Below are 70,823 nucleotides of genomic sequence, written 5' to 3'. Positions count from 1 at the left end.
CCAGATCCTGGCACACGCCGATGCTTCCGGAGATGCAAGGCGTGCCACCTGACCTATACCCGATCAGGAAGGTGCAAACGTGCTTTCGACAATTTGCCTACATGCACAAACACGTGTAAATATTAGTCCGAGCCATGGTCGGCTCCCCGGGACGACTCTTGCATCGACTTTAAAGAGCCGATCGAGTCCCGGTGTCAGATCAGATATGCATATCTAAATATTAATAGATAAAGCAAATAACTGCAAAAACTACTTCAATTAGATCTAGTTAATCTAATCCACGACGGTAAAAGCTTCACTGCTCGATCGAAACATCCTACACGTAGTTAGGCCCAACGAGCGTAATAGATAACCAAACTTTAACCAGAATAGAGGCCTAAGAATAAGCAAAAGCCAATTCCCGGATCAATCCCTGTTAAGATCAAGGCAAAGCATTTAATATGTCGCCGGATCGTCCAACCCGTTTGCAAGGCCTAAACTAGCAGATATTAAGCCGATTCTTACATATAAGAACAAACCATAATAGATTAGATCTACTGGATAGAAAAGAAGCAGGGTGTTATCTCTACGCGACTAACTCTATGCAACGAGAATTAGTATAAGATTAATACGTGATCACGCAGAGATAACATGATATTCGTAGATGATAAACAACAAGAGCATGATAGATCTACTAAAGGTCATGCTACGAATACCAGGATAACTAGCACTACTCGCCATAAAAAACGCTTCAGTACGAGTAATACCAAGGTAAAAGTAAGAACAATGCTGCCCTGATCACAAGAAGTGATCAGGGCAGCATGGCGCTTACTTGGATAAAACCCTAGGATTAGGGGTGGCGGTGCGCCGAGAATTGTTGTTGCGAGACGTGATGACGTTCTCCTCCTTTACGAATATCATAGGGTACATATTTATAGTCCGGAGACTTGGAAAACAATCTAAACTAAAGCATCCAAATCAGACTATATCCCTTACCCAAACTGAACTAAATCTAAAGATACATGACCCACACGGCCTAAACACTCACGCAAAAGCCGATTCACAAGCCTTCTTTAGTTCCTGCTTTAAGCCCAACTTGCCCGCGGCCCATTAATTAACCCTGTTAATTTATGGCGATAACAGTCCCTTCAGCCCCCTCCTGCGCATGCCACAAGGATGGCCACCGCTCCACGAGTCCAGCCCTGCCTTCCCTATTCTGCCCATTCCTTCGCAGCTAAGGCACCCCGGCTTCCCCTCCCCTTCCTCGCGTGCCTATAAAATGCTAGTTCGACCCCTCGCGCGCATCGACCAGTCCGCCCTGCCATTGACGGCGGCGAGGTCACCTCGCCGTGGTGCCGCCTCCCCACCCCCACATTGACCAAACCTGACCCCCACTAGCGGCTCCTCGTCCTAGTGGAACTCCCAGGACCGGCCGCCCCACCCCATCACCGACGACGCGTCGCTGCCGCGGTTCAGTTCACCGCCGGCCGCCGTGGACAGCCCGCCTCGGACCATATTCCCGCGAACCAAGCACAGCAATAGGTGCGCCTCAGCCTCCTCCCCCTTTCCCCCACCCTGGCCCTCGCTGCCGGTGAGCCTCCTCGCCAGAATCTGGCCGAAACCCGCCGCCCTTGCTCTGCAATTCCGGCCAAGGGCCCATTCATAATTTAAAAACATGATTTCAGGGGTGAAACAGCAAAATGTACATAAACATTTACCTGCAAACTTGTAAAATCAATAACAATTAGTATAAAAATTGGAAAAATGAAAATCCAACTGTTTTGGAATCTTTCGAATCAAATCTATAACTTTTTTACATGCACATACTCAAAATTTTCCTACGTTTTAATCTAGGATAAAGATTAAAATAAATAGCTCATAATTGTTCTAGGAGTTTCACACATGAACTAGGGATGATTTCTGAATGGTAGTCTCACATCATTGAGTAGAGGCTCACATAAATTTTTTTGCACCAGAAAACTACTATAACTAGATGAAAACCTACCTCTTACCAGATCTAGCATAATAATTTGCTTTTTATTTCTAGATGTTCTGCTAAAGATATTTTCATGAAACATTTTCCATAATCTAGGAGTACTAGGAGAACTGGAATGCGCAAGTTTGGTTAATTTTTGAACTGTCTAGCTATATATTTGGTTTAATCACTAAGAAATGACACCATATCATGATAAATAGTTATACTACTGGAAAAAACCTGAAATTTATACTAGTACTTGCTTTTGAGAAGACAAACCTGGGTGAAACATTTGGGAGTCAAATAATGAGTAGAAACAGAGATACATTTTGCTCATGATGTCTTATGACTAATTTGTTTATTTTACACTGGTCATTATAGTACACTTTTGTAGATGAAAGTTGCACAGAGTCATATCCTAGTTCCTTAGATGATCCACAAAAAGTTTGAGTTTCATTACTTAAAAATAACTAGCTCAAATAATTATGCATATGTTAAGTTAAGAAAATGAAATACTAATTATTCTGTAGGTGAAAAATACTAAAATTTTTACTGAAGCATTCTCATGTTTATAATAGGTTCTGGTAAAATTTTGGAACTCATAAACATCATGGAACACTCTGGATAATTAGATATTATTAAATATAGCTTTAGTTTGTATAATTTATAGCCTCTGGAATTTGCACAGGAAAAATATGAAAATTTTACAGTAGATTTTTTATGATTTTAGAAACACTCTGTAAAACTTTGATAACAAGAACTTACTTACTTTGATCTATAAAAATGAATCTCGATTCTAGCAGTAGTTGTTTATTTTATTTTTCATGTTTAATCTGTTGTATCAAGTTAGCTGAAAGTTATACAGTAAGAAGAACACTCGGAGATGTACCTTGTGTAAAAATTTAAACATCAGAAACCATGTGTAACAACAGCTATAAGTATCACATTGTTCCTCTAGTGATTAATTAAGAAAATTGAAATTTCTGCACACTGATAAAATGGAAAAATAGCAAACTCTTGCTTTATGAGTTAAGTAAAGTAAATTGCTACTCTATAAACGATTGTCCAAAAAAATGTAATAAAAAGTTTTGGTAATAAAACTTGTGCTACAACATTATAGTGAAATAAATACTAAACCTTTGTCATCACAATAACTCATACATGTGCATTCATATAGAATCGACTACTCTCATCGACAGAATGAATGAGTTGGTACCGAAGTCCAAGAATGAACTACATGAAGCTCAAGCTAATATACTAAAGTTACCGAAGACCCGGACCAATGTTCGGAAGAGCCCAAGGATAATATTTGACTAGGAAGGCAAGCCCCGGTGCATCTAATTCCTATTATTTTCAATCTATGCAATCTATATTGTACTATTATCTATTTGTGCATTTAAGTTTGAAAACATATCAGGTGCAAACCAACCTCTCCATGCAAACTATAGAAACTTCAATCTGGGTCATCAGATCAACATCCAAGGGGAGGGGCGCAGAGAGGTGGAAGGGAGGATTTGCAAAAGTGTGATTACCCAATCCAAGGGCGGGTCCAGATCGTAAAATTATTCAATCTTCCATACCCCTTGGATGTTGATCCAATGATTCAGATTGAAGTTTCCATAGTTTGCACGGAGATATTGGTTTGCACATGATACATTCCCTTTAAGTTTTCAGGCATTAGTTGAAACCTTAGATGCATGATTCTAGGTACCTATATTTTGAATACTAGAGGTTAAGCTCGACTAGATGCTCTGCTAATTAGGACCGGTAAAAGTCGAGTAGTTCCCTGCTACTCGCGAGATAATAGGTTCTGACTGTTTTATCACATATGTAAGGCTTGTGACGAAATCATGGGACCCCGTCGGTTTAGTAAAAAGGTACTAAGATGTAGTGTATGGTAGCTTTGTTTAGGGTTTGAATGTACTAACCACATGCCGAGAAATATGGTAATCGGTAAGCAAATTACTCGAATGTACCGTGGCGTGGGACATACCTCCCAACCGTCTTTACTTCAGTTCCATCTGGCTAATGCGCGGGTGCAGAGTCTGCGTACTCTGTAGTCGAGGGCGGTGGGCCTGTCCCGCAACATGAGAAGAAAGGGGAAATGTTGTGTGGGTGACTTCGCTTCCCATGCGTGTGTGTTAGGTTTGCCTTGCAATGTTAATAAAATCGATTCGAATCGTTCCGCCGCTCACGGACAACGAGACTGCTTAACACTTTTGCCATATAGAGTAATAAGTGAAAGATGATGATGATAATATGGATGTACTCTGAATGCTCATTCCAATATGCTTGTTTAGATATAGATGCTTACTTAGAATGGTTAATTGAACTAGAATTATGAAAGCTAAAATCTGAAAGGAAGGATCCACTATTAGTTGCTTTTTCGGCAAAACAAACCTCTCCAGCCAAAAAGCCTTGCATGTCTAGTTAAGTGGACTAAGTTATATCCATTGACGGGTAAGCCTTGTTGAGTATTAATATACTCAGTTTTGCTTGTGGCTTTGTTTTCAGGTGATCTTTGCGGGGTATGGTTGATGCCATGTACGGGCTTCATCATGACGTCTTGTTTCGGCGCTAGACTATCGTTTTATTTCCGCTGCAATAAAAGAACTCTGATGATCTCTTTTATGTTCAAAAGCATTTTCTGAATTTAAACTCAGTTTGTAATAAATTTAGGATGTACTTTTGATGTAATAAATTTTGAAATGTTGTAATCTCTGGACTCGCCTTCGTGTGAGTTTTATGCAAGCTTTGGGTTCAATCGAAGTGTAGGTGGTTTCATCGGGACTTTACCCAACAGCGCTGTCGGATTACTCCGTTTGAAGTGCGTGTTAACTCATATAGCCTTTAAGGTAATGGTTAGCGCACTTGAACCAGATTAATTTGGGCAGTTCTGCCACACACACTCACCCCTATGAACACACGTACGCAAACCCTATCCCTATGAGCACCTCCGAAGGACTGGGCCGGCAGATCAGGAGATTCCTGAAGTCACCATTGGCGCCTCGTTGTCGACAGGTAGAGCAAGATGCCTCCACTCCGGATTTCGTGTTTCGGGCCTAAATCGGCCCAACAAATTAGTCAAATTTGTTCCGAAATAATTTTTTGTTGTAGAAAAAAAATTTAATTGTTCCAGCAATATAAAATATTTGTTTCAAAAAAATTATTCCGAAACAAAAGAGAGTTATTGGGCTTGTGTGATGATTTGACTGCCAGCCACACATGCGACTCTTAACATTTGCGCGGCGGAGGGTGGGGAGCCAATTTTGTTATGGTGACCCCTTTGCAATGTCTCTGTTTAGTTTTTCTCCTTCAGTCCTTCTATCCATAGAACCGTTGATTGAGTCGGACTTGTTTAAACAGGTGACGATGGCTGCATAATACCACCTTGACCCTGATGGCTTGATCTGAGAAGAACATATATTTTGGCTACCACAGATAGGCGCGCTGCCTTCTGAGAAACTTCGATCCCAAGTGAGCTCCTCTCTGTTAACAAGATTTCCAGATGCCGATCATGAAACCTGAAGGAAAAAGTCTAAATTACTCCCCTCAAGCCTCAACTATAGCCAAAGTCTGAATAACTCCCTAAACTATTTTTTAGTTCATTTTACCCCTCAAACTATCCCATTTGGTTCAAATTACCCTCTACTGTAATTTGTCTTTTCCATTTCTCCATACATAGGTGGAATTTTAAGTTGAAATTTTACAATATGATAGTACACACCATAACACATGTTAAAAAAATAAATTATAATTTTTTTATCACTAGCAGATATGCCTGTGCGTTGCAACAGGAGAAAATAACAGCCGCCCCTCTCCCCCGCGGCCACTGCCCTTCCAGTCCGCCACCACATTTTCTGCCGTCCTTCCCCTAGTGAGACTCATAGGGCATCTCATCACATTATTGTAACCGCTAACTTAAATTGTGGATTTGATAATCATCACAAAAATAAGTGTAAATGAACATTAGTTGACACATTTGAACTCCTCAATTTCGTAAAATTTTGTCATCAAGCTTAGTAGACAAACTATATTGAACAAGCGTGCTGCTTGCCAATCGATCAATATTCCAGACTTCTTGTCATCTTAATTTACTCATATGGAATCTACTTACTAATTTGTAGTCGGAAGAAATGATGTTACGCTTGTTCGCATCAATCAAAATAAGCCGCGGACAAACCAAGCGGTAGGTCCCATGCTCCAATAAGAACAACAGAGAAAAGCTTCATCCAGAACCAGAACTCGTTTCTTCTCCCCAAGCTTTCGTGTGTTGCTGCCAAGTGTGCATCTCCACCGTCATCGACTGATCCAGCCTTGTACAATTCCAAACAGCAGCAGTACGCACAATCCATTCCAATCAATTCTGCGCTCCCGATACTGCACCGCCGCTGCCATGGATGTCCAACAGATCTTTGCCATTCAATTTTTCATAGATATTACTCCCAAGCGTCCACGGCGGGGATGACTTGCAGTCCGTCGCCGCCGCAACACGTGGTGCCTTCACCGTTGTTCTTCAAGGTTGACTGCCACACGCCATAGTACGCGCATTGGCCACTGCCCAATGCCCACCGTTGAGCGTCGACACGATGCGGTTGTTGAGAGGATTTGTTAGTGGGAGGAGGCAATTGATTTGGTGCGAACAATCTTGATAAGAAAGCGATCGGAACCAGCAGGAATCAAAGATTGGAGGGGACGGAACCGTGCTAAACACGGAGGACACAGAACCAGACCGTGCACGACTCGACGGAAAAAACAAGGACGCAAAGATGCTAATGTGGCCCACGTGTCATTGAGAGATGACGGACCAAAAGTCAACGTACCGCAGAAACGGTACGCTCTTTATACGTGTATATATATAGATTATTTTGATAGGTTAGGATATTTAATAATAAATTAGTCGTTGGAGTTCAAAATTATATGAAAATTAATGGGAAAAATTATAAATTTTTTTCTAAATATGCATTGTGATGTCTACTACTATCCTGCAAAACTTGAAATTAAAATTCAACTTGTGTAAGGAGAAACAAAAAAGATAAATTGTGTTATGGGGGTAAAGTAAACTAAATGACATAGTTTAGGGGGTAAATTGAACCAAATTATAGTTTAGGGAGTTATCCAGACTTTAACTATAGTTGAGGGGAGTAAATTGAACTTTTTCCAAACCTGAAAGACAACTCTGACAAGCTCTCTGGGTTGGACTCAACTATTAGTACGTAGCATCATGACCAACACAATCGAGCTCAGCTGAGGTCATTAATCAAATGAGCAAAGAAAGCTAGCTTCTCGTTAGTATCTGGAGTGAGCTCATTAGACTCACAAGACAGCCAGAGAAATAGATGAACAACTAATGGTGCTTATAATTATCTAAATAGTGATCTAGCACTAAACATAAGCTTCAGAGAATATGTTGTGATTAAAAGCCTGGAGTTTATGTAGCTAATGGAAAACAAATTCTCTGTAAAAGTTGAATATTCAGAGAAGCAATGTGTTTAACTGACAGACATCTTGACAGACATCTCTGCTAAGGAATGCAGAGAAATACAAAGAGGTACTGTACAGATTTGAAGTATTTGAGACTAGATAAGTAGTACATCCAGTCCAACTCAGAATGAGTCAGTGCCTTGGATCTCTGTAGCTGATCAATAACAAACGCTCTGCAGTACAGGTTGCACTTTCAGAGAAGCAGCGTGTGGGGACGTTGGCAGACATCTTGAAAATTGCCTTATTCTGAATATAGTCCACAGTTCCAAATCGCTTGGAAGAAATGGAATACAAAGGGTAACTGTGTTCAGATAATCAGATTTGAAGAATAAGAGATTCAGATGGTTCATCAATGAGTATTCACAAACGCAAGGCAAAAATTGACATCAAGACACGTCTGACAGGGTGACGTCTCAGGTTATCGTTCTCTCTGCAATGATTATTTTGGTCGGGGACCGCAGTTCATCGATCTTTTTGATGTTTTCATGGCTCAGTTCTTCTCCTGTGGAGTGTGCACTGAAGAGGAAAGGTTTTGACAGAAGTTGATATTTCATGATGACAACTCATCCTTGATTGCTCTTCCAGACGAGATGACAACACTCAAGTTAGTTGCTTCTGCGTCTCAAAAAATCTGAAGATACGCAATCAAAAGATTGAATCAGATGATGAGGTTACTGAAGACAAACAATACTGAACTGAGTTTGTTAAATTTGGAACCTGAAAGATTGAAGTATACGTCCTGGGGAAATCATATGAGTGGCCCTACTCGTCCTTCCTCAATGGTGGAAGGCTTAAGGGCTTGACCGATTGTGCCGGCATCAGAGCCGGCGACTGTGGAACTTTGCAGTCCTGATGAACCAAAAGGTAAGCACGGATGCAAACAGATCATCCAAACACTCTCGACCAATAAAAAAACACCCGAGAGTTGGTCAGGAATAACTCTTGTTTGATGATCTCGCGAGGAAAAGAAAATTCCAACATACCTATTTCACACAGTGAATTCATTTTCACCGGAATCTGACAGCTAGGAAATCTGACAAAGAGGATCAAACATTGCATACTAGCTAGCTGTTCCAAAGAAGAAAAAAACAGGGTGCTAGCTAGATCATTGTTAGTTTGTTGAGTGATAGGAACAAGTCAGTATTATGTTTCGACTCCTGCAGTGACACATCACACATGAAAACTTCACAGATAGGTACACAGAAATTAAACATTAGCAGAGGAGGTGTAAACTGTGTGTGTACTGTACCAATTACCAAGCCATACTCCCTGAACAAATGCTAAGCAGCATCCATCGCACGAGAGTAACAGGAACAGCACGAGATATGGTCTTACCACAGGTGCCTGTACAAATAACAAACAGATGGCAAACACATAAGCTCTCCAGTCCACAAATTGGCAAAATAATAAAACTGTACATTCATAATGCAGAATCACGTTTCATGGATCATTCAGATCTCAACCTTTTACTTTCAGATAACAATTTTTTTGAGACAACTTTCAGATAGCAATGAAAATCCAAAGATCCTGTGCAGTGATCTGTTGTGCCAAAAAGGCATACGCAAACATAACATCTAGAAGCCAGGTTTTGATTTGAATCCTAGCAATTATGCTATTGCCATGTCTCTCAAAACTCCAAACTTAGTAAAAGGACTCAGTTGAGGGCCTATTTAGAAGTTGGAAATTCCATGGGAAATTCACAGAAATTCGGTACTACTGGACAGTTCATCCAGTCAAAATTTAGGGAAATTTCCCGTGCTCCAAACTGTGCCAGATTGTGTTTCTGCTAGATACGATATGTCACAGAAACAAGAACTACTAAACTAGTTGCGAGGAGCAGGTGGTGGTTGTACCTCTTGGCAAGACGAGGTTTCATCGGCCTTGTTGAGAAGCCTGACCCAGTTGAGCGTGGCGTCGACGTAGCTGACAAGGGGGAAGAGCTGGAGGTAGAAGGCGATCTCACCCTGCACCTCGCGGAGCTCGTCGGCGTGGCGCGCCCCCATGAAGCACCGGTACGCGTACCCGCGGCGCTGGCAGGAGCGCACGAGCAGGTACGCCCGCCGGAGCGTCTCCTCCAGCTCCTCCACGGGCGCCCGCGTCTCCGGCTGCCGCATCGGCTGCGCGTCCTGCAGCCGCCGGAGCAGCGCGCCTATCATCTCCACCCGCCGCGCCAGCTGCCGGCAGGTGGCGCGGTTCCGGCGCACCGTGCGCGCCGCCTCGGCGATCATCGTGATGAGGCTGGAGGCGTCGAGCCCCACCAGCTGCGCCACCGTGGCGACCTCCCCGACCAGAGCCATCTTCTTGCCTTTGGCTTTGCTTTGGTGGTGGTAGGAACGGATGAGCAAAGAATCAAAGATGGTGGAGGGGAGGAAGAAGATGGTGCGGTTGAGAGGGAGCATATAAAAGGCTGTGATTTGGGAGTGGCAGACAAGTCAAAGATCTTGACTTGTGTGAAAGAGACAACACCACTTGAAAATGTTCTTTTTTTTTGGGAATTGTGATGCTGACATTTTTTACCAAAACATACAGATGCCGCCAAGCGTGGAGATGGCCGGGTTTCCAGGAAGCTTCACCTCAAGTTTATTTGTATAAAATATGCATGATTCAAATTTGAGACTGAACTTTCAAGCTTTGACAGATTCCAAGTTGGACCCATGAACTGCTGGTTGGTTTCTCATCAGTCTTCAGTCTTCCTGAACAGCAATGCCAACCTACCTGAACCTGATTTGTCCAGCGGGACGGGTGGCCGGTCCATGTGACCGTTTCTTCATGCTCATGGTCTCACTGTCATCTAGATCTAGGCTATATTAACCACACATGCATATGACAGACATTTTCAGCTATACAAGACAAAAGGGCAGGTTGCAGTGACATTTCAACAAAGCATAACTCAGCCAGCGCGAAAAGGGGCGACTTCGGACTTCCGAGAAGCCTGCAATCATCCTCCCGGCACAATTTGTGCAGAAGAATTGCAAATGCAGTCATGCAGATGTCCCCAAGTACTACATTAACAAACTTTGCAGGAAAAGGACCACATGAAAGAGACCTCTGACCAGATCTCTAAGTTGGACTGAGTCACTCAACTCGGCACTGTGTGTGAGATCTGGTGTGAGATCTGACCAACTTGACAAATATCTGACTGCAATTATCTCTCTGTAGTGTTTACCCGATCATGATTACATACTTGTTCTCTCCATACAGGTCTATGGAAAAAAACATTAGTTGCAGTAGTTGTGGTTCTTCCAAAAGTACAACCGGATGCAGTCTCAACAGGCTGATGATCTATTGCCAGGGTGATACGCCGATACTGCCAAGCATGGTAACAACTTCTGCCATGGTAGGCCGATGCTTGGCAAGATGGTTAATGCATAACAGCGCCACCTTCAGACATTCCATTATCTGAGAGCTTTCATGCTTTTTCGCACGCAACAATGGATCAACAAGCTTGTGTAGTTTCGTTTGGTACTTGTGTGCCTGAAATAGAATTTTAAATCAGGAGAAATCTCAAAGTTCTTCAAGTGCACACCACAAATCTCGTGTCTAGAGAATAACTCAGAAAACGTGCACACCACAAGTCGTTTTGTCAATAACACCTATGTTGCAATTTTAATACATTACTGTAGGCATGACTCTTTTTTTAAGAAAAATGGACCAAAACTTACATAATCAGGAAGCGGTAGCCCTCGATGGCCCTTCACCTTCAAGTTATAGGACTGAATAAGCTTTCCACTTATTATCTCAAGAAGTACTATACCAAAACCATATACATCAGCCTTCTCTGAGATAATTCCAGTAGCAACATATTCAGGATCTACATAACCACTAACAGATGGAAAGAAATTATCATTGCAATGCACGTGCAAACACTTGAAAATGAAAAATAAGGTCATGTCTATAACTTGAATGCTGTGTCAGATGAGCTCTTACTATGTGCCCATAACAGCCACCTCTGCAGTCGTATTTGGAGCCAACATTAGTGCCAGACCAAAATCAGTAATCTTAGCATTCATTTCATGGTCCAACAGGATGTTGCTTGCTTTTACGTCCCTGTGGACAATATGCATCTGAGAATGCCCGTGCAGATAAAAAAGACCATCTGCTATCCCTTTGATTATTTGAAGACGCTTAGACCAATTTAGCAATCCCCTTTTTGTTTCATCTACAAAAAAAAAACATCAATACATTGGTAGCAGAAGTCGTTGAGTCGTAGTTGCTGAATAATGAACTCAACAGATTAAAGAGACAATAATGTTAATGTAAACTTGCCAGCAATGACAGACGCCAAGCATTTATTTGGCATGTATTCATATATAAGTATGCTTTCTTCTGCTTGAACACAACACCCAAGTAGAGCAATTATGTTTTTATGTCGAAGATTTGGAATAGATTCAATCTCAGTTCTGAACTCATGTGGCCCTTGAAATGAAGATGCATCACGTCTTTTGACTGCGATACGAACACCATTAGAGAGTTTTCCCTACGAAGATTGAATGGCAGTGTTAAAAGAACACATCTAAAGATGTATGAGGCAGCTTAAAGAAACTTTCAGGTATGAGGCAATATAAACTTCTTGTGTCAGCGACTAGTAGAATGGTTGAGCACATCCATTGGATTAACCTTTAACATGAAGCAAGGTGCTATGATTGAGTAGCCCCATCCGAAGTTGAGATGCATTTAGAGAAGTTTTTGATTTAGGTGTCATACTTAAGCAGTTCAAGTACTTATCTCTAGTTAAAGGTTATCTTGAGAAAACATTACCTTGTAAACACAGCCAAATCCACCATTTCCCATCAAATTTCCATCTGATAAGTTGTCTGTTGCAGCCAAAATCTGAGAGAAGCTAAAATGCAATAATTCTGCTCCTTTCGCACCGCCCATGAGATTTGCCAATCGTCTCATGTTCATGACTTGGCCTAATTCAAAGGAAACCCCACCTTATCACTGACTATAGTATTGAAAGAGTTAAAAATATGCATGTATATGGAACAGGTAGCATCCATATAGTCAGAAATGGCGCCTACAGTATGACTGAACTACAACAATAGCTTGAATCTTCCTGGACCTGTCTACAATCATATGCACGTACTCAATTGATTCATAAAGGAACATATATAGCAAGTCTTTATGTCAAAGCATTTTCGTAACTTCAAACTTAGTTTCTTTAAATAAAATAGGAAAAATTGGTGATCCATTCATGCCCTAGGAGATAAATTCGTGTCTTGATTATTTCTAGAAGATTATGCTATATCATACCCCTGTATCCAAAGGGAAGGCATCAATGTATACTGAATGTATATTTTTCATATATTGATACAAGTTATCTTCCAAATGTTACATAGATGTACATGTCCTCTGGAGTAGGAAAAAACCACTTAGTAACTCCTAAAAAGGCCGCAAAATTTGACAGCTATTAGACAATATTGCATAAGTGTGGAGTAAATGCATGAGCGTACCTTCTGTTTTCTCTTCCTCGGGTTTTGAGGGAGGATGAGTTCCCAAATTTTCAAATCCATTAGCCATGAGACCCTCTGTTCTGAGCCTGATATAGTAGCACACATGTAAAATGTGATAGGTTGTATGAATAAAGGAACTCAAGAGTTTGGCTGTTGAAAAGGAATTTACATTTGTGTTTGTGGGTAGGTTGGATGAGGTCACAATTTTCTTTATCGGAGTATCACATAATTAGTATCACATATGGTGATGACTATGTTCTAAAGAAAAGAATCAGCACCTGAATGGTACAGAGCCATATTCTGCAAGGATAGTGCACAATTTTCATATTGAGCAATCACAGTCCTTGCGTTGGTTTTAATCTTAAGAGAGGTATGGCGTTGGAGTGAGAAGATGTTCAGTGCATCGTTCTAAACTCCAAATAGATAGCAGCAAAATGAAGCAGGTTTACAATGTCAAGAAAAATAACTCAATCAAAATCCAATTATCTACTCTACAAGAACGAAATGCTTGGTGAATGCATAACCAAAGGGAGTCCATAAATTTGACAAGAAAAAAGGGATGACATAGATATACCATACCTATCTTCATGTTCCGCATGATGTACTGCATGTAAATCATCTGTAGTTTCCTTAATGATGCAAAAAGAAAAGAATAAGGAAAATAAGATCCTTTGATCATAAGTTAAATCTTAACAAATATTCCAGTAACAAACTGCCATCAACATTTTGAATCTTAATTTTAATAAGAGGCATGGTAAACGGAATAAATATCTACTTGTTTCCCTTGATGAAATAATATGTAACTGATGGACAATGCTTCTTGTAAAAGTTCCTTAGAATTAGATATTGATTATAGCCTATATAGATTTGCACAGTTGCAGGATCTTGGGACTATAAGTTGTGTCGGCACTGACCAACAAAGTCAGCCAAAAAAATGCATTTAGAAACAGAATCTTATCTGCTACAAAAACTGGCTCTTTTTCTTGTGGGAAAAAACTGTTTTTTTCTGAAACACAACAAAATCTGAGAAAAAATCACACAATGAAATCCATACCCTTGAGCACAAAGGACAAGCCCTGCTCAGAAGCCGCTCCCAAGTTCGGGTGTTATCGACAAAGCTGACAAGGGGGAAAAGCTGGAGGTAGAAGGTAATCTCATTCTGCACCTCACGGAGCTGATCAGCCCGCTTCACTCCCATACAGCAGCTATACAGATAGCTATCATCACGACAGGACGCGATAAGAACATACGCGTGCCGAAGCGTCTCCTCTAGTAGTTCCACTGGGTTCCTAGTCTCCATGTGCTGCATCAGCTGTGTCCGTTCGAGCTGCTCCAGAAGGTCCCCGATCATCTTTGCACGGCGTGCCAGCAGCTGGCAGATCTCCCGGTTCCTCTTAACCGTCCGCGCCGCCTCCACAATCATCGAGATCAGCCCATACGCGTCGACCCCAGCGAGCTGCGCGATGCTGCCCACCTGACCCACTGCGTTCCACAGTGCCATACTCTTTGCGCGGTTGGTTTTCTGGCAGGCCTACCTTAGAGACGCCAGAAGAGGAAGAAGACCGAGCTTCCTCAAATGAAGCCAAAGTACCTGGGAGCTAACTTCTTCAAACGACACTGGCTTTGACAGAGAACCGAAAGTGACCAATTGAGAAAATATGGTCAGTGACTAGTGACCCAGTCACCCCCAAGCCAGGCGTCGCATCTCCATGCAATGAACTTTCCAATGATACGACTTGAATGGCCACATTTGAGCTGTTGACTTCGACGAATGGTATCAATTCCATTGAACACAGAAACTGAACCACAGCATACTGGCCTCTCTTCTCCATGAAACATCTGGTACTCTGGCAGGTTGTGGCGTTGCCACAAACTCTTCGAGCTCACTATATTGTGCCAGCAGCATCTGAAGGACCGAATTGGCTTAGTCTTGCAGAATTTCCACAAACACTGGCACTGCAGAGCCATCCCACCGATACTGACACCAACTGACGGCCAATCCAATTTAACGCCAATTGCAGCTCACTCGTGGCATACAGCAAGGGCAATGGTTCCCATGCTGACAGGATGGCGAGTCAACCCACCTGCTGCGTTCGGCGAGGCTCTCGCTGGAAACGGCATTTCCTCAAACACCTTCCGCGCGTCCACCTTTCCACCTGTGCAGCGCAGAGAAACCGCCGGAATTCGCTCCCGGCTTTCTTGCCTCTCGCTCAACGAGGCTGCGGCCATGGAGCCTTCGTAGCGGTCCCTTGCGCTCAACGAGGCCGCGGTTCCTCGTTCCCGTTGGCTCTGTCCCGCCGGCCGGCTACGGACGGCGAGCGGGCGGCACCCAACCCCGTGTGGGCCGCGCCCTTGCCGCGTATGGCGTTGCACTGCAGTGGCGAGGATTTCTGGAGAAGGGATGAAAGCCGGCCGCACAGGCAAGAGGGCGGCATGCCGGCGGCGGCGAGCAAAGCGAGCAGCGCGTCAACCGAGTCCGACGAGGGAGCCTCTCGCGATGGGCTAATATGGGCCCACAATCCTGGCCGGACGGGGCCTCAAGAGTTGCTACGGCAGCCGTTGGGCGGGAGCTAGGCCGGCGCCACGCACGCGGGTGGGAGTGGGAGTTGACGGGTTACACAAGCTCGTCAACGGCCCACAGCCGCTCACCGGGAATCCTATATATATTTTTCCGAAGTTTTTATTTCCTCCCTTTTCATTACTTAAGATTCGTGTAAATAATCACAACTATTGGATCCATACTCAAACCCTAGCATTCTCTCTCCTGATCCTACCTCCCCTCTCTCTCCGGTGCATGCACTGCGCGCCGCCGCCTAGGTGTTGCACCGCCCAACTTGCCGGAGAAGAAGCACCCGTTCTACATTTCGATTTTATTATTTTCAACATTTCGTTCTTTCAATTTCACCATCTTGTGTTTCCAATTTCAATATTTTGAAAGTCAAATGTTGAACAGATTTAAAAAATAATAATGTCTTAGTTTTATCAAAATGTTGAATATGTTTACGGTAGTTAATTAGGCCAAATGAGTTTTAAAGATGAATGGCTCGGGGGAGGGTGGCGGCGGACCTGGTTGGTGGCCGTGGTGGTTGGTTCCTTGCTCGGGCAGGGGCAGAGGTTAGTCTCAGATCTGGCGGCAAGAGCCACCTGAGACGAGGATGGTGGGCGGCGGGGGTGAGAAAGGGAAACGATTCTCCAGGGCAACAATGTCAAAGCTCACCTCAAAAAACACAGTGTTAGAGCCGGGGCGAAGACAAGATCAAGTAAAACCAACATGGAGAATAAAGTGCAAACAAAACAAAATTTATGCCAAAATTAAAATCTGTAAGAATGTAACATGCACAACATGGTGTTAACCGTGCTCTACATGTATTATCGAACTAATCAAAGTTGGGGCAGGCTTTCTGAGCATTGCTTCCCTGCAGGCAAAACGGCGAGCACGTAGTGCGCACCCACAAGCGACACACCGGCCAGTACATAGAATCCGACGTCTGAAAGTTTGGAAAATCTAAATGACACTATACAAGTCAAGTTTGATGACAGGCGGTGCATTTTACTCTACTAATCAAAGCCATTACCAAAGATAACAATTGGCCACAGGAGGAGACACGGAGTAACAGATTGAACTGACACTTATTAGCTATAACCCCATAATACCTGAATACATATACTACAACAACACAGAATCATCAACATAGGGAGCTGCTGATGAACACCATGCTGTATATCTTTCAGCATCATGAAAACTAAAGTGTCATTGAGAAGAGGTGTCTTGGGCTACCCATGTCGAGTGTGCAAAGAGGACACGCCCCATCCACCCTTGTAGAAGCCATTGGCCATCCTCACAGATCAAAAAGTCCTTGTGGTGGTGCTTCCGGACTGTATCTTTCACTACCTCTACAATTCTTGATTTCAAAGGCAGCTGCCTCAGCCCTGCCCGTTGGTTTCTCACCTGCCACTGCCTATACTTCTCTGGGCGTTCCACCAAGTCCGGGCCCTCACAGGCAATGATGTTCAATGCAGGACGACCAAGCACGAACTGCTCCAGCACCACTCGAGATTCGCTCTCCCTTGGCGTGGTTGCATCTAGCATGTCAAATATTGCGATGTAATAGGACATCACCTCTCGAAACCTTGTCAGGAATGAAGAACCACATGAACAATTCAAAACGCTCTGGATGAACACGTCCGGCCTCATCTTATTGATATTATTAAGGACGGTATCCCTAGGGCTTTGTCTGTCGAAGAATACACTCTCGTCCATCAAGGTGTTGAAACTGAAGAGGTCATTCACGACAAGCACCTCATCTGCGTCGGTGTTCAAGTCTTCAATGCGAACATCCTCCCACTTTTTCATGATTGTGTGGAACTTGAAAGAAGCCAAGCCGAACTCATGAGCATATTTGCTGAGCCGGCACCCTAGCTCCTCAATCCGCTCTGCTGGACAGGACTTGAGCCTGGGGGGGCCTATGGCGGTGATCCTCACCTCTGGTAGGTCACCTTCTCTACTCGCCAGTAAGCGGAGCAAGCCAGCCCATTGGAAGCCAAAATGCATACCGTAATCCACAACATGTAGCTTCCTCTTACCCACCATGGCATGAAAGATTGTCATCGTTGAAAAACTGAGCGCCACCTTGTTGAAGCAGCAGGCTGCGAAGTAAAGTCTGTAGGCCTTGAGGAACTCCACGATAGAGAGACGCTCTGCCATGAGCAACTGCCAAAGCTGGCTACCTGTGCCCACTAGCCGTGCCTCTAGCCCCTTGGTGAAACACTGAGCTACCCGTTGCGTGACATCCCCTGTTGCCGATGCATGTTTCTTGATTTTCTTCAATAGCTCACATGCCCCCATATGGTTATTTGTTGCCATTGCTTGCGCACAAGAGATCAGCAATGTGCGTATGTCCACCACATTGTCCTTTACCGCTTTGTTAAATCTCTTCCTGTTTTCCTTCTCCATCTTGTTGTCCATGGAGACACGCAGCTCCTCCATGCCCTTGATGCATGTCTCGTAGGCACGCAGCATCAATTCATCAAGCATCTCATTGGCACAATTCTCCTCTGGATCATTGATCCTCTTTGCAGCTTTGCTGGTCCTTATTTGCTCCTCCATATGGTTATCCCTATCATTCCTCTTCTTGTCCCCAGTATGATTGTTGCTTTCCCGGAGCATCTGATTTGCCTGCACATCCCCTCTAAACTTGTTTTGCTTGGGCAAGAGCATGTTTGCCTCTTCTGTGCTTTCCAGGAATGCCCGAACTATGTCTGTACCCTTGGATAAGGCTGAGTTGAGATTGAGCATGCTTTCATCATCCCTGCCATCTTGCAACAAATCTTTGGCACCGTCTGTGTTACTACTTACTAGTGTTGGTGCCATAGGAAGAGGAGGAGAGAATTTGAGCAAAGGGCTGCTGCACCTGGAGTAGAGCAGGGTGATCATTGAGCTTATTATCATCAATGTCATCCTCCAAGAGCACGCGAGAGATGAAAGGGAGCATCATGTCATTAGGGACATGATGGTAGCCCTCACTCCTACCATTGGAATTTTGGGGAAGGTCTAGGAAGAAAGGTGGGGATGGTTGTGATTGCTCCAGGAGACCCTTGACGAAGAATTCCTCCGGTGTGGTGTCCATGATGATCAGTGGTAATGGGAGACGCCGTATCTTTTGGTTAAATATATCATAACGAGAAGAACAGACAAACTTTTGGTTAATGATTACAGCAAACTACGATCCAAAATGCAGAAGACAATGGAAACTCCAATGCTGCTTGGAATGTGGAGACCATGGCTAGCTATATTTCCAATGTTGCTTGGTTAAATGTAGTGAAAGGTAACTACTGCACAGAACAAATCAATATAATATATTGAAAAACAACAGATCATCGAAACAAACTCCAACTCACTGACCTATTGTAAATGACAAAGCAATAAGAAATACTGTTGTGGGATGCAAAGCACATCATCTAGATAAAGTAATAGTGATCAGGGAAGAAATAGGGACAGAATCTGAGTTTAGATAGGTGTTTAAATAATTTTTTTTTTGCATAGTAAGACAATGGTGAAGCACTATGAAACATGCATGCCAAGATTTATGAAACAAATATACCGGTTGATCATGCATCTAATGATATAATTTTTGAAATACTACTGCCAAGTTGTAATTTCTGACTCAGAGGCGTAACTGTTACACCCCTTATTATTACTAGTTTACTACATGAGTCTTACATGACTGTGGACTCTCTAAGAAGTAAATTATCCTACTCTTAAGCTGCAGTGACGGTCCATACTTTTTCTCAAACAACCAAAGTTACACCTGTATGTGAACCACCCACTACTATTAGGATATTACTCTTCTTCTGACCAGGTCAACAGATCCCATGTTACCATTGTTAAAAGGAACAGGAATAATCAATATCAGAATAAGGTTGATGCTTCTAGTATGTCGTGGTGTGCAAACCTACAGCCGGGTGGCGTAGTGCATCCGCCTAAATCCAGAGGGTGAGTACTCGGGGGTTAGCTAGGATTAGTCCAATCTCGATGGAAAAACACGATGAACACAGCAGGTTTAGAGTGGTTCGGGCCTCCGGAGCGTAATACCCTACGTCCATTGTGTGTTGTATTGCTTGTGCTCTCAAGAGGTTGAGAACAGGGTTGTTCGGAGTGAATCCGTGCTTGTGTAGTGTGAGTGTAGAGAGAGAGTCTCCCTCTCGCCTGGCCTTTTGCCTTAGCTTAGAGAGTCTGGAGTGTGCAGCGAGCGCCTCCCTTTTATATACTGTACAGACATTATGGCATTGAGTCCCCGACAGGTGGGCCCAACGATGTAGTATAAAATAATATATTGTACAGACATTATGGCATTGCAGACGATGGAGATCTCATTCCTTGATTTCCTTGCTCTGCCTGTGGGAATCTTCCATCCGGCATAGCCATGCCCTGTCTTGTCGAAACGGCGCCAGGGTGTAGCTTGCGGCGTTGCCTGCAGCGTAGCTGAACGGGCCGTGTAGCTTGCGGCGTAGGCGGTATGATGAAAAGGTGCCGTGCCGTCGTATCTATTTTATGCGGCAGACGGGCTCTGCATGGATGCGGCGCATGCGGCTGCACTGTGTACCTCGGTAATATGTGGTCTACAGTGAGGCCTGACAAAAGCTGCCCCCCGTACCGCGGCGGCAGAGCACGCCTCAACCACCCGCATTGAATGCTGTGGGTCGGCGAGTCTTCTAGCGGAAGACTCGCGCCTACGCCTGCGCCTGCGGGACACGTGGCGCCCCCGGACCCCGCCCCGGCGGTGTATTGGTTCTACGCGCGTGGGAGGTCCGGACGGACGCGGGGAGGTCTCGGACCCCTATGGGGGGTCCGAGCCCTCGGCTGTTAGCACGGAGCTTCCCCTCCTGAGGGACACGTGGCGTCTCCAGACCCGTCCTAGAGCGGGGAGCAGGTCCGGGGCCGTTGGCCTGGTGAGGTAAGAGCCTGACCCGTGGGGCCGGCGGCTCCGCCCCTTTGGGCGTAGTTACGGATGACTACGCGAGTCCTGCCCTGCGGCAGTAGGAGCGGGTATCCCTGCTACAGGGTACCGACAGTGGCCCCCGGGCCCACCTCGGGAGAGGAGACGAACACGCAGGTGGGGCCACTACTGTGATTTGGCTCTGCATAACTTGAAGCCTCTAGCATTAGACTATGCACGCTGCAGGAGTCTTGTCCGGCTTTGACCATCCATCGGGTTTTTCGCTGCCTCATCACATCGCAACGGCTTACTGACTCGTGGCCCCCACATACAGTGGTACACCTAGTCACGCGAGCGACGCTCGGCATTGTTGCGGCTGGGCTAAATGGAATTTTTACCACCAGCGCAGTTCCCGAAAAGCCTGGTCATGCCAGCGCTTTGTGCGCGCACGTCAGCTCAGCTTCCACCTCGCTTCGCGCGCGAGCGACGGTTCAGATCCCGCCTTTTCACACCTTTGTTTGTTACCCGCCCTCCCTGACAAGTGGGCCTGGGCCCCCTTGTCATGGACTGGGCGGCCTACGCCAGGCGTGAGCGTCGCTTGGCTTCCAGCGACGGTTCCGGGGCGCGCCGAATGGATCAGCCTTCATAAAGGGCCGAACCGTATTCCGTGGTTATTTTTCCGCATTCGCCTTCTTCCTTCCAAACCTTTGCGCCCCTTTGCGTTCGAGCCTCCTCGCCCCTTATTCTTCTGCGCAGATTGTTCATCGCCTCCATAGCAAGATGGCGTCCCTCGTTCGTCCCCGCCGTTTCCAAACCGAGGAGGAACTGAACACAGCGTGCCGCCTGCTTGGGTGGAGTCCACAGGAGACTGCCTGGGGGATTTGAGCAAGCTCGGTTCCCCTCGGTGATCTGCGCGCCGGGGAATTTGTGTTGTTTATTTCACACATTTCCACTGGCTTGGGGCTGCCGATCTCTTCGTTCTTCCTGCTGCTGCTGGAGGATTTCGGCCTCCAGCTCCAGCATCTCACACCCCACTCCATCCTCATGACGTCGATCTTCGTCCACCTATGTGAGATGTTCATGGGGGTGCGGCCCTACGTCATTCTCTTCCGCCACTTCTTCATCCTGGTGAAGTCCGGGAAGAGAAAGGATGAAGTGGGGGCGTACTACTTCCAGACAAGGAGCGATTTGCGGACGCCCTACATTCCCGGGCTTACTGGCGGGAAGTGGGAGGATTGGCGCAAGGAGTGGGTGATCGCCACCACCGAAGCCAACGAGCGCCTCGTCATGCCGACCGGGGGACCCGCCTCCGACCGCCAGTCCTGGACGGCCAAGCCGTCCATGCCGTTGGAGTTTGACCCTGTGCTGAGCAAGATCAGGGCGCTGGCGGAGAGCGGTATCACCTCGCTGCACGTGCTCGGGGACTTCCTGAAGCGTCGGATCGCCCCTCTGAAGCAGCGGCCGCGTCCTGCCTGGAGCTTCACCGGACTCCAAGACTGCAGCAGGACCCACCGCGAGGAGGGCAGCGATCTGACCCAGGAAGGCATGGAGGTCTTTGGTGCAGGCAGTGACGGGGGATATCTTCGTCCCTGAGCACCTGATCCTTCCTCAGGGTGTCGTTCCTCTCTGCGAGGACTCACGCCTGAGGACTGCGGTGCTAGCCACTCTGCCGACCCTCGACGACGGTGGGCTAGCAGCACGCCAAACTGGGGGCGACCCGGACCGTGGGATCCGGATCCCCGGTGCGTCCGTGGAATAGTCCGTGCCGAGCGCCGCGGGGTCTGGCCCTTCTGCCAAGGGCAAGCAGGCCGTGGCTGGTAGCTCCGCCACGAGCGGTCCCAGCCAGGCCCGAAGCAGCTCCGGCGCATCGCCGGAGGAGGTGAGCCGGCGCAGGTTGCACCGTAGCGACGGGACCCCAGTCATGGAGCCCGCCGCAAAGTGTCAGAGGACCACTGAGGACGCGGGCCAGGGTAGCTCCCGGGCACCCAGCTCACGCGGGACCCGCTGAGGTGCCTCCCCTCGGCAGCAACAGTAGCAGCATCAGCCATGAGGTGCGCCTCCGCCGCTGCTACGACAGCCACCACCACCGCCGGGGGGTGCCTCTCCCCGGCAGCAGCAGCAGCAGCAGCAGCGGACACGAGGTGCGCCTCCGCCGCCGCCGCCACGGCAGTAGTAGCAGCAGCAGCCTCCACCACCACCGCCACCACCAGGGTAGCAGCAGCAGCAACGAGGTGCGCCTCCACTGCCGCCATGGTAGCAGCAGCAGCAGCCTCCACCACCACCGCCACCACCAGGGCAGCAACAGCAGTCGCCCAGCCTTCGTGGACGCTGGAGACCCGGCGCTTCAGGGTAAGTGTTCTTCCGTTCACTCCCCTTATTCCCGGTGCTTCGCTTTTTGCTGAAGAGCTTCTTCTCTTTGTTTGCCAGGGCCTCTCGCCCAGGCAGCTCTTCCGCCGCCGCTGGCTCATCTGCGGGGGTCCAGGCGACCGGCGCCTCGGCGGCAACGGCGGAAGCGACGGCGGATGTGGGGAGCTCGGGTGCGGTGACCTCCGCTAACCCGATGACGCCCAACGCGGTGGCGGCAGATGCGCCAATTCCAGGCGCGGCAACGCCCGACGTGGTGGCCCCCGAGGCCCCGGCTACGACGGCAGACGCACCGACACCGGGCTTGGCGATGGCGAGCACAGCGGCAGCGGACGCAGCAACGGCGAGCACCTCAGTACCCGAGGTCCCGACGTCTGTGCCGGATGTCACCACCCCCAGCTCCCATCCTGCAGCAGAGGAAGAGATGGAGGTGGTCTCTGGTAGGAGGCTCTTGCAGGGTCCCCTAGAGGAGGGCGCGGTTCCCCTCCCCCGGGTGCTGGTCCGGGTCCGGCGGACGATAGAGGAGGCGACTTCTACCGCCGAGGCAGCATTCCGGCGGGAGTGGGCAACTCTAGAGAGCGAGCGTCAGTGCCTCGGCGACTGGCACATCCGCCTGGAGGAGCGCACGAAGGCCAAAGCCTCCCGTGCTGTCCCCGCCCGGTCTGAGCTTGAGGCCGATCCTGAGTCCTACAGGGAAGGGCTCCAGAAGGTGTTCGACCGGGAGCTCGCGGCGATGGGACGGGAGAAAGCCCTGGCGCTACGAGAGGAGGCTATTGCCAAGGAGGAGGCCAACCTTGCAGCCCAGCGATCCGAGTTCGAGTCTCGCAGCCAGGGACTCGAGGTCCGCAAGCTAGAGCTCGATAAACTCTCCGAGTCCCTGCATCAATGACGCCAAGAGCGGCAGGAGACCGCCAGCTAGCAGGCTGTTGCCGAGATAGAGCTCGAGGGGGAGAGGAAGTCCCTTGCACGGCGGGGATCCCTCACCACCAGCATGGAGCAGGCCCTTGTGCGCCAGCACGAGTGTCTTAAGACCCTGAAGGAGTCGGCGGCGCGGATGGAGGCCTCGCTCTAGGAGAAGGCCCGCCAGCTGGAGGCGGCTCAGGCGGCATTGGATGCCCAGGTGCAGGAGGCGGTCCAGGAGGCAGTCCGGAAGCTGTAGGAGGACCAGCGCATGGGGGCACAGCAAATCATCGACTGGGCGAGCGAAGCAAGCTCAGCTCTGGTGCCACTTGGAATTAGTCCAATCCAAGTGGCGGAGCTGCCAGCTTCAATTGCTGACGCCCTCCCAGTGCTGAACTCTGTTTCAGATAGACTCCAGCGCCTGGAGTCGATCCTTGCTGGCCACCTTGAAGCCGAGGGCCGCGAGCTGTGCCGGATGCTGGCGGAGTACATTTTGACCTGCCTCCGGAACCATGACCCTGCCATCTCACTAGCCCCCGTCATCGATGGTACAGTGGCGGAGACGGAGGCCTCCGCTCGGGAAAGCATGCGGGATGTCGTCGACTTCGTAGCTGCTTATTTCAAGCGGGAGCCTGCAGATTCCTGCGCTGGACCATCACAGTAGGCGAACTTTTATTTTTTGTGTTATGTAAAAACATTTTACTGTTGAAATTTTAATAGAAGAAAATTTCAACTTAGTTGTTTGTCAGTTGCTCTGGTTTGTGTATGCAGCACCCCGGCGCCCTGGCCCCCTGGTAGATAGGTTCAGTTGTTAGAACCTATCTGCCATCCGAGCTGAGAAGACGCTCCGGACCCACGTATGAGGTTGAGCAAGTGTCTTTGGGCATATGTGTAGCATAGATTGCAACTCAAACGAGCGAATTATTCCCTGTATAGCAGAAAAAACTACAGAGAGGAAAATCAAACTTGCTGGGATAGTAGTAATGATACTGCAACTTAGTTGTTTGACGCATGCAGAATCGATCCTTGGTGTCTGGCTCAAAGCGAACGCTCCAGGCCCCCTAGGAGACAGGCTCAGTTGTTTTGAGTCTGTCTACCACTGAGACTGGACCTCGATCTGCATGAAGCCTTAAAGCGGATGCCGGGACCCCCTGGTAGGTAGGCTCAATGGTTTGAGGCTAGCTACCACCAGTCAAGGCCAAACCTGCATACCACTCAAAGTCGAAGTTTTGTAGCAGGCCCGCGGGACTTATTCTGGACCGGCCCCCAAGCTAGTACGAGGTCTGGGCTCCGGATACGCAGGTCCAGGCAGCATAAATGCTTGTTACAGAGTGGAGGAGTGTGTAGGCTTAGGGTACGGAACCAGGCTAAGGCGCTACACATGGCTCCGGACCACTCCAGGAAACAAACACGACTTTACTGGACCTGGCTCCGACGTTCCGGACCCCTCCCTAGCAGTGGGTGAGGCCATTCTGTCGTACTCGATCCTTTGAGATATGGAGCTGGAACTGCCATGTAGGACTTAGGAAGCCAACCCTTGAGATAGAACAAGGTCCGGGCCCCTAATTACCCAGCTCCGGGTACTAGAGCACTCGTTACAGGGTGGTGGAGTGTGTAAGCTTTGGGTACGGAACCGGCTAAGCAGCTACACAGGACTCCGGACCACCCCAGGAAATAAGCACCCCCTCTCCAGAGTAGGTCCCTAGGGGTCCAGACCCCTCTCCCAGCAGCAAGGGGGTCCGGACATGGACGGCAGTCCAGCAACTCAATACAGATCTTAGCTGTAGCGACAAGAGTGGAAGTCCGCGCGGGGGTTAGAAAGGGAAAAGCTCGAGAACCGAAATGTAAAATAAAATTTTGACACAAAGACAGAACTTGGAGCAAATCTTTCCTTTGCAATATGATATACATGGCTTATGTGATGGATGCCAGAGGCCGGGTTTATGAGAGCGGACCTCTACCGCCCTGGGCCACGCGTTAATGTTAGCCGATGGTGCGATGGATGCCAGAGGCCGGGTTTACGAGGACGGACCCCCACCGATCTGGACCGCACGCTAATTCTATCTTATTACAAAGGAAAAATTCATTTTCCTGCTCTGTCTAAGTGTAAAACTTACGCAGATGCTCTATGTTCCATGGGTTGGGTAGCGGCACCCCTTCTTCTGTGGCAAGGCGAACGCATCCGGGCCGGCATACTTCTGTAACCTTGAAGGGACCCTCCCAGCTAGGGGAGAGTTTGTGGAGCCCTGCTCGGTTCAGGATCTACCTTAGGACGAGGTCCCCAGCCCGGAGCTCCCTACTGTGCACGAACCGTTGATGATAGCGCCTGAGCGCCTGGTTGTAGCGTGCATTTCGGATTGCTGCTCGCCACCTTCGTTCGTCAACGAAGTCCACATCGTCACGCTGCAGTTGTTCTTGCATGGATTCGTCAAAAGCGTGGATCCCTGGTGAGCCCAGGTGAATTTCCAGGGGAAGGCATGCTTCAGCCCCGTAGACCAGGAAGAATGGGGTCTCCCCGGTGGCTCGGCTGGGTGTGGTCCGGTTGCCCCATAGTACGCACGGAAGCTCATCAACCCATTTTTCACCATGCTTCTTCAAGCAGTTATAGGTGCGGGTCTTGAGTCCCCTAAGGACCTCTGCATTCGCTCTCTCGACCTGTCCATTGCTGCAGGGATGTGCCACGGACGAAAAGCATAGCTGGATGCCGATGTCCTCGCAGTACTCTTGGAAGAGTCTGCTTTTGAATTGGGTCCCGTTGTCCGCGATGATGCGGCTTGGGACGCCAAATCTGCACACAATGGACTTGAGGAATGTGACTGCTGATTTTTTGGTGATGTTCACCACAGGAGTAACCTCCGTCCATTTTGTGAATTTGTCAATGGCGACGTAGAGGAACCGGTACCCGCCGACGGCCCGGGGGAACGGCCCCAGGATATCCACGCCCCATACGGCTAATGGCCATGAGGGCGGGGTCATTTGCAGAGCTTGAGCCGGTGTGTGTATTTGCTTTACATGGTACTGGCGTGCTTTACAGGACTTTACCAGCTCAGCCGCATCCTGGAGTGATGTCGGCCAGTACCAACAAGCGTGCGAGATGAGGAATGACTTCCCCACTCGCCTCCATGGATCTCCGCGAGCAACTCGCAGCCTTCTTCCTGGGAAATGCACCGCATGAGGATACCATTAGCGCCACGGCGGTAGAGATCCCCTTCTACCACCGCGTAGCGTTTAGCCAATAGTACTATGCGCTCAGCGGACACATCGTCATCAGGAAAGATATTGTCTTTCAGGTAGTCTCGGATCTCAGAGATCCATGCATCGGGACCTCCCTGAGCAGGTAGGGGTGGCGCTATGAGGTCTCCAGGATCCTCAACAGCGCACACAACCCTGGGCGGGCACCACGGATGGAATGCCGCCGGGACCGCTAGCTTCGAGGTGCTAGCTTGATCCCCTTCACCCGGTTCGGTAGGCTGGGCGGTAGGTCTCAGCAACTGTCTTTCAAAGACGCCCTCGGGCACGGATGCCCAGGTAGATGCTCTCGCGGAGAGATTATTTGCTGCTGAGTTGAATTCACGGGGAACATGTTGCAGTTCTAAGGCATCGATGTCCTTCTCGAGCTTCCTCACGTGAATGAGGTATGCCGCGAGCTGGGGATTGTTGCAGCTGCAGTTCCCCTGGACCTGCTTGATGATCAGCTGAGAGTCTCCTTTCACCAGGAGCTGCCGGACCCCAAGAGACAGGGCTTGCGTCAGGCCAAAGATCAAAGCTTCGTACTCTGCTATGTTGTTGGTGGCCTTGAACTCAAGGTGCACCATGTACTTCAGCTGATCTCTGTTTGTGTCGATGAGGACCACACCAGCTCCAGCCCACTGTTTGCGGACGGACCCGTCGAAGAAGAGTGTCTAGTGGGGCTCGGTGAAGACTGGTGTCTTGACTTCCGGCTCCGGGGGTCCGGCGTTGAGGTCCGGACCCCCAGAATTGCTTGTGGAAGGAGTCCATTCTGCTATGAAATCAGCCAGGATTTGGTTTTTAACTGCATGGCGGGGCTGAAAGTCCTGCTGGAACTTAGCCAACTCTGCTGCCTACTTGGCGATGTTGCCTGTGGCGTTGGAGTTGTGCAGGATCGCTCTCAGCGAGTAAGAGGTCACTACAACAACTCTGTGTGCCTGAAAATAGTGGCGCAGTTTCCTGGACGCAATAAGTATGGCATAGATAAGCTTATGCGTCTCTAGATACCTGGCATTTTCCTCGTGGAGGACTTCACTGACATAGTAGACTGGCTTCTGGATGGTCTGGACCCTGGCCACCGGGTCCGGCTTGCCCTTGTCCACCAGGTCAGGACCTTGGGCCCCCAGCGGTTCTGGGTTCCAACTAGGTCGAGGCTCCTCCGGACCCCCTTGTCCGGGGTCCGGACCTTCAGACAAAGGAGTGGTTGCCGGATCCCCATGTCCGTGGTCCGGCTCACCATCCTTGGCCGTGGAGACCCTGGTGTCCCCCTGGCGAGCTTGCTCCGTCCTCTCGGCCACCGGCACCATGCTGACACCTCTGCAGACGCAACAAGATACAAAAACAACGTCTCACCTGGCTCTGGTGCCACCAATACTGGCAGTAAGGTGAGGTGCTGCTTCAGTTCCTGGAAGGCTTGTTCAGCCTCTTCAGTCCAAGAGAATGGATCGGATCTCCTCAATAGCTTGAAGAAGGGGAGGGCCCTCTCAGCCAACCTCGAAATGAAGCGGCTAAGAGCGGCCAAAGATCCAGTAAGCTTCTGGATGTCCTTGATGTGACCAGGAGGCCTCATCGCCTCGATCGCCTTAATCTTGGCTGGGTTTGCCTCGATGCCTCGATGTGAGACTAGGAAACCCAGCAGCTTCCCCGCCGAAACGCCGAAAACACACTTCTCGGGATTCAGCTTCGTGTGCGTGGTGCGCAGTTGGTCGAAGACGAGGGACATGTCCTCAACTAGTGTTGACCCTACCTTAGTCTTGACTACAATATCATCGACATACACCTCAACTATATTTCTAATTAGATTACGGAAAGTTTTGTTCATAGCTCGCACAAATGTGGGTAAGGCATTCTGCAGACCATATGGCATGACAATATAGCAATAAAGTCCATCCAATGTTACAAAAGTAGTATGTTTCCTATCCTCTCTAGACATCTGAATCTGCTGGAAACCAGAGTATGCATCTAGGAAAGACAAAAGGTCACACCCGGAGGTGGAGTCCACAATCTGATCAATACATGGAAGAGGATAGGGGTCTCTAGGACATGCCTTGTTGAGGCTGGTGTAGTCGATCCACATCCGAAGCTTCCCGTTGGCCTTTGGAACGACGACCGGGTTGGCCAACCACTCGGGGTGGTGGACCTCCTCGACGAAGCCAGCATGTAGCAGCTTGCGGATTTCTTCACGGATGAAGTTCTGCCGCTCCACGAACTGCTTCCGAGGTTTTTGGTGTACCGGCGTGGCGTCGGGGTAGATCCTCAGATGGTGCTCGATCACTTCCCTGGGGATCCCGGGCATCTAGAAAGGTTCCCAGGCGAACACGTCCACATTTGCCCAGAGGAAAGTGATGAGCGCGTTTTCCTATTTCTCCTCCAGGTTTCCCGCGATGCGGGTGGTCCTGGAGGAGTCCGCTCCGATCTGCACGGTCTTCACGGGAACATTGTCCGGGTCGGATGGCTAAACCTTAGGTGCCTTTGCAGTCACCTTGGCTTGCGAGGTGGACGAGTCCTCCTCGGGACGTGCAGCCTCCGCAGCTAGAGCATGCAGTTTCTCAACTATAGCGATGGCTACGGTGCGGTCTCCCCACACGGTGAGGACACCAGCGGGGGAAGGCATCTTCATGACCAAATACCCGTAATGGGCAATGGCCATGAAGCGGTAGAGAGCCGGCCTGCCAATGATGGCATTGAACGGGAGGTTTACCTCAACTGGACGCTCTTTGTGCGGAAGTTCTCCTCCGTCCCGAGCGTGTCCGGCAGAGTGATGCTCCCCAGAGGGAACACCGGATGTGGGCCCACTCCGGAGAATGGGCGAGAGGGAGTCAGCTTGGACTCCGGGATCTGCAGCTGCTTGAACGCTGCATAGCTGATGACGTTGAGGCCAGCCCCACCGTTAATCAGCATGTGATAGAGCCTGATGTTGGCTATGACAGGGGCGGTGACTAGAGGTAGTACACCAGCCCTGGCCATGTTCTCCATGTTCCTCCACCTGTGGTGCGGCGCCGCCTTCGGGACCCCCGGCTTCGCCGAAAGGACCTCTCGGCGAAGGGTCTTCACGTCCCGCCGGGAGACAAGCTCCCAGCTCCTGCCGTACATTACGTACAGCTTCTTGCGGTACTCCTCGTTGTCAGAGTCGGAGTTGTCGTGGCTATAAACGCCCTTCAGCTCCCTAGCGGGGGATTGGTACCCCAGCTCCTTCTCCCCGGCAGCGGTCTCACTGTCGGAGGCTTTCTCCTTGCTAGACCGCAGGCGAGGAGGGGGTGAGCCATCCTTGGAGGCCTGCTCATGTCGCCCACTGACCCGCTTCGCGAGTTTCTGGATCTCGCGGTAGTCAGCGGCGCTGTGGCGAGCGGTGGGATGAACTGGGCATGAACCTCCATTGCCACCTTACGGGCGCGGGCGCTTGCCATGCGCATTCTGGCCCCCAGCCGCTGCCGCAGCAGCTGGTGTCGTTGCTGCAGCGACTGGACCGCCGGGATGTGGCTCCCCGGTTCTTGTTCTTCTTTTTCTTGCCACCGCCCAGGACGGTAGCCCCAGAGCCACCTGCCTTGGCATCTCCGTCTTGGGGGGCTGAGTGCCATGCACGGCCCTCAGCGGCCCTGGCACACTTGTCAGCCAGGGAGAAAAGCGTGGTAACGCTTTCCACCTCGTGCGTCGCCAGTTTCTCGAGCATCTTCTCATCACGTGCCCCCTGACGGAAAGCAGTAGTGATAGATGCGTCAGAGATACAAGGAATGGTACCCCGTACCTTGGTGAAGCGTGAGATGAATGCCCGGAGCATCTCTCCGGGTTTCTGCCTCACGGCGTGGAGGTGAGCCTGCACACCATGCTGCTGGTACGCACTGGCGAAGTTCGCAGTGAACCTCACACAGAGCTCCTCCCAGGACTGAATCGTCCCAGGAGTGAGGTTCATGAGCCAAGTCCGGGCTGGCCCAGTCAAGGCTATATGAAAGTAGCTCGCCATGACAGCGTCGTTGCCACCAGCAGCTGTGATGGCGGTAATGTACACATGCAGGAATTCCGACGGATTAGTGGTACCGTCGTACTTCTCCGGCAGGTGCGGGCGGAACTTGGACGGCCATGCCACCGCGCGGAGGTGATCCGCCAGCGCAGTGCAACCCACCCCAGCCACCGGGGTGCCCGCCTGTATCCAGGCGTTTCCCGGAGGCTTGGGTGCCGCTGCATCCAAGTCGGCATTGAGGTTGTGGCCCTCGATGTTGAGGCGGCGTTCTCGTGCCCTTTCCACGGAGAAGCGGGCGTCCTCACCCTCGCGCCTGCGGTTGAGCTCCGCCCGCAGGTCTTCTGTTCGCGCACCCCTCACCGTGGGGGAGCGCACGGACGCCGACGCACTGCCCTAGCGCCGGTGGTAGGGTACCACCGCATTGCTAGGCGGAGGTCGTTGCCCAGTCCTTGCAGAACTGGGGGAGGCCTGAGCCAGATAGAGGAGACGTTCAACATCATCCCGCCACTGCCTCAGGGGGTCTGGCGAGGCTGCAGCAGCCAGAGGTTTGCGAAGCAACTCCCTAGCTACCGCCAGCGCTCTGCCGCTCGCAGCTTGTGAGGCGGCCCTTGACGGGCGCCCTGACTCTTGCCAACGTGCAGTGCGCGCCATTGCCGACGGTGGCTACTCCACGGGCATGGTTGCCCCTGGCGCAGAAAGGCGAGTGGCGTGTGGCGCGGATGACGCCGTACCGTCCATCATCTCCATGTCGTCGTCGTGGTGGGAGTGCTCAACCACCCAAACCATGGAGATGGGCAAGAGATGAGCTAAAACTAGCTAAACCCCCACCTGGCGCGCCAAATGTCGTGGTGTGCAAACCCACAGCCTGGTAGCGTAGTGCACCCGCCTAAACCCAGAGGGTGAGTACTCGGGGGTTAGCTAAGATTAGTCCAACCTCGATGGAAGAACACGATGAACACAGCAGGTTTAGAGTGGTTCGGGCCGCTGGAGCGTAATACCCTACGTCCACTGTGTGTTGTATTGCTTGTGCTCTCAAGAGGTTGAGAACAGGATTGTTCGGAATGAATCCGTGCTTGTGTAGTGTGAGTGTAGAGAGATAGTCTCCCTCTCGCCTGGCCTTTTGCCTTAGCTTAGAGAGTCTTGGAGTGTCTGGAGTGTGCAGCGAGCGCCTCCCTTTTATATCTCAAGGGAGGCGCGTACATGGACATTGAGTCCCCGACAGGTGGGCCCAACGATGTAGTATAAAATAACATATTGTACAGACATTATGGCATTGCAGGCGACGGAGATCTCATTCTTGGATTTCCTTGCTCTGCCCGTGGGAATCTTCTGTCCGGCATAGCCATGCCCTGTCTTGTCGAAACGGCGCCAGGGTGTAGCTTAAGGCATTGCCTGCAGCGTAGCTGAATGGGCCGTGTAGCTTGCAGTGTAGGCGGTATGATGAAAAGGTGCCGTGCCATCGTATCCATTTAATGCGGCAGACGGGCTCTGCACGGATGCGGCGCATGTGGCAGCACTGTGTACCTCGGTAATATGCGGTCTACAGTGAGGCATGACAAAAGCTGCCCCACGTGCCGCGGCGGCAGAGCATGCCTCAACCACCCGCATTGAATGCGGTGGGTGGGCGAGTCTTCCACCGGAAGACTCGCGCCCGCGCCTGCGCCTGCGAGACACGTGGCGCCCCCGGACCCCGCCCCGGTGGTGTATTGGTTCTACGCGCGTGGGAGGTCCGGACGGACGCGGGGAGGTCTCGGACGGGGAGGACGTACCCCTTCCAACTCGGGTTACAATAGGACTCTAAACACAAAACCCTAACCCTACTCGGATTACAGGCCCAGACCGGTCAGACCGGTCGGCCCAACCGGTCAGACCGGTCGGCCTCGGTTACTGCCAGTTTTGGCCTCCAACATATGCCCCCTTGCCTTTTTGGTGAGCTATGCAAGCCAAAAAGCAAGTACCTAAACATGCTCTAAAAAATACAGAATTACAGATAAAGCACTGGCCTAAAACAATGCTAAGGACGATATCCAAATACCGGCCATCCTCATCTTCAACCATCTTGCCAAACACTTGGGTAATATTTCTTCAAGTATCTTCCATTCATCGCCCTTGGTAGATGTTCTCCTTGCAGTGTCTCCACCAGATAACCATTTCCGAAGATAACCTTGACAATCTTGTACGGATCTTCCCAACTTGACGACTATTTGCCAAACTTATTGCTCTTTGTCCCAAGAGGTAGAATTGTCTTCCAAACTAGCTCACCAGCTTGAAAAGATTTAGCCCTTACCTTCTTGTTGTAAGCTCTAGCCACCCGAAGTTTGTCCTTCTCAATTTCCTTCAACACTTGCAATCGCTTGTCACTTACCTCATCAATATTATCCATTATCAAATTATGATAATCAACAGCGGAAAGGTCATTTTGTTTAGCCAACCTATAAGCATCCAGATTCACCTCAACAGGCAAAACGGCCTCTTGTTTAGATATGCGATGAGCCCATAATGCTTTGGATAAAACCTCATGCCACCTCTTAGGATTTTCGTCTATGTTTTTCTTGATGAGCTTTATCAAAATCTTGTTACTAGAATCGGCCTGACTATTGGCCTGAGCATAATATGGAGATGAGTTGAGTATCTTAATCTTATAAGATTCGGCAAATTTTCGTACCTCCTTTGATATGAATGACGAACCTTGATCCGTTGTCAAAGTTTGAGGAATACCGAATCTATAAATAATGTGCTCCGTAATGAACTCAATTACCTCTTTATATGTCATATTCTTCAAATGCACTGCTTCGGTCCACTTAGTAAAATAATTCGTTGCAACAAACACAAAGCGATGTCCCTTTGAAGAAGGCGGGTTAATTAGACCAATGAAATCCAAACCCCATCCTCTAAACGACCAATGCTTAATAATAGGATGCAACAACGCAGCAGGCACCAACTGAATATCACCAAACCACTGACATTCTTTACACCCTTTATAATATCTAAAGCAATCTGAAATCATACTTGGCCAATAAAAACCGGCTCTCCTAAGCAACCACTTCAATTTAGGAGCCAATTGATGTGTACCACATATGCCTTCATGCACTTCTCCCATAGCAACACGGGCCTGATCGGTACCCAAACACTTGAGAAGAATATCATCGGCGGTCCCGACGATAAAGCTCATCGTCAACCAAAATATATTTAAATGCCAAACGCTGAATATTTCTTTCTGCACCACGACCAGGGTCTTTCAAATACGCTATGATAGGCACCCTCCAATCTTGCACTTTGGCCTCAATCTCTTGAGTAGAATTTTCAGCCGAACTGCTGCTCGCACCATCCTCAGCGGTCAGATCGGTCCCTAGACTAGTCAGACCGGTCTGAGCGATCAGACCGGTCTCTGTGACCGGTCGGACCGGTTCGTCCAGAACCAGTGACTCGGCTTTAATTCGCATCAGCTTTCTAATATTGAAATATTTCTTTGTAACATTATAGCCAGATGCTTGTTGAGCCAGAGCATTAGCCTTTTCATTATCTTCTCTTGGAATATGTCGAACTACAAATTCATCAAAGCAAGGGATAATATCAAGGCATTTATCAAGATATGCATTTAAAGCTCCATTGTAATATTGGCATACCTTGGATACTTGCTGCACCACCAGAAGTGAATCAACAAAGGCTTCAACAAGTTTGACGCCCATAGATTGCAAAAACTCCAAGCCAAATAGAAGTGCTTCATATTCAACTTGATTATTTGTGCAAAATTCTTCTAACCAGTTTGATAACTCAAAAACAGCACCACTTGGAGAGATAAGAATATTACCAATGCCAACTCATCTCCCATCATCACAAACCGATCCATCAAAATATAATTTTCATGGTGTGCAAGTAATATAGCCGACTTCCAAATTATGCTCATCATTAATTCGATGTTCAACAATAAATTCCTCTACAATTTGGCCTTTTACGGATTTCAAAGATTCATAGGCCAAATCATACTCTACAATTGCATAAGCCCACTTGCCGATTCTTCCACTTAAAATCGGCTTTTGTAACATATGCTTGATAACATCGCCTTGGTAAGTAACTATGCATGTACTAGATAACAAATAGTGCCTCAACTTGGTACAAGCACAGTATAGTGATAATCACAACTTTTCAATAAATGTATACCTTGTTTCCGCATCAATAAGTCGTCGGCTTAGATAAGCAATGATGTACTCCTTCCCTTCGGTTTCTTGAGTCAAACAGTACCAATAATTTTATCTTCAGCAGCCACATAAAGCCTAAAAGGAACCCCTCTCCTAGGCGCCTTAAGTACTGGTGGTGAAGACAAATAATTCTTAATTTTCTCAAATGACTTTTGCTGTTCTGCCCCCCAAATAAATTCGGCTTCATCTTTTAACCGAAGAATAGGAGTAAAAGAATCAATCTTCCCAAATAAGTTAAATATAAATCTCCTCAAGTAATTCACCTTGCCCAGAAATTTCTGTAAATCTTTCTTACAAGTTGGAGCCTCAACACGCTTCATGGCTTCAACTCACTTTGGATCAATCTCTATGCCTTTCTTATGAATAATAAAGCCCAAAAACTTTCCAGCCGATACTCCAAAAGCATATTTAAGTGGATTCATCTTCAAACCATACCGTCGCATCCTTGCACCTCGAAGACGAAGAAAGCTGTTGCTAGCGTCTTGCTCCCCACAGTCAACTCCATGGAAGCCACACCCTTAGCACCAATAGGGTCACCTCCACCCACGCCTCTGACCTTCATGTTTGTCTTGATCAGCTCTTCATCCGTCCCCCCAAGCTTCTTGTACAACAAATAGGGTATTAAATTTACAATTGCCCCCTCCATCAACAAGCATACGAGAAATCTGCCTTCCATTGATATGTGCCCTCATATAGAGGTCCTTCAAGTGATTGTCCGATTCTTTGGGCTTCTGGAATACGGCCTCACATGGCCCAAAATCCAGATGAGCCGCCGCCTCCTCCTCCAAAACGGTGTAGTACTCTTCGGAGAAACGCACAACATTTATCTCCATGTTGCTGTGCTCCGGAGAAGCCCCATAGTCCACCAGTTCCTCATCACCCAAAGCTGCAGGAACTGCTGGAACTTCATCATGTGAAGCTGAAGTAGCTGCTTCGGCCTTCTGCTCGACAACAGACTCGACCGGTCTGACCGGTTGGGCCTGGCGGTCAGACCAGTCCTCTGCACTGGTCAGACCGGTCACCTGGAGCGGTTCAATCGGTCCTGTTGGATGCTCAGCGGACTTAACCCGCCACTCTTTACCTTGAGGAACCATTGGCCGGTATTTGTTGAAGTGTTCATCCCTGAGCTTCTCGGCCTCCTGCTCCTTCTGCTCTTGGTGCCTTAAGCGCTGCAATCTCCTTTTTTGAGAGTGGCTTAAACCCGGTGGGCACCATCTAGGTTGATGGTACTTGCTCGCCGAGCTGCTGCTGGCCTCATGATCATTAGCAAACACTTGTTTCTGAGAATCAGATTTAGCCTATTTGCCAAACACCATCGGCTTCTTTCCAACATCTTTGATGACCACATTCACATCGCCGACTTTCACAACCTCGTCGGCAGTGGTCTTCCCAGAATCAACTTGCTTGGGCTGAACCTTGTCCTCTTTTTTCTTAATGTGATACTCCTGTTTCAGAGGATGGGATTGAACCGGTCTCTGCTGAGATCGGTCTGACCGATCGGGCTGGACCGGACTGGCCGGTGCAGCATTCTACTACTGACCAGATTGGCGCGGGCCCAATCGATCGTATACCGGTGTTATGAAACCTTCCCCATGATAATGTGGTGCATATGGCCTGGGGAAGCATTGCATCCATACTCCTTCGTGTTCCCACACCGGATTTGTAGCATTTGATGCTGGAGGCATCCACGGCATAGTAGCATAAGCCTTTTGGGGAGGGAACACGGTAATAACATCACCTCTGCACTTATTAGGTCCTTCCCTTATTGGGGAACCAGCTCGACGCGGGGGTGACCAAGATCTCTTTTTTAGTGGCCGATCTTGTTGAACGGCCTTTGTGTACTTATTCAGAAGCTGGCCAAAAGTTGGTTTCTGAGTAGCAAACCTTCCCTGATCTTTTGGCACATTTTGCTTCCAAGTACCCACTTCCGGGCGCTTGGGTTTGAAGGTCCTCGATCGTCCCTGGGGCGGACCGGTCTGACCAGTCGGTGAAACCGGTCTGACCGGTCGATCCTGGACAGCAGGCCGACTGGAAGAAGAAGCACCCTCTTGCCCCCCGGGCACATGAGCTTTGACCGTAATTTTTATTAACTCCTTTCCATCAAGAGCCTTTTCCAGAACCACTTCTCTGGCTGGAATTTTGTCATCGGCATTCTTCGGCCTTGTTTCACCAATTACCACATTCTTGCCTTTTGCCCCTTCGGCTTGTTCCGGCCGAATCAGCACCTTTGCATTGTTCAGATCAATGGTATGTGTGTTGGTGTGAACAGGGAATGGTGTCTTATCAATCTTCATCTCAGGAAAAATCAATTGTCCTTCATTCATGGCCGATTAAACCTGGCGATGGAATACATTGCAATCATTAGTCGCATGAGAATGAGAGTTATGAAATTTACAATATGCTCGTCGCTTTAACTCCTCAAGCGGTGGTATACATGAGTAATCTTAATATGTCCTAAATGTAATAGTTCATCAAATATACGATCGCATTTAGAAATATCAAATGTAAATTTTATCTCTTCTTTCTGATTCTTTTGAACTGGCTTAAGTGATGCACATGAAGGGGCCGCCGATGGCCAAACAAACTCAACAGTGTAAACTTCTTTATCCTCATCGCTCGATGAATTAGAATCATACTCAACAACATGGGTATGTGAACGATGAGGTTTATAAGCATCTTTAGAATTTTTAAACTTAGTCTCTTGGCTCATTGCTCGAAGTTGCAAACCATTGATAGAATAATACACAAGACCTTCGAGCCTCTCTCTAAGATGTGAACGCAAACCACCAAGAGCAATATTAGCTAAATCTTTTTCAGGAATAGTCAAATAGAAGCATCGGTTTTTAATATCTTTAAATCTTTTGAAATAGTCCGAGACTGATTCATCTCGGCCTTGCCTAACCGATGTCAAATCTGTTATTTTTGCCTCATTATCCCCATTATAAAAGTGATCATGGAATTTTTGCTCCAATTTATTCCAAGATTGGACCGAATTTTGGGGTAAAGATGCAAACCAAGAAAATATTGTTCCAGTTAAAGATAATGAAAACAAACGTACTCGTAAAGAATTACTGGAACTAGCCTCACCAAGCTAAGCCATATACTGACTTATGTGTTCCCAAGTTGACCGATTATCATCCCCACTAAACTTAATAAAATCAGGGACCCTCCACCGCGAAGGATAAGGGACTAAATCAAAAGCATCGAGATACGGTCGCTGATACAAGCGGCTTTTACTAGGAGCTAAACCTAGTTGACTCAGCTCGCTTCTAAAAAGTTGGCTCAGATCCTCTTTTATTTTAATTAGACCGGGCTTGTAATTTTCAGCGTTTGATGTTTGGGCACCAGATGTTAGACGATTTACTGTCGGAGCAGTATCACTCATCGTCTGTACGGCATTATGGGGATTATTTCTAGTTAAATCATCCCAAACATCTTGTGGTATAGCGGGTGGAAAAGGTGGCTCACCATATGACCTGGTGGTGTATGGCAGCACAAAACCCTCCAATTCATTGGTTCGGCTAGGGGCACCCGAACTTGGAATTGGCGCAAGTGCGGGAGTGGACGCCGAGGCCAGCACCATGGCACCTGTCTGACTAGTCGGAGGGGCCGGTCTGACCGCACCTGCCGCCGAGGCAGCGGTCTGAACGGTCGATGTGACCGGTCTGACCGGTTCAGCCATGGTTGGCCAAACGGTGCCTGGAGGTAGTGACTGCCCAGCAAAATAATTCGGTGGCATACCATACTGCACATTAGCATTAGAAGCAGGTGCTACCGAACTTTGAGCAAGATCCTTAGTGGAATAAGATGTATCTACGGATTTGCCCTTTTCTATCTTTTCATGCATCTCAAATAAGAGATTTTGCGTGAGAGTTTGTGACTTCTCAAATTTGTCCATGAATCCCCTTAAGAAGTGAACAAGAGGATCTTTAGGAGGACTTACTTCAACAGTAGGAGAAGTTGACGTTTTAGTGGAAGGAGCAGACGGGGTAGAAGACAGGATCGACGTCATGACGAATTGCTCCTTCTCAATCACACCTTGCCGAGTCTTCCCGTAGCATGTTAGCATCTTTGCCTTGATCTCCTCGTTCTGCCGCTTCAGGTCAGCCTTGAACTTCAGGCGCTGCTCCTCATGTAGATCTTCATAGTTGATATTGATGGTGTTGGATGGATCTACTTTGGACAGATCTGCTTTCTCACCGGCCATAGGAACCGATGTAGATCTTTCCTTCCCCAGCGGAGTCGCCAAAAAGTATGTTGACGCTTTTCTGGTCAACACACTAGTGCGCTAGAATGCGCGGATCATAAACGATCGTCACCAGCAGGCTTCAGACAGGACCAGTCAGACCGGTTCCTCCAACCGGTCGGGAAGACCTAGAAACTCGAGCTCGGGAGGGACCCCATCGGAGCTTGAAGAACTAGGGTTGTATTGAAATCGGCAGGCCACTCAAGACGCCCTTGAACGCCGTTAAGACGAGTAAAAAACAGCAAAGGGGTTGAAAAATCTATGGTTTGAGAGATTGAGTAAAGAGAGTAATTTTTTATTCAATTGTGGTTAGAAACCCTCAATCGGCCGCAGCCTTTATATTTATAGACCAGGAAGGACGTACCCCCTTCCAAACCGGGTTACAAAAGGACTCTAAACACAAAACCCTAACCCTACTCGGATTACAGGCCCAGACCGGTCAGACCGGTCAGCCTCGGTTATTGCCAATTTTGGCCTCCAACAGAAGGTAATCGGGTTGATTGGCGGAGCGAGCGGCCCTGATTGATTGGCCTTGGCGCCGTCCAAACCTTGGATCGCATGAATGCCATCTCCGCCGCATGCAGCGGATCCCCTGGACGCCGGTGAGTCCCAGCGGGCACTGCAGCATCCTTCCCCCTGGAGACCTTCTCCGCCGCCTCCGCACGACTGCACGAGTGTACTGGCGTTGTGTGCACATGCAAGGCATATTTGATCTGCGATGGTTCTATATGGGCGAAGACAAAATCAAATGAAAACAACATGGGGGACAAAGTGCAATAAAAAAATTATTCAGCATAACTTTGAATGCTTATTTCTATAAAAATATTTGCTTGAAAAGTGATATATTTATATTTTTATAAAAGTGTTTTTTAAGACAAATATATTCATATGGATTTTATTTTTTCAAACTCAATAATTTAAAAGTTATTCATGATTTATATTTCTAATGTATGGCCCAAATCTTTTCCAGAACGACATTCTTTTCCTACAAAGAGGGAGTACTAATCAAAGTTATTACCAAAGATACCAATTGGCCACCGGAGGAAACATGGAGTCACAAATACTAGGTTAATGGCACCGACTCTTATTAGCTATAAGCCCATAATACTAGAATACTAGATACTACAACAAACACACAATCATCAACGTTGACAGACATATGCCTGAGAGTGAGTAAACAGTTCGATCAACCTATACACTCATGGACGTCCATGTATAGATCTACTTGACATGGAGCTGCTGAACACCATGATATATCATATTCAGTGCCAAAAAAGCGTCATTGAGAGGTGTCTTGGGCTACCCAACACGAGTGCGCAAATAGGATGCGCCCCTTCCACCCTTGTAGAAGCCAATGGCCATCCTCACATATCAAAAAGTTCTTGTGGTGGTGCTTCTGGACTGCATCTTTTACGACCTCTACAATTCTTGATTTCAATGGCAGCAGCCTCAGCCCTGCCCGTTGGTTTCTCACCTGCCATTGCCTATACTTTTCAGGGCGTTGCGCCAAGTCTAGTCCCTCACAGGCGATGATGTTAAGTGCAGGACGACCAAGCACGAACTGCTCCAGCACCACTCGAGATTTGCTCTCCCTTGGCATGGTTGCATCCAGTATGTCAAATAGTGCCATGTAGTAGGACATCACCTCTCGAAACCGTGCCACGAATGAGGAACCACATGAACAATTCAAAATGCTCTGGATGAACACGTTGGGCCTCATCTTCTTGATGTTACTGAGGACGGTATCCCTAGGGCTTTGTCTGTCAAAGAATACACTCTCGTCCATCAAGGTGCTAAAACTGAAGAGGTCATTCACGACAAGCACCTCATCTGTGTTGGTGTTCAAGTCTTCGATGCGAACATCCTCCCATTTCTTCATGATTGTGTGGAACTTGAAAGAAGCCAAGCCGAACTCATTGGCCCAATTGCTGAGCCTGCACCCTAGTTCCTCAATTCGCTCTGCTGGACAGGCCTTGAGCTTGGCAGGGCCTATGGCGGTGATCTTCACCTCTGGCGGGCCACCTTCTCTACCCGCCAGCAAGCGGAGCAAGCCTGCCCATTGGAAGCCAAAATGCATACCGTAATCCACAATGTGCAGCTTCCTCTTACCCACCATGGCCTGCAAGATTGTCATCGTCGAAAAACTGAGTGCCACCTTTTTGAAGCAGCAGACTGCATAGTAAAGTCTATAGGCCTTGAGGAACTCCACGATGGAGGGATGCTCTGCCATGAGCAACTGCCAAAGCTGGCTACCTGCACCCACTAGCCGTGCCTCCAGCCCCTTGGTGAAACACAGAGCTACCCGTTGTGTGGCATCCCCTGTTGCTGATGCATGTTGCTTGATTTCCATTAGCAACTCCCGTGCCCTCATGTGGTTGTTTGTTGCCACGGCCTGCGCACAAGATATTAGCAATGTGCGTATGTCCACCATATTGTTCTTCGCCGCCTTGTTATATTTCTTCCTGTTTCCCTTATCCACCTTGGTGTCCATGGAGACATGCAGCTTCCCCATGCCCTTGATGCATGTATCATAGGCATGCAACATCATTTCATCAAGCATCTCATTGGCACAATTCTCCTCTGGATCCTTGATCATCTTTGCAGCTTTGCCGGTCCTTATTTCTTCCTCCGTATGGTTATCCCTATTATACCTCTTCTTATCCCCACTATGATTGCTGCTTTTCTGGACCATCTGATTCACCTGCACACCCCCTCTAAACTGCTTGTTGTCTTTGGGCAAGAGCATGTTTGCCTCTTCCATGCCTTTTAGGAACGCCCGAATTGCGTCGGTACCCTTGGATAAGGCTGAGTTGAGGTTGAGTGTGCTATCATCATCCCTGCCATCTTGCAATAAATCTTTGGCACTGTCTGTGTTACTGGTGTTAGCACCATAGGAAGAGGAGGAGAGAATTTGAGCAAAGGGTTGCTGCACCTGGAGTAGAGCAGGGTGATCATTGAGCTCATTATCATCAATGTCATCCTCCAAGAGCATGTGAGAGATGTAAGGGAGCATCATGTCATTAGGGACGACATGCTGTTGACAGCCCTCACTCATGCCACTGGACTTCTCGAGAAGGGATGGTTGTGACTGCTCCATAAGACCCTTGACGAAGAATTCCTCTGGTGTGGTGGCCCTGATGATCAGTGGTAATTAACAGGAGGCGCTGTATCTTTTGGTTAAATATATCATAATGAGAAGAATAGACAAACTCTTGGTTAATGATTCCAGCATATTATGATCCAGGAGTGCAAAAGACAATGGCAAGCTGCAACTCCAATGCCGCTTGAATGTGGAGACCATGTCTAGCTATATTTCCAATGTTGCTTGGTCAAATGTCGTGAAAGGTAGCTACTGCACAGAACAAAAATCAATATAATACATTGAAAAGAAGATCATCGAAACAAACCCCAATTGTCCGACCTATTGTAAATGACAAAGCAATAAGAAATACCGGTGTGGGATGCAAAGCACATCTAGATAAAGTAATAGTGATCTAGGAAGAATTACTAGGGACAGAAGCCGATCGAGTTTAGATAGGTGTTTACATATTTTTTTTGGATATGTGAAGCAAGTGAGGCATTATGAAACATGTATGCCAAGATTTATGAAACAAATATACAGGTTGATCATGTGTCTCTGGTGTTGTAATTTTTGAAATGCTACTGCTAATTGAAAGCGATCGGGTGCTCTAGCCTAAGAGGGGGAGGGGTGAATTAGGCACTCTAAAAAAACCTTAACCTATGGTTCCAACTAGTTTGCACAAAAACTTAAACTAAAACAATCTATCTAGATGTGCAACTATGGTTCTTCTAGTGTGAAACCCTCATCCCAAAAGAGTTTAGCAACCTATAGCCAATCCTATCAAGAAACTACTCTATGAAAGTAAAGTCACAAAGATTGCAATACTTAAATGCGGAAGATTAAAGGAGGGATGAGAGGAAGCAAACTCTTTGACACGAGGATTTATCCCGTGGTTCGGTTAGCCACAAAGGCACACCTACATTCATGTTGTTGAAGCACTCACAAAAGAGTATTGCTTCTTGGCAATCAAGTCTCTCCCGGGGACACCAAGTCACCGCGGTCACCTTGATCCCGATTTCCACTAAGAGAGCTTGTCCACAAAGGAGGGGTCTCCGTCCCCCGCACAAGGTTATCGACGCCGCTCCACACCAAGCCGGAGGGTCGTTGACGTGCCGGCGAGCCACCAAGACTCCAAGGAGGCCGGCGCACCGAGATACACGAGTGGTTCTCTCTAGAACCGTAGCACAAGGATCTCAACCTTGCTTACTCACTCACTCAAGAGCTAATCTAGCACTTACACAAAGCTAGTGCTAAACCTAAGGATTTGATCAATATGCACTTGGGTTGGCTTGGAGGTGTTCTTCAATGCATATGGGGTCTCTCTAGTTTCCAGCAACAACAAAATGGCCGGGGCGAGGCGTATATATAGGCCACCAAGTCTTGGAGCCGTTGCTCCAACGGATAGCTGAAATTAGTAAACCATCGGTTGAACCGATGCCTCTGTATGGGGTAGCGTCGGTTCAACCGGTCACTCACAGGCTGAAACTAGCCGTTGAGCTTCTGATACACAGTCTGCAGCTGACACAGTACCCATCGGTTAAACCGGTGCTTAGGCGTTGGTTAAACCGGTCACGCTGGACCAATTATATAGCCGTTACACTCTCTCATCTTGCTGACGTCATTGCACCGATGCTTGCTCCGATGGGGCATCGGTTCTTCCGGTGTTGAAGGCTTGGTTTCTGGGCACTTGACATCGTCTCTGGACAATAGTACGGTGATTACACCGATGCCTAACTTGACACCGTCGGTTCAACCGGTGCAACACTCCTTTCTTCATTTGACCTTCCTTGATCTCCATTTGGCCCTCAAACTTGCACTGATGCCAGAGCGTCGGTTAAACCGGTGCTATAGATTTCAATAGAACTCGTCCAATTCAGCGTTTCTTTGAGTTCTTTCTTCGTGTTTTGCTTTGTATGGCCTTTTTACTTCATCCCTAGGATCTAGAAATGTTCACTTAACAAAACCATTAGTCCCATTGATTGTATTGTTATACGATCACCAAAATCACTCGAAATGGCATAAATGGTGCCATGTTCGTTACACTAATAAATGGTAATTTCTGACTTAGAGGCATCATCGGCACACCTTATTACTACCATGAGACTTACATGACGGTGGAGACTGTGTAAGAAATAAATTATCCTGTGTCTTAATTAGTCTGCAATGACTGTCCATACTTCAATTTTTCTCCAACAACGACCAAAATTACACCTCTATATATATGTGAACCACCCAACTACTATTGGTAGAGTACTCTTTTTCTGACCAGGAGCAACAGGTCCCATGTCACCATTGTTACAAGGAACACAAATCAATATCAGAGTAACATTCATGCTTCTAGTATTTGACTCGATCCCGGTGACAGTTTACCAAGCAAAAATGCAGTACAATGCGGTTCACAGACACACGGAAATATTGATAGTGAGCTTAATAATACTACTATCCAACAGAGCATCGAGAATCAGAAGCTTGAACAGCACAGAAGAGTAGACTAACAAACAAAACTATCGTTAAGTATATAAGCCCCATGGAGCTAGGTGATTAGCATGAGCATGCTGCAATTACTTGAATTCACGTGAAATTATTGCTGCCTAACTTACTGGTACAAATCTAACCAAATGGACGTCCTCGATTCCTTACATGAATGCATCTGCCCACTGAAGAACCAGACGTTTGAGCTTAATCGTCCTGGATCCAAACTTAAAGCCTGCAAGTACAGTAGTCTCTTGTTGAAGCCAAGCTCTTACCGGCTGGCGGCAGGGACGGCAATCGACCGGACGTGCATGAGAAAAGCTGAAGCGGAATTCTGCTGAAGGAACCATCCGTACGTGCCCAACACTGCTTCCATGATCAACTACAGCCAAGAACAGAAGAGGCTGGGAAGGAGGTAACCGGATGGCAAGCGGAAGAAGGCTTCGACGGGGCAAGGGAATTTCTACAAGCACCTTCCGCCCCGTCTCCTGTACACAGTACACTGGCCAGAGAACCAGAAGCCCCCGCCGGGGGACGGCCGGGCGGCGGAGGAGCGGCCCTGCCCTGATGGATTTGCCTCGGCGTACGCGAGGCCGGTGAAGGCCACCCATCGAACTCCCAGGCCTCGCGAGGAAGAGGAAGAGTCGTCTCTTGCGATGCGCCGATCTCGGCCGCACAGGATCGATCGGACGGCCAATAAACACCCAGGGGGTGGACGGTGTTTCAAATACCATCCACCTCTGGGATCGTCGCACGTCCTCGTCGTGATCGTCGTGCACAGGCTGACAAGCTTCTCGCGCCGCGTCAGCCACGCCGCCCACCAGGCTCCTCCTGCTTCGATCTCCTCCAACCCCTCGCCGTCGTCGTCACGCAGGAGCACCGGATGGAGAGAACGAACTTGAGGAGTCGATGCTCGCGCGCGGCGCCCACGCCACGGTGCCCGCCGTCGATAAAAGTACCGCCTTCCCAATGGCAGGAGCAGTACCGGCGACTACGCCGCCGCCGCCGTCTTCTCCCCCTGGCTCCTGGTTGACAAGCACATTCAAGCCGCCGGTGCACGGGGAGGAGTCTCTAGTGAGCGTGGACAAGCTGGTCTTGTTCGTGGCCATCACCTGCGGCGCCGGCGGCACGCAGACGCTGACGGCGATCGACAACATAGGGCAGATCTCGGGCGACGGGGGGCGGACGATGAACGCGGCCGGTAGACACTGCGCCGTGCCGTGCAGCAGCGAGGAGCCAGGGGACGGCGACCGATCGGAAGCGAGCGGCCTGATCGAACTCCAAGCCTCCAAGTCTCGGGAGGAAGGAATGGGAGGACTCCCTGACAAAACGCCGATCTGAGCCGTACATGTTTGATCCGACGGCTCCGACGCACCCAGGGGTGGACGGTATTTCAAATACCGTCCACCCGGTCTGTGTCGCAAACACCGTCCCCCTCAAATCGCGCCATGCTGCCATCTCCACCGCACGCCGCCGCTCGCCCGGGCGCCGGCGAGTCCAGGCGGCCCCCGCCTGCGACGGCGTTCCTCACAGAGACCTTTCCTCCGCCGCCGCACGAGTCACTGGTGGTGTCGTGCGCTCCGACCCCTCTTAGCCCTTCTGCAACCGCATTGAGCTCCAGTTCACCACCGCTCATGGGGAACGACGGTGAGCGAGCGCCATGGCTTCGTCAGAATCCTCTCTGCGGAGAGTGCAAATTGTTTCCTCAGGAACGGTGGATTCATTATTCTACCTCTTGAGCGAGTTCGCTGGACAGAGCATGGGAAACTAGCCCAACTGCTAATCAAATCAAAACAATCGTTCCTGGACGCACACCACCGCCTGCACAGCTACGCTGCCTTGTTCGTGCTGGCTCCTGTCCCAGGGAGGTCCATGGAAAGGAAGGAGCTGCTGCCCGGCTTTCCTGGACGTGGACCGCCATGGCGCGCCTCTCTGGTTTCTGAGTTGTCGCTGGCCTTGTCTTCGTCGCCGCCGGCCAACCGAGCAACGCAAGACCATGGCCACTCTGTGTGCAGCGGCGAGGACCCCATGAGAGAGCAGCGGGCCCTGGCCGGCGGAGCTTTGGCCAGCAATGCGCGAGAGGTGTGTTCTATCAGCGTTCATAGAGAGGAAGAGGAAGAGGCTCATCGATCTTGACCGCAGAAATCTGATCCTACGGTCTACGGGTACTCAGGGTATAGTATTCCATCAGGCCCGAGGCCCATGGGCCGGCCCGAAGCACGAGAATTGGGCCCGGTACACGGCCCGGCCCGGCACGAAGGTAAACAGGCCCGGGCCGGCCCGACACGGGCGTCGTGCCGTGCCTGGGCCGCGCCTCAGGCATGTGGGCCGGCCCGGCCCGGCCCGGCACAGTTAGCGGCCGGCCCGACTCGGCACGTGGGCCGGCCCGTGAGCACGAAGCCCACGTAGCCCGCCAGCCCGAGCCGGCCGGCCACATATAAGGGGGGAGGGGGCGTGCGCCGCCGGTAACCCTAGCGCCCCCCTCCATTCTTCGCCCACCTGGCTCCTCCGCCTCGTCTCCTCCGCGGCTCCGTGCTCCGCCTCTCCGTCTCCCCCGCTCCTTGCCAGATCCGCTCCACCCCGAGTCCCCGACCTCGACCCCACCTCTCTGGTGTAGATCCGCCGCTCTCCGACCTCCTCCTGTCGCGCGGATCGCCGGTAACCCTAGCCCCCTCCATTCCCGCCCGCCTGGCCGCCGCCTCGTCTCCTCCGCCTCTCCGCCTCCCCCGCTCCTCGCCAGATCCGCTCCACCCCGACCTCCACCACACCTCTCCGGCGTAGATCCGCAGCTCTCCGACCTCCTCCTGTCGCGCGGATCGCCGGTAACCCTAGCCCCCTCCATTCCCCGCCCGCCTGGCCGCCGCCTCGTCTCCTCCGCCTCTCCGCCTCCCCCGCTCCTCGCCAGATCCGCTCCACCCTGACCTGCACCCAACCTCTCCGGCGTAGATCCGCCGCTCTCCGACCTCCTCCGCCTCTCCTCGGCCAGATCCGCCGCTCCAGTGGACCTCCTCCGACTCTGCTCGGCCAGATCCGCCGCTCCCCTCAGGCCCTCACCTCCTCCCCTCTCCTTTCTTCTACTTCTTCCTCACGAATCCTCCTCTCCCCTCTTTGCGAGTCTGTGTGGCCTGCAACTCCGGTGAGGGCGTCGACGGCAACTTCGGTCTTCGGTGCTCAGGCCAAAGGTAAGTCAGAACTCGCCTTTCTTCTCCTTCTTCCTCATGAATCCCCCTCACAGATGTTCCTCCTTGTGTAGGCTATGAGGGACCGAAGACCGGCGATGGCCGCCGATGACTCCTACAACAATGAGTTGCGGTCGATGGGCTTTCGCGGAGATGATGAGGATGACCTGTCTGCGGATGCCGCTGAGCTGTTTGGCAGCAATGCTGCCATCGACCTGGATCCAGAAGGCTTTCCTCAGGGGACCGCCGCTGGATCTAGCACTGGCAGCTCGAGCACCGCCGCTGCCACTGACTCTAGCACGACCAGGAAGAGGAGGGCGTCCACCTCCAAGGTCTGGAAAGACTTTGATGAGATCTATGAGGTAATTGATGGTAAGGAATGTCGAACTGGTGCTAGATGCAAGCATTGCAAGAAAAACCTCCCTGGTAAATCAACCCATGGTACTGGTCACTTGAAGCGGCACATTCCTATATGCCCTGTTTTGAAATCTCGTAATGCCATGACTCAATCTCAATTTAAGTGTAATCCTGATGGCTCTGTGCACCTTTGGGAGTACAAACCAGAAGTAGCTCGTACTGAGTTGTGTAGGTTAATTGCTCGTCTTGACCTGCCTATTTGCATTGGTGAGTCTGATGCTTTTGAAGAGTACATTACTACTACTCATAATCCTAAATTTGCTAAGGTGTCTAGGCAAACAACCACTAGAGATTTTGCCAAGTACTTCACTGAACGTCGTGCTCAGCTTGTTGAGTGCTTGAAGTCTGTATCCTCTGTTGCTCTTACTTCTGATATCTGGTATGGCAATGCTAAGGAGAATTACCTTAGTGTGGTTGCTCATTTTGTGAATGCTGATTGGCAACTAGAGAAAATGATCTTAGGTCTCAGGTTGATTGATGTGTCTCACAATGCTGAGAATATTGCTGAGCGTATTACTTCTGTTATTGCTGATTATGGGTTAACTGATAAAATATTTGCTGTTACACTGGACAATGCTGCTGCTAACACTAGGGCTATTAATCAACTTAATATTGTTTTGTCTGGTTATGTTGGTAGCTTGTTCCTGCATCAAAGATGTGCTTGTTATATCATAAATCTTATTGTTAAGGCTGGTCTTGAAGTATTTAAGCCAATGCTTGGTGCATTTAGATCTGCTATATCATTTCTAAACTCATCTAACCAGTGCATTGCTGCATACAAGTCATATTGCATTGCTGTTGGTGAAAGACCTCGCAAGTTTGGCTTGGTTATGGATGTGAGATGGAATTCTACTTATGTTAAAACATCTCCTGCCCCATAAGGCCACATTCTCTGTTTTCATCACTACTCAGCATCCTTTAGTTGATGGTCAGAACCTCCTGACAGACCAGCATTGGTATGTTGCTGAAATTTTTTTTGAATTCCTTGAACAGTTCTATGATTCCACTGTTGTTATGTCTGGTGTTTATTACCCCACATCTCCATTAATATTGCATCATGTTCTTGAGATAGCTATCCATCTAAATAATTATGAAAATGATAGAGACTTAAGATCAGTTGTTGTTCCTATGAAAGATAAGTTCTTGCAATACTGGTGTGACATACCCATACTCTACTCCTTTGCATTTATACTAGACCCTAGGGCTAAGCTGAAAGGTTTCACCAATGTTCTTAGACTTCTATCTCAGCTTAATGGTAATGATTACTCATGCTACTTGACTGAGGTAAGGGCTGAGTTGTCTGTTATTTTTGCTAAGTATGATGAGAAGTTTGGTGGTGTAAGGTTGCAAAGGGTTGCCCAACCAGGCCCTACAGGTAAGAGAAAAACTGGTTGGGGAAGAATCTTTGGTGGTGAGTCTTCTTCTTCTGGTTCTAGTTTGTCTGGTACTACTCTTGGTTCTGTTACTAGTCTTGGTTCTGGTTCTACTTCCTCCTTGCATAGAAGAACCTCTGCTAGTGCTCTGTTGCAAGCTGCAACTTCTGGTGCTTCTCTAGCATCTGGTTCTGAATTGACTGCCTACCTGGACAGTGATACTATTAATCAGTATGATGATGATTTCAATATCTTGCAGTGGTGGCATGAGTATAAGCTATCATATCCTGGTCTTTCAATTCTAGCTAGAGATGTAATGATTGTTCCTGTTTCAACAATATCATCAGAATCTGCATTTAGTATGACTGGCAGGATTATCGAGGAGCAACGACGGTGTCTGGGCCCTGAGATCGTGGAGATGTTGGCTCTGATCAAGGACTGGGAGCAAGCCGATGCAAGACTTCAGCATCTTATAGAGGATGAAGAACTTGAAGAATCATTTGAAAACTTATATCTAGATGTTGAATCTGTATAACTGTGTAGTGTGGACTGTGGAGTCCAAGACTTGAACTTGTGATGAACATTTGAACATTTAGAGCTGGCTGTACTCTTTTCCTTCGTAGGGTTTTGTCCTCACGAGGTGTATGGTTTTACCTACAAAGGTTTTTAACGAGGCAGCACCCAAAACAGCTCAATTTAATAAGTTTGAACTGTGTGTGTTCTGTGATCTGTGTGTGTGCTGTGATCTGTGTGTGTATGATCTTAGACTTCAATGTATTTGTGAATTTGAATCTTAGATTTGAAATCTTGAAATCATTCTGAGTTGAGGGAGTGACGGCTTGGTGCAGATGCCTAGCCGGGCTCGGGTTGGCACGGGCCACGAAGCCCGCCTGGCATATCGGGCCGGCCCGGCACGCCAAACAGGCCCCCATGCCGTGCTCGTGCACAGTGCTCGGCACGTGGGCTGGCCCGGCCCGGCACGATTAGTTATCCGGGCTAATCGTGCCGGGCCGGATTGGGCCCGGGCCGGGTCGGGCCGGGCTCAGCCCGTTGGACAACTATACCCAGGGGGTAGACAGTATTTGAAACACCGTCCTCCCGGACGGTATCCCAAACACCGTCCACCCCGTGGGGGCGCGAGAGCGCTGTCTCCGCCGCACGCCATGGCTCGCCCGAGCGCCGGCGACTCCCGGAGGCCAGTCCAGTGCCTAAGGCATCTTTCCTCCTGCAGACAGCGCCGCCTCCGCCGCCGCTGCTTGCGTCCGCCGTGCGCTGGCTTCCGTCGTGCTCTCCCAGTGCCCGTCCTTCCCCTTCTAGCCCCGCCAGCAACTGCACTCACGCACGGGCACCACCAGGTCGCTCTGCAGCGTGGATTTTGCAGTCTATCGCTTATTTCAGTCGGCCATTTTTGGATGGATTCGTTGGACAGACTTCGATCAGACATTAAGCTCTGTGGCACAAAAGGAGATGGCTACTGCCATGCTCTCTCAGTCTGGCCCCCTAGACAAGCTGGCAGCGACAAGAGAGATGGAGGAGAAGTTGACATCGGCCGATGCTCGGAAGAGCAAGCCGCAGGTCTCCACCATCGGGGCATCTACTATATAAGGTGAGTGCTCCCCCTCCATGCTGTCGTTTCAACACCAAGATAGACTGAAATCACAAACCATATTGGATGCAGTTGGAACAGCGCCTAATACAGCCGGACCAACTACACAAAGGAATGTCGCCTGTTCGGATGGAGTTTGGTCAGTCACAGGAGGCGCCCATGACTGTTGTTTCGACTCCATCCAACAACATGGCAGGTAATGACCAGTCTAGTGATGAGATTGGTTCAGTTTTTATTGATGGGAAACATCGGAGTACGCGGACTAACTACTCGTATTCTGCAGATGGAATTTCTGCAGCGGACGAGCTAGTGATGGATAAGGCCACAAGAAGAGCTGCGGAAAGGAAATTAGACAGCTCGGTGGCAACTCCACAGAAAGGTCCCAACAAGCCTAAAAATACAGGTAAGTCACCAATTGATACCTGCACTTCAAATTTAAATTCGATAGGAATTTCTATGGGTAGCACTCCAAAGACAATTAAAGTTTCCTACAATGCGTTGAAACACATCAAAATAGACAAAATCAAAGTTCAACCAAAAGCTGGTACAACTGGTAGTGGTGAAGTTAATCCCTATTCTTTAAGCGATGGGGAGGACTCTGAAGATGACAGTAGTCTTCTTTCCCGCTTAGTGAAAGACATAACGAATGTTGATTTGGATGACTTGGACCTTGGCACAAAAATATGTGACCTAGGTATCTGGTCGTAAATCTAAATCATCATCGAAAAAGGAGAAGGCTCGAAAGAGAGCCCAAAAAACTAAAAAAGAAATTTCCCCATTAAAGGCTTCTTTTGGAATAGCAGAGGTCTATCAGACTTGGCTAAATACCGGTATATATCAGAAGCTATCAGAGATCACAACCTTGACTTTGTCGCCGTCATGGAGACCGGGAAACAAGACATGTCTAGAGCCAACCTTAACCGACTTTCGGGAGGTGCGGATTTTGTTTGGCATTGTCTACCGCCAAGTGGACGTTCGGGTGGCATTCTTCTGGGGGTGAACTCCTTAATCCTTGACTTATCTTTAATAGTGGAAGGGGAATTTTTCATAAAATTCCATCTCCGCAACAAATAAGATGATTTAAAATGGTTTCTAATGGCAGTCTACGGCCCGGCACAGGAGGATTTTAAATCAGCCTTTTTGTCCGAGCTTGTTCGCACCTGTCAACAGAATACATTGCCAACCTTAATCGGGGGAGATTTTAATATCATGAGACATAGCAAAGAAAAAAACAAAGATAACTTTAATCCCCGATGGCCATTCCTATTCAATGCTGTCATAGATAGTTTTGATCTTCGGGAGATAGAGTTGATAGGTCGACAATTCACCTGGGCAAACTCCCTAACAAATCCTACCTATGAAAAACTCGACAGGGTTTTGATGACAACTGAATGGGAACTCAAATATCCATTGGTAACGTTACACACTTTAGACAGAGGGGTATCAGATCACACTCCGCTGCTTTTAGAGACCGGTGATCCAGCTTTTTTGGGACATCCTAAACAGTTCAAGATGGAACTCAGTTGGTTGTCTCATGAGGACTTTAAAGAAAAAGTCAAAGAAATCTGGATTCAACTAGTTGTGGGGCAAAATTCGGTTCAACGTTGGAATATAAAAATAGGGGCACTTAGAAAACACCTGCGGGGATGGGCACGCCATCACCATGGGGGTGTATAAAGCCCAAAAGGAAAACCTACAAAAGGTTGTGACTAACCTAGACACTCAAGCTGAGATAAGAAATCATCTCAAGGAGAGAGAGACCAGTTGGAGACTGCTCGTGATGACCTAATAAAACTTCTACGGGAAGAAGAGCTTAGGTTTTATCAATGAGCCAAAGCAACTGATGTCCTTTTGGGGGATAACAATACTAGATACTTCTAGATGATTGCTAATGGCAAACATCGAAAGAAGCGTTTTTTCTCACTAGAACATGAGGGGGGGGGGATAGAGGGTCAACAAAACCTCAAAGAGTATATCACCAAGTTCTATAAAGACCTGTTTGGACCACCGGAGGACAACCACTTCAGCCTGAATAATACGAGGGATGATATCCCTCAAGTCAGTCAACCAGAAAACGAGTTTCTCACGGCTCCGTTCACTGAAAAGGAGATCCGGAAAGCGATTTTTAGCATGGAACACAACAAAGCACCAGGCCCGGATGGCTTCCCTGTTGAGTTCTACCAGCATTTTTGGGAAGTCATCAAAGGTGACCTTATGAACATGTTCCATGATCTGCACTTTGGTGACCTGCCTTTATTCAGTCTCAATTTTGGTGTCATAACCTTATTGCCTAAAACCCGAGAAGCAAATAAAATTCAACAATACAGACCCATCTGCCTGCTGAATGTCAGCTTTAAGATATTCACAAAAGTGGCCACATGCCGTATTAATTCACTGGCAGACCACCTTATCAGCCCTACACAAACAACTTTTATGCGTGGCCGGAACATTTTAGAGGGAGTCATAGTTCTACACGAGACCATACATGAGTTACATCGAAAGAATCTGAGTGGGGTTATCTTCAAAATAGATTTTGAAAATGCCTACGATAAAGTAAAGTGTAACTTCTTATTGCAAACGCTTCAGTTGAAAGGCTTTTCACCCAAATGGATTGAGTGGATTAAGTCGTTCATCTCAGGCAACAGCGTGGTGATTAACGTCAATGATGAGATTGGTCCTTACTTTCAAACGAAGAAAGGGCTGAGACAGGGAGATCCGCTTTCACCCATCCTATTCAATACAGTAGCAGATATTCTCACTCCTCATCAATAGAGTCAAAGCCAATGATCAGGTACATGGAGTGGTGTCACACCTAATCGATGGTGGGCTTTCTATCCTACAGTACGCTGATGACACAATACTATTCATGGACCACAATTTGGAACAAGCTCAACACATGAAGAACATCCTTTGTGCTTTTGAGCAGTTATCTGGTCTTAAAATCAATTTTTACAAAAGTGAAATTTTCTGCTTTGGCGAAGCTAAGAACTACAAGAACCATTACATGGAACTGTTTGGTTGCAACTCAGGCAACTTCCCAATCAGATACTTAGGCATTCCAATCCACTATAGGATGCTTTCTAATAATGATTGGGTTAGGATCCAAGAATGATTTGAGTAACGTCTCAGTAGTTGGAAAGGAAAAACCTTTCAACTGGAGGCAGATTGACACTCATCAATTCGGTCCTTAGCAGCCTTCCCATGTACATGATGTCCTTCTTTGAAATCCCAAAAGGGGTTCGTAAAAAGCTGGATTACTTTCGGTCTAGATTCTTCTGGCAAAGTGACGAGAACAAAGAAAATACCGTTTGGCAAAGTGGAGTATTCTGTGCCAACCCAAGGATCAGGGTGGACTAGGAACACATAACCTAGAGCTTAAAAACATTGCTCTGTATAGTAAGTGGCTATATTGTCTTCTAACGACATACGGTACATGGCAGCAAGTCCTACGCAATAAGAACTTAGGGAATAAACCTTTAGTACAAGTCCAATGGAAGAGTGGGGATTCACATTTCTGGGCAAGCCTAATGAAAGTCAAAGCAAACTTCTTAAAATTCGGCACCTTCATCATTAAGGATGTGTCTCAGATAAGATTTTGGGAAGATGCATGGTTAGGTAATAGATCCCTTCACGAACAATACCCACAACTTTATAACATAGTTCGCAAAAAACAAGATACGGTGGCTGAGGTACTGAGTTCAGGTACCCCCAATCTATCTTGGCGAAGAGATCTAATTGGTAGAAAATTAGTAATGTGGAATAACCTTGCTGCACGCCTAGCTAATATTACACTTAACCACGAACGGGATGATTTCAAATGGAATCTAGACCAGGCATGTGTTTTTACAGTAAAATCACATTACCTCGGACTAATGCATCAGAATATACCAAATACAAACAAAAAGCTTTGGAAATTTAAAATCCCACTCAAGATCAAGATCTTTCTATGGTACCTAAAACGGGGAGTCATACTTACAAAAGACAACCTGGCAAGACATAATTGGCAAGGGAGCCAACAATGCTGCTTTTGTCATGAAGATGAGACAATACAACATCTTTTCTTTGATTGTCACGTTACACGGCTGGTATGGGCTCTGTCTACGCGGCTTGGGGTTTGCCTAAACCAAGTAGTGTATCTAATATGTTTGGAAACTGGTTGAATGGTGTACCAAAAGATTACAAACCACTTATCCTTGTAGGTGTTGTAGCCCTTTGCTGGTCTGTTTGGCGCTGCAGAAATGCAGCGGTATTTTATAACAAAAAACATTCTTTCTTGCAGGTTATTTGCAGGTTATCTTCGCGACTACACATTGGTTACGAACATGGGCTATCCTACAACGGCCCTCTTCGCAGGACACCCTTGTGGCGGCGTCGCATTTTTTGGCCCAGGTGGCCAAGAACTTTTTTGCTCGGGTGCATGGGTGGCAGTCTAGTCTTAGGATTGACAGTTATTAATGTGCTTGGCTTCTATCAAAAACTTTTTTGTAGGGTTGTGTGTCATTAGGACAGAGGCCGGGAACATTTCAAGGCGATGTATCACCTCGATGTATCAAACTTGAAATTAATAAAGTTTCCCTTTTCTAAAAAAAATTAAGCTTCAGATGCTTATCGCTAGTCGCTGCACCTGATGAGTGAAGACACAATCAGCCGAATCTTCAAGTGTCAGTTCATAGTGGCAGCCATTGTACCGAGCACTCAAGGGAATCCATACATGATTAAATCTAGAGGTGCTTCAACTTTACTGTGCATTGGGCATTGCAGCAACTCTGAACTTCTGAACTCTTGAACAGAACGACGTGACCACAACAGATTCTGCTGCTGTCGGGAACAGTTCGCGCTTGTTTGCAAGAGAAGATGACCAGAACCATGAGAAAGTAGTAATACGCATGCAGTCTTTGTGACACTGAAACCAGTCGAAGAACAAGATCATGAGAATTTGTGCTTCCCTTCTGCTTGAGCTTGCCATATTGTCATACCCGGAACGCAACAGTGGTACTGTAGCCTGAAAATTGAATGTCATGGGTTGATTTCGTAGTATATACTTGCCATTTCATTTTCAGGCAGTCTGATCTTACCACCTGCTCCACCAAATCCCATAATTGTACAAAGCTAGCCATCTGCTGAACTGAGTCCATCCTCCACAGGCCTGAAGCCCCTTGTCCAACTCTGGTGCATTATTAGTTCATCCCTGACCACCCTGTCCTTTCTCCGTGACAAGTACCAGAATTTTTCCTTTCTACCATCTCCAGTACTTAGTGCTGTATGATTTGAACTCCAGCAGGTCCAGTCTCAACGTCTTGACAAGGTTGCCCATGAATACTAATTTGAGTTTTTTACCGCTCCAATGCTTAATGCATATGCCACAAGGACATGGAACTGCCTACTTCATTAGTGGTATAGAATACTGATTTGAGTTTTTTTTTTACTCCTTGGTATATATCAACAGGTACTACCGAGACCAGAAAATTATAATTAGGGAGTTACCAAATTTTGTGGTAGCTCAAAAGAATCAAAGGTAAGACCAATGAGAAAATATTGACAACGGCCGTATTAATATAGGGAACTAAAAAAGATTCAGTGGTGTACAAAACCAAATTGCGATCTTTTAAGAGTAGCCAAAATCCAAAACAAAAGAGAGAGGAGAGGTACTGGAGAAGTGGTGATACTATCTGAATTTTTTCTCAAACAAAATATTTCTGATCAGGGTGCATCGTGTGAATCCTTGGTGATTCTGTTCTGTGTCATGCTATCATATTTCACTGCAGCAACATTATGAGACCAAGCAAACAAGGATGGAATATCTGAAGCACAGCTGGAAGTCTTAACTTAGAAATCCTATTACCCAACAAGGAAAAGCAATTGATAACAATGATGGATATTTACCATCTTGCTGAAACAGTTTGTTCAGATTAATCAGTCTACTTCAGTGTCTTGACTGAGTGAGGCCAAGGAGATTAGAAGCAACTTCTTGGAGAAACAAATGTACAGAATTGTTTATAGGACTATTTGTCAATGACCAAGAGAAGGAAAGTGAACTGGAGCATGGCCAGAATAGCTTAGCAGATAACAAGAAACATTACCAGATTATTTTTCTCCGAGCAAGATCTGATCCCTTTATAGACTAGATACTACTGGACTTTCTGGTTACCAAACAGAAAGGATGAACTGAGCGGAGCAGAGCCGAAGGATGCAAAACGTTGTCCATACAAACTGATGTCAGTACGCACGGTGGCAAAATTACTTTTCAAGAAACAGCAAACAGGTGCACTGCCAAGACACGTAAATCAAGAATTACTAAAGAGAAGAGGGAGGGGGGAAACAAGACATCTGAACCCACTATGGAAAAGATACTGAATTTTGCTCACCAAACTGAAAGGATTCAGAAACAGAGGATCCGGCTACAATCGCAGGGAGCACTTCCTACTGAAGCATCATCCAGCGATAAAATGAAATCTTGCAGAAATTCAGTATGATGCCAATTGACCTGTCTGCAGACTCACTAGTGTTCTTGCCTTGCACTGTTGCTATTGCCAGCTCTGAAGTCTGGTGTAACCAATGAACCTTAACAAGAGAGCTAGGAAGGGTGCTGTATTGTCAACCTTCCATTTAACAGCACAGCGAGATTGAGTTAACTCAGCTGTATAGTACCAGCTCGCCACCATCTTCATTCGATTCCCCCGGAACACACGCCATTGGTGAACAGGACATGGCAAATAAAATGTCAATAGCAGGATGCAGGGCATTCCCCCCGCAGAGACCAGGCCAGGCAAAGGTGGTCAGCGCCTGAGCGTGGGCATGGCCAGCGGCAGCAAGGAGCGGGGCCGGCCGCCGGCGGAGCTCCGATCTGGCGAGGAACTCTAGCGGCATGGCTGGCGCTCGCGGACCTGGGCGCTGGCTGGAGTACCCGTCGGAGTCCAAGTCTGACCGAGGAAGATGAAGAGGAGACTCTCTTGATCTGGGCCGCACATGCCCGATCGGACGGCAACTAGGCACCCAGGGGGTGGACGGTGATTCAAATACCGTCCACCCGGACGGTATCCCAAACACCGTCCACCCCGCGGGGTCGCGAGAACGCCATCTCCGCGGCACGCCATGGCTCACCCGAGCGCCGGCGACTCCCGAAGGCCACCTCGGGGTCGCGAGAACGCCATGTCTCGCCGGAGTTCCGGCGACTCCCGAAGGCCACCGCCTATGGATTCTCTGTTCGTGCACACCGTGCCGCCTCAGCCGCCGCAGTTCGCAGGGCGCCGCGGAGCTCCGGCGCAATCCGCGGAGACCGTCGCCGGCGAAGGGAGGGGAAGCTCGCCATGGCCACCGGCTGCTGCGCCTGACGAGGAAGAGGCCCCTGCGATGCACGCAATCCCAACCGCCCACGTCGCATTGGACGGACGGTACGAGCCTAGGGGGTGGACGGTATTTGAACCAGGATGCCATCTCCATCGCACGCCGTGGCTTGCCCGGGCGCCGGCGAGCCCCTGACTGCGACGTACTTCCTCTAGAGACCTTGCAGCCGCCGCGCTGGCGTTGTGCGCTCGCTTGCATGTACGATGAGCACATCTGAGTGGGTCGCGCCGGGTCTCAACTTGTCCTTCGCCGGCCAACCGAGCGGCATTTCTGCAAACACTTTCCGCTGGCTCTCTCCTCCTGTACGCCGGGGCTCCGTGATGAAGGCATGAAGCGAAGGCGTCTGCACAACCACTCCTCGTGCTCTGCTCCATGCCACTCCGGCCAATGGTCAGCACCTGCGCGCGGTGTGCACTCGCCTCCATTCCCAGGCAAAGGAGCAGGGAGCCGCGTGATCAGCGTTCATGGACTGAACAGAGGAAGAGGAAGGGGCTCGCCGATCTTGGCCGTAGAAATCCGATCGAATGGATGGTAGGCACGGAGGGGGTGGACACCCGGACTGTATCTCAAACACCGTCCACCCCCGTGGGCGCGCAAGAGCGGCGTCTCCGCCGCACGCCGCGGATTGCACGAGCGCCGGCGAGTCCCGGCGGCCCCCGCCTGCCGCTTACTTCCACCTGGAGACCGTTTCGCCGCCGCACGCGTCGACCGTTGCCTCTTTCAGCCACGGCGGCAGATACCGAGATGCATGCACGCGCACCACCACCACGCTAATCTGCAAATCGATGTGTTCTGGGCTCAACCCTCCTCCTCGATCGAGTTCGATGCGTTGGTGATGGCTAGCTGCTGCCGATTCCACACGCGCAGGCAGCTTTCGGTCGATCGCCTCCAGTTCTGGCGGCGCGCGCCGCGCGGCACCGGGGCAAGCACAAGGCCTCGCCGAACGCCGGTGCGGCGTTTCGACGAGCCTGTCTGGCCGCTCTCGCTCGCACCACCCTACCGGCCGCCATCACCGCCGAAGCGATTTCTCCTGTCGGAATCTTCCGAGCCACCGACGCACCGCGGCCACCGGCAAGCTGCCGCGAGCCCCTGACAAGGAAGACCCCCCCCCATGCAACACTCCCATCGCAGCCGCACACGTCGCATCGGACGGTCGTTACGAGCCCAGGGGGTGGACGGTAGTTGAAATACCGTCCACCCGGTCGGCATCTCAAACACCGTCCGCCCGTTGGGGTGTCCTCCTCTCCTCTGCGGCTCGCCGGAGCGCCGCCACGCTCAGGGCATCCCTCGCTTCCGTCCCCTTCCCCTGAGAGTCTAGGAGCCTTGCCTTCTTGCATCTAGCCGCCGCCGCCACTCTCCTACGGCGCCTGGGCACGACGCACGCTAGCAGCTCCTGGGTGCAGCTGGCTGGCGGGCCGGCATGGCGCGCAAAACGATCTCTCGTGATCTCTTCTCCGCGTGCTCATCCGCTCGGCGCCCTCGCCTCGCGCCGGCCTCTTGCATGCGCCATCGACCAGCAGAGCCATGAGTATGGCATGGACCGTGGACTCGGGGGACGTGGGGTTGCAGGAACAGGCCGTCGCATGCATGCAGCCATGTTCGCTGGCAATGGCTCCGAGAGCAATTTCGTTCAAATTCATATCATTTGCTATCTATCTATTATCTTATTAGAGCCTCCATGTTCGCTCTCAAAGTCTAGAAATTCCCACGTTAATCGGAGAAAAATAGAAAAATAAAAATTATCCACCACTTCCATTACGATTAAATTAGCCTAGAATACCCCTGTGCCTAATTAAAAATTACACACCAATGTCATTATGAAAAATTAAATATAAAATATCATTTAGCTATGTATCAGTTACAAATATATACTATTAATAAAAACTAAAGATAACAACAATCAATCAAAATAAAAATAATTATCTGCATAATATTATTAAAGCTCAACAAATCAAATTGTTATTATAGTTTGATCATAGTTGAATTGTTTTAATCAACAATAAGACATAATTTATGATAATAAAAAAGATGATGTATGGTAAAAAAATAGTATAACATTTAATTTATGGCGACCAGAGCTCCCATCGGGGCGCCCGCCGGGGACGCGCACGGCCTCGAGGCTCGGAGTCAGGAGCCTTGAGAGGTTGACGAGGAGGATTAGAAGACAGCTTCGTACCGCTGCATCTTGCACGCAGCAAGGTGATCGAACGACGACGACGATCCCAGGGGTCGCGGGGAATTAATTTGAAGACCGCCGCCGCCTCTGCTTCATGCCGCACGCCGTGGCTGGCCGGGGCGCCGCCGACTGCGTTCCGGCCATATCCTTCCCGCGTCTCTCTTCGTAGTCACTTCCTCCGGCGTCGACGAAGCGTGCTCTCCTGCAGCAGCTCGCCGCCGGTCACGCCCTCCGTGTTCCGACCCCGACGAGGATGACCGAACGCTGCGCGCCGCTACAAGCGTTCGCCTCGGTCTCGTCCGCGCCGGCACGCAGGGGCCACGCCAACACGCCGCGTTGCGGACAGGCTCTTGGTTGCTGCCGATTACACGCTCCAGTTCAGCGGCGCGTCTAGTGCGCGCGCCGCGCGGCACTGGGGCAAGCACCAGGCCTCGCCTCGCCGGACATGTCTGGCCAGTGCGGCGTTTCGACGAACATGTATGGCCACGCTCGCACCACCCCGCTGGCCGCGCCGTCGCTGCCGAAGGGAGGAAGCCGCTGCTCCTCCCAAGCCGCCGAACCACCGCGCGCCCCTGACGAGGAAGACGCCACCTGGGACGCGACCAATCTCGACCGCACACGTCGCATCGGACGGACGGTAGGCATCCAGGGGGTGGACGGTATTGAGTTGAAATACCGTCCACTGCACCCGGTCGGCATCACAAACACGTCCACCCCTCGGGGCGTCCTCCTCCGCGGCTCGCCGGAGCGCCGCCGCCCTCAGGGCGTCCCTCGCTTCCGTCCCCTTCCTCGTCAGCGTCTAGGAGCCTCACGCTCTCGCATCTAGCCGCCGCCGCCGCCACTCCCCTGCGACGCGACCGGCTGCTGGGCGCGGCTGGCCGGCATGGCGCGCGCAGAGTGACCTCGGCTCCGCGTGCTCATCCTCCCGGCGTCCTCGCCTCGCGCCGGAAAGGACGATGGTGGACGTGGCATGCAGCAACGGAATCTGAGCAACGGTGCCGCGCTGACTGAAACGGAAACGGCGTCTGCAACGGTGCCGCGCTGAATTTACTCGGCATCGGCATCGGCAGTTCCCACGATTCGATTCTCCATGCAAAGAAGAAAATTGCAGAGCTCGCCGTTGCCAGACTGCCAGGTTGGACATCAAGTCCTGAACAGCTCCCGCTGCCCGTCCATCACAGCCTGAAAATTGGATGTCATAGGCTGATTTCGTACGTAGTATGCTTGCCATTTATTTACTGTCTTTTTTCAGGCAGTCTGATCTTGCTCATCTGATAGTACCACCTGCTGCACGAAATCCCATAATTGTACAAAGCTAGCCATCTGCTGAACTGAGTCCATCCTCCACAAGTCTGAACTCTGAAGCCCCTTGTCCAATCCCGTCCAACTCTGGTGCATTATTAGTTCATCCCTGATCAGCCTGTCTTTTCTCCATGCCAATTGCCAAGTACCGGAATTTTGCCTTTCTCGTCTCCAATGCTTCCTGTTGTATGATTTGAACTCGGGCAGGTCCAGTCTCAACGCCTTGACAAGCTTTTTTTTTTCTTTTCTAGAACACAACGCCCTGACAAGATTGCCCATGAATCGCCACAAATCAAGATGAGAATGCATATGCCACAAGGACATGGAACTGCTTGCTTCATTAGTGGTATAGAATACTAATTTGAGTTTTCTTACTCCTTGGCATGTATCAAGAGGTAAGAGGTACTATACTGAGACCAGCAAATCATAATAATTAGGGAATTCCCAAATTTTGTAGTTGCTGTCGCTTGGTAGTTCAAAAGAATCAAATGCAAGACCAATGAAAAAATAGTGACAGCAGCCGCATTAATATACGGAACTAAAAAAAGATTCAGTGGTTCAAAACCAAAATGCGATCTTTTAAGAATAGCCACTCTTGTAACTCGAGGGTGGGATCCCTCAATTGGCTGTAGACATTCTCTAGAGAGTGTTCAAGGCCGGAACTTTACTTTATCTAAGAAAAAGATCGAGTAGCCAAAATTCAAAACAGAAGAGAGAGGAGAGGAGGTATTATCTGAATTTTTGCTCAAACAAAATATTTCTGATCGGGCCACGGCGTGTGAATCCTTGGTTCTGTTTGCTGTTACCCACGCAGTTGCATCTATGATTATGAGCGGTTCCATATTTATTTATTACGGTGCTACATAAGCTAAAAGTTTTACATGACACTATATTTAATGCTATGGAAACCATGGAGAGGGTTGGGGATGCCCTAATCTTCGATAGTCACCGAAGTAAACAGTTATGTCGGCAGCAGGATGATGCGGCTCAAACGCTCTCTTCAGCAGCGATTCGACCGCTGCTCTGTGTTGATCCAACTCGGAGGCCGGTACCTCCGCATCCTTGTCGTCCACCACTAAACGGACTTGCCGAAGGGTGGCAGCAGGCAAGTGCTCGATGCGAACCGGTTGTTGGGGCCAGACGTAGTAACGGAAGCATATGTCGAGCTTCTCGAGGCTGGGAAGAGCTCCTTCTTGGAAGTCCAGAGTCAGATAAGGACAGATCAAAGTCAAGCGCTTGAGCGCTCGGAATGACTTGCCGCTGCCGGAGATGATTGCCCTTTCATTTGTTGGATATTTACGTAACAAAGTCTGCAATTTGAAGTAGGCAAGGGAAGGCAACCTTGCAACAATGCTGAGACCATCAGCCACCTCACTGACGTAAAGTTCTAAACTGCAGAGTTCGTGGAGGTGAACAATCCACTCAGGGATTCTTGGGAAATGGCAGCTACTTAGATCGAGCTTCCGAAGTCGACGAGGTGGAGGAATCGGTGTGAAAGTGATCGGGTGCACTAGCCTAAGAGGGGGAGGGGGTGAATTAGGCACTAATAAAAACTTAGACCTATGGCTCCAACTAGTTTGCACAAAACTTAAACTAAAACATGCTATCTAGATGTGCAACTAGGTTGTTCTAGTGTGAAACTCCTATCCCAAAAGAGTTTAGCAACTTATAGCATTTCCTATCAAGAAACTATTCTATGAAATTAAAGGCACACAAATTACTAGTATGAAATGCGGAAGCTTAAAGAGAGGGATAGGAGATAGCAAACTCTTGACGCGGGTGTTTATCCCATGGTTCGGTTAGCCACAAAGGCCTACATCCACGTTGTTGTAGCACTCACTAAGAGTATTACTACTCGGCCACTAAGTCTCTTCCGTGAACACAATCACGGTCACCTTGGCCCCGGGTTCCACTAAGGAGCTTCTCCACAAAGGATGGGGGTCTCCACGTCCCCCGCACAAAGTGTCGTCGCCGCTCCACACCAAGTCGGAGGGTCGATGATGTTGCCGGCGAGCTTCACACTCCAAGGTGCCGGCGCACCAAGCTCTTGTTTTGGTTCACTAGAGAACCACAGCACAAAGGCTCAAGGCCTTGCAATCACACTCACTAAGAGCTAATCTAGCACTCACACTTTACAAAGCTAGTGCTATAAGCTAAGGATATGATCTATGAGCTCTTGTATGGCTTGGAGATGTTCTTGGATGTGTATGAGGTGTCTTGGGACTCCAGCAAGCTTCAAATGGCCGGGGTGAGGCGTATATATAGGCCACCAAGTCTTGTAGCCGTTGCTCCAACAATCAGCAAAATTCTGCATATCACCGGAAGAACCGATGGCTCTTGGCGGGGTAGTGTCGGTTCATCCGGTCACTCATAACCCAAAGTAGCCGTTGAGCTTCTGACAGCTGACGCAGTGATCACCGGTTGAACCGATGCTTTGTACCGATGCATCACCGGTTCATCCGGTGCTTAAGAATCTTCTCCTGGGCGCTGACGCCATTGCACCGATGCCATACTCCGATGCACCGTCGGTTAAACCGGTGCTGAAGAAACTTCTCATGGGCACTTGACATCATCTCTTTTCGGGGCGGCCCTTTGGGCCTTACTACGCCTATCTTCTCTTTCTCTTTGTCATCACTTGAACCTAAAAGTCTGAGAATGATCATCTTAACAATCATATTAGTCCAAGTGTTGTGTTGTCATTCGATCACCAAAATCACTCGAAATGGCATAAAAGGTGCCATGTTCGTTACACGGTGTTCAGTCATGGGCCGGTACTACGATGTGGCAGTCATCTCCCATAATAAAGCTCCTGAGGTTGCCGGAGAGCCTTCGCAATGCATCCATGCGCATCTTCCACTCCAATTTATGCACCTTCTCATCATAACAATGGAAAGTCGAGCATTTCTTGAGTTGTCGCAAGCAGGTCAGCTCGGCGATGCCCTTAATATTCTCCGCCGAGCTTTCCAAAAGATCAACGGCTTGTAGGGTGCGAAGAGATCTCAGCTTGCCTATCCCGTCAGGCAACACCAAACCTGATCCTGTATAACTGAGATGCATTAACCGGGACAACCTAACAATATCCGGTGGAAGAGATGTCGGTTTGCCTAGGAAACAATCTGAGATCTCAACTTCTATTGTCTCCAATTGCTGTAGCTCCCCAATTTGATCAGGTAGCTTCACATATTCTCCAGTTGTACTGCACACAACCTTTAAAAACCTTAGCAGAAACATCCCATGAATACCAGTGAGATCTAGCCTCTCACATGCAGCAACTTGGAGGTGAAGAACTCGGACATACTTCAATACCAAAAAAGAAGGCACAAGTGACCCCCCTGAAAAGTAAGACTGATCGAACATGCGACAGTGACCCCTTGATGGCTGCCAGTATTGCGCCATCTTGTTCACCATCATAGCAAATAGAGACTCGGCGCACCCTTTTATGTTCCCCTGCCACGACTTCTGGGCCATTTATCACAAGGTTGAAATTCTCTTCTGCGGCCTTGGATCTGATAAGATCAAGCATTATATCATGTACTCTACAGGTCTCTACCTCATCGTCCTCCATCGTCCAAGGTTGGATCATGCTCATGTTGATGAGCGCGTAGAAGTAGTCTTCTGCAACATCCACCGCATCGCGCATACGAGTCCTACTCACAAAACCTTGAGCTACCCATTCCCTCAACAACGTATCCTTTTCTATCTCGTAGTCCTCTCTATACCGACCAATATCAAGTAGGCATGTCTTAAGATGGTGAGGGAGATGCCTGTAGCTTAGATCCAATATTCGCTCCATTTGTTTCAGTTCATCTTGGTCTCCTTCAAACATGGACACCAAAGAATTCCTCACAGAATCCCATCTTGACCTTGGGTTATGAGCAAGAAGGCTTGCTGTACTGATAATAGCAAGTGGCAAGCCACCACATTTTTTCAAAATATCAGCTGAAATCTCTTCTGGTACATCTAGGCCAGCTTCTTGAGATCCAAATATTCTATTAACAAATAGTTTTCTTGAGTCCTGATCACTTAGTGGTTTCATCTTATACACATATCCTCTGCAGTGTTTGCAACAGTCATCCGCAACGGAGAGAATCCTGGTAGTAGTCAGCACACTAGCGCCACAATCATTTACCGGGAAAGCACATTGAATAACATACCATGCTGAGGAATCCCATATATCATCAATCACTAGGAAGTACCTGGAAATATATTGAATACATGGCAGGCAGTAGCAAAATCTTAGTAAAGCTGGTAAACGAAACAGGCCGCAAAGGATGACTATTCAGGTTTTAATTCGGAGATTTTTCTAATTCTTTTTGTTCTTTTTTATTTATTTTGTACACATTGCGGTTGTGCTTATGTACTTTGATGTCTTGGCGACAGGTACTATGGTGCTTGTTTCAGCCAGTAATTAGTGGGTAGATCTTTCAGTTTTGCTTCCTCTATTCTTTGAGGCTTCCTACCGTTTCTAAGTTGAGCATATGACTAGTTGGCTCGTATCATCTTAGCAGTTAGAAGATAGATACATTGTGCTGTAAACGGGATATAGATTAAGTTCTTTCTTGGCGAAGAAATTTTTATCAACTCCCATTCATCCTCTTCGGTCACCATTTCGATCCTACACTTAATTACTATATATAGTCCCATCACCATATAGGCCGGCTGATCATGCATAGCAGAAAGGGTGAGTGATACGTACCTCTTGTTTCGAAGCAATTTGTGGAGTTCGTCAATGAGGTGCTTTTCATTTAAGCTTGTTGCACTGGAATCATAACCAAGTTCACGGAGAATTTCCTTGAGAACGCTCTTGGCGTCAGGATTCCGACCCACAGAAACAAAAGCTCTAGGATGGAACTGATTATGAAGCTTGTCATACACAACCTTGGCAAGTGTTGTCTTGCCCAAACCTCCAAATCCGACAATAGAGATTATCTTGAGTTTCTGTTTTGACACATCCCCATCCTTATCAGAGAGCCATTTGATTAGCTCGTTTCTTGGCTCTTTGATGCCAACGAGCTCTTTTTGATCTGTGTGAGGAATGTGAGTACTCCATCCTGCCTGTGATGAGTGAATTGTCAAACGTATGGTGTGATCGTGCGCTTGGTCTATGGATTGCAGGTACACGGGCGTCGAGTGTCGACGGGGAGCTGCCGTGGAGGTGCTGTGGCCGATGGACCGTGCGGTGGACGGCGGTGAAGGGCAGCCGGGACCGGAGCTCGGACCGGGCGGCAGCTGTGGCGTCCACTCCTGGATCGAGGGCGCAAGCGGCGACGGAAGGCGGGTTTCTTGGTTTGGGCCACAAAACCAAGGAGGCGGATAGCGGTTGAAGACGCCAAGTCATGGAGGCACGGGCGTCGGTCTCGGGACTGACGGAGGCGACGGGCGTCGACGGCGTCTAGGGCCTCGCTGCGGGCGAGGAGGTGACGGGCGTCGGGCGGCGTCTAGGGCCGTCAGAAGGCCGACGCGGGAACGGCGTATAGGGCCACGGCGTGGAGGCGGGAATCTTCCCGCGCGAGGAGTTTTGGCGGTTTTCTCAAAACCGGCCACCTACCCGGGTTTCGCGGACCCTCCAAAACCGCGGACCAGATCTTCATCAAGATGACGGCATCGTGGAGAAGACTTCATTCCGAAGAAAGAACCGCAGCCGTCAGATGGGATCGTGTACAGGGGGATACTGCAGACCAACCGGTCTGACCGGTCCATGGAACCGGTCTGACCGGTCTCCGCGGGTATAAATACCCATCACTTGTATTAGGTTTTTGCGGCTTTTGTAACTCGTCCGAGGATTGCTTGTTTCTCCAGGCCGCCGCCCCTGTGTCTCTCTCCCCCCGTTCTTCTCTTTAGAATAGGATTTGCTTATGGATTTGTGAGACTTTGTATTGGATTTGATTGGGAAAGGAGGCCCCATCCTCCTTGTGCCCTCTGGGTTTTTGAATCAATCCAATCCCATCTCTCTTGTGCTCTTTTGTGATGGATTTTTGTTTCATTTTTGGTGCACATGATCGTGACGGTTCATAGAGCTTTTTGTAGTGATTCCCGTACCCCTAGCCTCGTCCCAAATCCTCTGGAATCACGAGTTCTCACGAATTGAAGTTTTTGAGTTCTTGAGAAAACCCCAATCCTTCTTGATCTTCCCTTAAATTCTCAAAATTCTTTGATGTTTTGGGAAAGATCTCTTGGGGATATGTTCGCAGGTTAGTTGCGGAGGTATCCTCCAAGTTTCACTGGATTTGGACTTCGTTTGCTCGAGATTTGCCATTTGGAGCTTTGGTTGCGGGCTGTCTGGGAGCGACCGGTCTGACCGGTCTGTGTAACCGGTCTGACCGGTCTGGATATTCAAAATTCCAGCCCGACCGGTCTGTGCTAGCGGTCAAACCGGTCTAACTCAGCAGAGCTGCTGTTTGAGAAGATTTTTCGCATCACTTTCGTTTCTCTTCCTAGGGGTTTTTGCTTAGAGATAGCTCGTCCATAGCTACTCTCTCACCCTAGGTTCGAGGGTTTGTGGTGATTTTCGGGATATAGGCCGACGGATCGATTTCAAGAGAAATTTTGATCGGCTCACATTCACCCCCCCTCTGGTCGCCAGTTTCGGTCCCTCAATTGGTATTAGAGCTTGGTTGAGGTTTTCAGTACCTTAACCGGTTCGAAAACCACTTGGCGACTATGGCGAGTCTTGGGAAGATCCCGTTGTTTTCCGGCGAGGACTATGCCTACTGGAAGGTTCGCATGAGATCCTTCTTGCAGAGCTTGGGAGCCGAGGTCTGGGATATTACCAAGAACCAGGCTTACGTGGTGCTTGCCGCTCGGGTCACTCCTCTTCAAGTGACTGAGCACGAGGCTAATGCCAAGGCTGTCAATGCCTTGTTCGTTGGCGTTTCTCGTGCGGAGTTCTCACGCATTTAGGGTTTTCAGGAAGCCCACAAGATTTGGATGTGCCTTGAGAACTACCACGAGGGCACACCTCACGTGAAGGCTAGACTGTTCGAGACTCACCGGCATGAATACGAGAACTTCACACAGGAGCCGGGTGAGAGCATTAACTTGATGTTCAGTCGTTTTCAGTCGATTGTGAACAAAGTCAATGCGAACAGATCTGCTGATGCCCTTGAGTACACAGAGCACGAGAAGGCCCTCAAGTTGCTCTACGCACTTGACCGCTCTGTGTGGGATCTCAAGGTGAACACCATCATTGAGTCTGCTGGCTATGAGACTCTGATGGTGAACGAGCTTTTCAGCAAGCTCAAGGCCACAGAGGTGGATAACCAAACACGAGCCAAGCTCAATGGTGCCCCTCCTTCCAAGAGCATTGCTCTTGTGACTGACCCAGGTGGATCGAGCTCTAACGCTAACTCTGCTCTTGGCTTTTCTCTTGCCTCTTTGCCTTCTGTTACAGATGAGCAGCTGGAGACGCTGGGCGACGACGACTTGTGCCTCCTCATCAGCAAGTTCCAGTGCGTCTACCACAACAGGCAGAGGAAGAAGAACCCCGGGTGCTACAACTGCGGCGATTTGAACCACTTCATCGCCGATTGCCCCAAGAAGTCCGGCGGTGGCCAGAACCACCACTTCGACTACTACCGCCACCGCGACCGTGACGAGGGAGGCTCCAACAAGGAGCTTCGGCGCCACAAGCACCGCCGTCGTGACCGGGGAGGACGCTTCGACAAGGAGTCGCTCAAGAAGCGCTTCCAGTACAAGGCCAAGAAGCGGGAGAAGGCCTTCCTAGCGCAACTCAGCGACCTCGACAAGAGCTCCGACACCGACCGCTCTTCTTCACCGACTTCCGACGATGATGACAAGAAGAAGAAGAAGAGGGACAAGGAAGCCACCGGCTTCATCGGCCTTTACTTGGCAGCCGGTCGGCGCAAGGGCTTCTGCACCATGGCGGGTGAAGCCGATGGTGCTCGTGCGTCTTCAGGTGGACATGCTACACCGATGCACGCCGACTCTTCTCCTAGATCCGAGAGTGATTCAGAGGTAAACTCCACGATTGACCTACTAGATACAGAGGTTAGAGAGTTGTATGCCACTCTCGACAACCATAAAAGGCTGCTTAAGGAAGCAGCTAGAGAGCGTAGAAAGCTTAGGGCTGAGCTAGCTTGTGCTAGGGAGAAATCTAGTGAGGATGAGTGCGCTGGCTGCATATCTCACATGAACGATCTTGTTGCACTCAGTGCCAAGCATGATGAGAACGTCGCGAACTTAGATGTTGCTAAGACTTCGCTTGCTGACGTGTCTCATGAGCTCGCTAAGGCCAAGCATGAACTAGAACTGGTTAAGGACGCTCCTATTGTTAGCGATGTACTTGAATGTGATGAGTGTCCTATCTTTAAGTCCGATCTAGCTTCGTTGCAGTCCAAGTTTGCTACTGTTGTGTGCGAGCTAGAGGAGATGAAGTCTAGGTCAGTTCTGCTTGGTGCTTGCAAGGTTTGTCCCACGCTTAGGTCGGAGTTAGAGGAGAAGAACGCTTTGATCAAGTCTTTTGGAAAGACTAAGGTCGTAGAGTCTAGCCCACCTATTGACTGCTCTGTTTGCCCTGGATTGATTGCTGATCTGGATAGTCTTGTGGTAGAGAAAGCCAACTTGGAGAATGAGAATACCTATCTTAGGGCGATTCTAAGTTGGGTTTCTAGTAGTGAGCCGCAGTTGGGCA

General features: G+C 49.0%; 5 protein-coding genes across 5 annotated transcripts; all 5 read right to left on the bottom strand.

Moving 5' to 3' along the window:
* Nucleotides 1-7,390: 7,390 nt before the first annotated feature.
* LOC120645214 (cell number regulator 13-like) lies at nucleotides 7,391-9,855 on the bottom strand. Its single transcript, XM_039921995.1, has 4 exons — nucleotides 9,292-9,855; nucleotides 8,422-8,782; nucleotides 8,156-8,287; nucleotides 7,391-8,069 (listed from the first exon to the last, which is right to left on the bottom strand). Exons 1-2 carry the CDS (start codon nucleotides 9,835-9,837, stop codon nucleotides 8,645-8,647), a joined length of 684 nt encoding a protein of 227 aa, XP_039777929.1. The 5' UTR covers nucleotides 9,838-9,855; the 3' UTR covers nucleotides 7,391-8,069; nucleotides 8,156-8,287; nucleotides 8,422-8,644.
* A 55-nt stretch (nucleotides 9,856-9,910) lies between these two features.
* On the bottom strand, nucleotides 9,911-15,426 carry LOC120645213 (probable serine/threonine-protein kinase PBL21). Its single transcript, XM_039921994.1, has 8 exons — nucleotides 13,946-15,426; nucleotides 13,471-13,520; nucleotides 12,892-12,977; nucleotides 12,197-12,351; nucleotides 11,705-11,915; nucleotides 11,366-11,597; nucleotides 11,101-11,260; nucleotides 9,911-10,912 (listed from the first exon to the last, which is right to left on the bottom strand). The coding sequence occupies exons 1-8, from the start codon at nucleotides 14,390-14,392 to the stop codon at nucleotides 10,721-10,723; spliced, it is 1,533 nt and encodes a 510-aa protein (XP_039777928.1). The 5' UTR covers nucleotides 14,393-15,426; the 3' UTR covers nucleotides 9,911-10,720.
* Nucleotides 15,427-16,486: 1,060 nt separating this feature from the next.
* LOC120645964 (scarecrow-like protein 33) lies at nucleotides 16,487-18,109 on the bottom strand. The gene has a single exon (XM_039922664.1). The coding sequence runs from the start codon at nucleotides 18,107-18,109 to the stop codon at nucleotides 16,643-16,645; it is 1,467 nt and encodes a 488-aa protein (XP_039778598.1). The 3' UTR covers nucleotides 16,487-16,642.
* Nucleotides 18,110-40,501: 22,392 nt separating this feature from the next.
* LOC120645963 (scarecrow-like protein 33) lies at nucleotides 40,502-42,319 on the bottom strand. Its single transcript, XM_039922663.1, has one exon. It carries the CDS (start codon nucleotides 42,317-42,319, stop codon nucleotides 40,502-40,504), a length of 1,818 nt encoding a protein of 605 aa, XP_039778597.1.
* A 22,611-nt stretch (nucleotides 42,320-64,930) lies between these two features.
* Nucleotides 64,931-67,190, bottom strand: LOC120645962 (disease resistance protein RGA5-like). Its single transcript, XM_039922661.1, has 3 exons — nucleotides 66,870-67,190; nucleotides 65,472-66,369; nucleotides 64,931-65,380 (listed from the first exon to the last, which is right to left on the bottom strand). The coding sequence occupies exons 2-3, from the start codon at nucleotides 66,207-66,209 to the stop codon at nucleotides 64,931-64,933; spliced, it is 1,188 nt and encodes a 395-aa protein (XP_039778595.1). The 5' UTR covers nucleotides 66,210-66,369; nucleotides 66,870-67,190.
* Between the last annotated feature and the right edge of the window lie 3,633 nt (nucleotides 67,191-70,823).

This window comes from Panicum virgatum, chromosome 8K, assembly GCF_016808335.1.
Source record: "Panicum virgatum strain AP13 chromosome 8K, P.virgatum_v5, whole genome shotgun sequence".
NCBI classification, from domain to species: Eukaryota; Viridiplantae; Streptophyta; class Magnoliopsida; order Poales; family Poaceae; genus Panicum; species Panicum virgatum.
This window is presented reverse-complemented; position numbering and strand designations above follow the sequence as displayed.

Coding starts and splice junctions, on each gene's coding strand:
- LOC120645213 (XM_039921994.1), bottom strand. CDS start 14,392: ATGGCACTGTGGAACGCAGTGGGTCAGGTGGGCAGCATCGCGCAGCTC. Junction 11,598..11,704: donor CTTGGCGTCTGTCATTGCTG/GCAAGTTTACAT, acceptor TTTTTTTTGTAG/ATGAAACAAAAAGGGGATTG. Junction 11,261..11,365: donor GTGGCTGTTATGGGCACATA/GTAAGAGCTCAT, acceptor TCCATCTGTTAG/TGGTTATGTAGATCCTGAAT.
- LOC120645962 (XM_039922661.1), bottom strand. CDS start 66,209: ATGAAACCACTAAGTGATCAGGACTCAAGAAAACTATTTGTTAATAGA. Junction 65,381..65,471: donor CCTTCTTTTTTGGTATTGAA/GTATGTCCGAGT, acceptor AGGTTTTTAAAG/GTTGTGTGCAGTACAACTGG.
- LOC120645214 (XM_039921995.1), bottom strand. CDS start 9,837: ATGCTCCCTCTCAACCGCACCATCTTCTTCCTCCCCTCCACCATCTTT. Junction 8,783..9,291: donor AAACCTCGTCTTGCCAAGAG/GTACAACCACCA, acceptor TTATTTGTACAG/GCACCTGTGGTAAGACCATA.
- LOC120645963 (XM_039922663.1), bottom strand. CDS start 42,319: ATGGAGCAGTCACAACCATCCCTTCTCGAGAAGTCCAGTGGCATGAGT.
- LOC120645964 (XM_039922664.1), bottom strand. CDS start 18,109: ATGCTCTTGCCCAAGCAAAACAAGTTTAGAGGGGATGTGCAGGCAAAT.